This window comes from Drosophila takahashii, chromosome 3L (genome assembly GCF_030179915.1).
Source record: "Drosophila takahashii strain IR98-3 E-12201 chromosome 3L, DtakHiC1v2, whole genome shotgun sequence".
In the NCBI taxonomy this organism is placed as follows: domain Eukaryota; kingdom Metazoa; phylum Arthropoda; class Insecta; order Diptera; family Drosophilidae; genus Drosophila; species Drosophila takahashii.
The window spans coordinates 6986352-7055891 of NC_091680.1; the positions used below are offsets into that span (position 1 = coordinate 6986352).

At 38.8% G+C, this 69540-nt stretch overlaps 8 protein-coding genes and 3 non-coding genes across 13 annotated transcripts; 4 read left to right on the forward strand and 7 right to left on the reverse strand.

Annotated features, from left to right (window-relative positions):
• Window positions 1–5251: 5251 nt before the first annotated feature.
• Window positions 5252–5333, forward strand: TRNAS-AGA (transfer RNA serine (anticodon AGA)). The gene has a single exon. It is a non-coding gene; the product is annotated as a tRNA-Ser (tRNA).
• Window positions 5334–7028: 1695 nt separating this feature from the next.
• Window positions 7029–9795, reverse strand: lama (lamina ancestor). Its single transcript, XM_017139412.3, has 3 exons — window positions 9536–9795; window positions 9066–9182; window positions 7029–9004 (listed from the first exon to the last, which is right to left on the reverse strand). The coding sequence occupies exons 1-3, from the start codon at window positions 9793–9795 to the stop codon at window positions 7390–7392; spliced, it is 1992 nt and encodes a 663-aa protein (XP_016994901.2). The 3' UTR covers window positions 7029–7389.
• A 129-nt stretch (window positions 9796–9924) lies between these two features.
• LOC123003068 (uncharacterized) lies at window positions 9925–19727 on the reverse strand. 3 transcript variants are annotated; one of them, XM_044394494.2, is made up of 3 exons: window positions 19021–19727; window positions 11437–11492; window positions 9925–10233 (listed from the first exon to the last, which is right to left on the reverse strand). In XM_044394494.2, exon 3 carries the CDS (start codon window positions 10093–10095, stop codon window positions 9925–9927), a length of 171 nt encoding a protein of 56 aa, XP_044250429.1. In that variant the 5' UTR covers window positions 10096–10233; window positions 11437–11492; window positions 19021–19727. The 3 variants fall into 3 exon arrangements, 2 of the variants coding, with proteins under 2 accessions (XP_044250429.1, XP_070070550.1); XM_070214449.1 differs by lacking the exon at window positions 19021–19727 and adding an exon at window positions 14678–14694; XR_011418427.1 differs by lacking the exon at window positions 19021–19727 and adding an exon at window positions 15419–15882 and having other exon boundaries at window positions 10091–10233.
• A 1458-nt stretch (window positions 19728–21185) lies between these two features.
• Window positions 21186–21258, forward strand: TRNAV-UAC (transfer RNA valine (anticodon UAC)). The gene has a single exon. It is a non-coding gene; the product is annotated as a tRNA-Val (tRNA).
• Window positions 21259–21864: 606 nt separating this feature from the next.
• TRNAV-UAC (transfer RNA valine (anticodon UAC)) lies at window positions 21865–21937 on the reverse strand. The gene has a single exon. It is a non-coding gene; the product is annotated as a tRNA-Val (tRNA).
• A 228-nt stretch (window positions 21938–22165) lies between these two features.
• Klp64D (kinesin-like protein 64D) lies at window positions 22166–24812 on the reverse strand. Its single transcript, XM_017139425.3, has 2 exons — window positions 24572–24812; window positions 22166–24456 (listed from the first exon to the last, which is right to left on the reverse strand). The coding sequence occupies exons 1-2, from the start codon at window positions 24650–24652 to the stop codon at window positions 22495–22497; spliced, it is 2043 nt and encodes a 680-aa protein (XP_016994914.1). The 5' UTR covers window positions 24653–24812; the 3' UTR covers window positions 22166–22494.
• Window positions 24813–25484: 672 nt separating this feature from the next.
• On the forward strand, window positions 25485–28541 carry Cyt-c1 (Cytochrome c1). Its single transcript, XM_017139417.3, has 6 exons — window positions 25485–25678; window positions 25976–26023; window positions 26164–26312; window positions 26938–27070; window positions 27135–27428; window positions 27930–28541. Exons 1-6 carry the CDS (start codon window positions 25607–25609, stop codon window positions 28155–28157), a joined length of 924 nt encoding a protein of 307 aa, XP_016994906.1. The 5' UTR covers window positions 25485–25606; the 3' UTR covers window positions 28158–28541.
• Window positions 28542–29207: 666 nt separating this feature from the next.
• Uev1A (Ubiquitin-conjugating enzyme variant 1A) lies at window positions 29208–32741 on the reverse strand. Its single transcript, XM_017139418.3, has 4 exons — window positions 32637–32741; window positions 31131–31273; window positions 30115–30240; window positions 29208–30050 (listed from the first exon to the last, which is right to left on the reverse strand). Exons 1-4 carry the CDS (start codon window positions 32662–32664, stop codon window positions 29910–29912), a joined length of 438 nt encoding a protein of 145 aa, XP_016994907.1. The 5' UTR covers window positions 32665–32741; the 3' UTR covers window positions 29208–29909.
• A 303-nt stretch (window positions 32742–33044) lies between these two features.
• Window positions 33045–33944, forward strand: Membrin (golgi SNAP receptor complex member 2). The gene is made up of 2 exons (XM_017139382.3): window positions 33045–33307; window positions 33373–33944. The coding sequence occupies exons 1-2, from the start codon at window positions 33171–33173 to the stop codon at window positions 33884–33886; spliced, it is 651 nt and encodes a 216-aa protein (XP_016994871.2). The 5' UTR covers window positions 33045–33170; the 3' UTR covers window positions 33887–33944.
• Window positions 33903–35051, reverse strand: Pfdn4 (prefoldin subunit 4). The gene is made up of 2 exons (XM_017139384.3): window positions 34893–35051; window positions 33903–34334 (listed from the first exon to the last, which is right to left on the reverse strand). The coding sequence occupies exons 1-2, from the start codon at window positions 34935–34937 to the stop codon at window positions 33963–33965; spliced, it is 417 nt and encodes a 138-aa protein (XP_016994873.1). The 5' UTR covers window positions 34938–35051; the 3' UTR covers window positions 33903–33962.
• A 7588-nt stretch (window positions 35052–42639) lies between these two features.
• Ir64a (Ionotropic receptor 64a) lies at window positions 42640–51672 on the reverse strand. Its single transcript, XM_017139381.3, has 9 exons — window positions 51154–51672; window positions 50318–50592; window positions 49398–49554; window positions 47924–48913; window positions 47627–47864; window positions 47405–47567; window positions 47057–47159; window positions 46677–46991; window positions 42640–42995 (listed from the first exon to the last, which is right to left on the reverse strand). Exons 1-8 carry the CDS (start codon window positions 51670–51672, stop codon window positions 46863–46865), a joined length of 2574 nt encoding a protein of 857 aa, XP_016994870.2. The 3' UTR covers window positions 42640–42995; window positions 46677–46862.
• Window positions 51673–69540: the final 17868 nt, after the last annotated feature.

Genomic DNA, 69540 nt, shown 5'->3' on the forward strand with positions numbered 1-69540 from the left:
AACAGCATGACAATACATTGAAGTGGCCACTTTGTTTGTTTTTTATTCCTTGGTGCTTAACAAATTTTCTCTCTCCTTATTCGCATTCTTCATTCAAAAATGTAATTAAAAGCGAGCAGAATGAAACTTCTCCCTCTATCTCGTTAAATAAAAACTTTATTAGATAATTTATGACATTTTTCGCCGCGGGTAAAACTATGTAAGAGTCCAGCGAGGGAGGAGGATGAGGAGGATGGGGTGCTGTTGGGTGGACCTAGTCAAGATGCTGAGACATCCTTCGCATCCTTATCTGGGCTCTCAAAAAAAATTCAATTAAATGCTCAAGTGGCAGGCACGCACACAGGCGCACTGATGTCACCGCAAACACATTCATTGTGTGCCTGTGTGTGTGGGTGCGCTTCCTTTTTGGCACCAAGGACATGGCCCATCCGCCTGAAAAGCCAGCTACCCATAATGCTGCTTAAGGTTAAGGAATTTAATTACCTTGCGGTTTGCTCGCATAACTTTCGCAAAAAAAGGAGAGTGAGCTGAAAAGTAGCAGAAAATTCTGGCCTATTTTCATTGCACTATCCGGCACAGACACATTGACACCTGGCCCTCAGTTATTCTTCTTACCCCTCTTATTCCTCATCCGTTTTTGAGAAAATTTACATTTTGTGTGGGCCAGAAATATTTATTTCTATGCTAGACGGCTAAAACGTAGCAACTTTGGCCATCCAATAAATCTTGGCACATTTTTGTCTTGCCTACTTAGGGATAGACATTTTACTAGAAATTGACGACCAGGTGCGAGGGAATATGTACAGAAAATTTAATTATAATTAATTTAGATTAGCTACCTTAGTGGGATGTGAACTTGCCCTATTGCCTAACATATTGAAATATTCTACAATAAAATAATTTTAAATTAATTATAAAAATATTTAATATTAATAAAAAAAATACTTTTTAAATTAATTTAAAAATTTTTGTAAATGAAAAAATAAATAACTAAATATTGAAAACATTTAATTTTAATTATATGTTGCTTTAACAGGCTTAATATGTTTCTTTACTCTTCTTTCAAGTTTTTACACGTTAGTTTTACTAATAATTTAGCTTCTTCTCTTAAAAATAATTATAATAATTATCTCCTCAACTCTCGACGCCCATTTGACAGCCAAATATGCCTGGAGAAGAAGCCATTTGAACGCATTAGTCTGTCTCTATTGAGTTTGAAAGCTTTCTCTTTTCCCTTTTTGGCAATCGCTCAAAAGGATGTTTGCAAATGTAACCAAGGAAAGGCGAACCGCCAGCGCGTCTTCACAGGAAGTTTTCCTGTGGCCTTTTCCCAGAATTTACCGAATTTCCCTGCCCTGCCCCCCGTTGACTGGCAAATTGGTTGATAACAATTGGGAAGCAGAAGCTTCAGTAAGTCACAGGAAAACGGGAGAAACGAGAGAAACCACACCGAGAGTCAAGCCAGCCAAATAAACCGAATAAACCATTCAAAATCAAACTAACTAAGTTTTAAGTGGGGGAAGGGCGCGTGCACGTGCCAAAAGTGCCAAAGTCGTTTGCCTGAAGATGCTGCTCAAAAAGCACAGTTAGCGCTAAAAGAATTTTGCCACCACCAACTATTGCATGTCAAACATTTGCATCCCATCCAGGATGGGATGACGATCCCCAGAACGTATGAGAGAATGTTCGAAACTTTGTTTCGTTAGTTTCGATGTGGTATAAATCCTTGAGCTTTGAACTTTTTTCTGATGTGCACTGTGCAAAATTACACACACAAAAAAGTTGTTAATAACAATTCGGAATAAGGCAAAAGTTGAGAGCGAACAAAAAAAGGGGAAAAAATGGGGAAAAACAAAATTTGAGTTTGTTGTGAAAAATGGGCTACAAGCTAAGCTCATTTATCACAATGATGAAGTTGCCAAAAGTGAGGGAGTTTTGGACGACAGGATGAGGATGAGGTCATGTCACGCCGAACAGCATTCGATATTCATGCTCTTACTTTAATCATAAACCGGGCACACAGGCACTTCAAAAATGTTAAATAAGTCGCCCAGTCAATGTTTTGTTCGGTTCACCCCCCTTTTGAACTTTAGCCCCTCCCATCCCTTTATCCCGTTCAATTTGATTGCAGTTCTCAACTTCAGCTCCGTTGATGACTTTGTTTTTGTCAACGTCATGACTGTCATGCAGAACGTGTTCCAGTTCATGTTCCCTTTTGCTCCACTCATGTTGTGTAACAGATTTTCCCTCTTTGAGGCGATATTTATTGTTTTCCAACTCGTAATACTTCGAGTGGAGCGGAAGTGCTCGGTTAAGATTGCTGCCAGCTGCTTATTGGCATTAAAGGCGGTCTGTTTGAGTTATGGCTCTGATGTGTGACTAAAGGTGCTTGGCTGCACATTAACTTAAAATCTATGGCAGCTTGGCTGCACAGTGAAAACTTTGGTGTCAATATAGGCAAACCTTAGGTAGAAAATAGTATCAATGGTATCTCAAACCAATTATAAATAAATAAAAATAATTTTAGTTTACATTTTATACAAATAATAATCTGTAATAATAAAATTAAAATAATATATTATTATGATATGTTATTATTATACCTATTGATTTAGAAAAATTAAAAAATTATTTAATAAAATAATCAAGCTAGCTGTATAAATAGAGAATAAAAAGTTCAAGGTCAACTAAAAAACGTTTCTGCATATTAATAAATAATATAAATATTGATAAAACACAATAAAATAATGCGCCAGTACAAATTGGCATGCTGATATGGTAGCGATAAAGTCCACTTTGATATGACAGAATATAAAACTGATAAAAAATTTTGATGATATATATTTCCCTGTTCCGACGACTGTCACAAATGTTATGTTCTCAAAAGGAATACACTGTATATGTAAAATAATCTCTGACCTCATTTTAATATGACCAAGGATTCAAAACAACATTTATCAGGCATCGTCTATTTTTGCATTTGCGGATATAACGGATATGCAAATAAGCGAAAAACAATCCATTAATCGAAGGCAATTAGAGTCTGCGGCAAATGTCACTTTGATGACCTCTGACCCACTTGGTCATATTAATCCGCATCCGGATTGCGGCAGCGGCAGTCGACAAGAAACACACAGAGAGCACACACAACACACAAAAAACGGCTCCACATTTCAATTTGATCACCCCGATGACCTCGCTTCGGTTGTGGGCGTGGCCGGGGGCGTGGCTGTTTGTGGTCATTGTTTGCCACATCGAAGGGTTAAAGGCCTTAAAGTCAACAGTCAAGGTCTTATCACTGGAGTGGAAGCGAAGGCCCGGCATTTTAAAGGACACATAGCATCCTTTTGTGACTGCTAAGCCTTACAAATTTGTTATTAAGATGTTTAACCCCCAAAAAAAACGCCTCAGATACAAAAAATAGCAATAAAAAATGGTCACAAATAAATGAGCAAATAAATAAGAAGTCAAGTCCTTTGTGACTCTGGCCACAGGATATCAGGATATGGTGACTCCAAGTATGAAGGCGAATCCCGCCCCCAGGTATGTTTTGTTGTCTGGTGCGTGATAAGCACTCGAGAATGCCGCTGCCGGGCAAGCAATTTAAGCAATGGAAGGACTCCCTTCACTCAGATACACACTCACTCCCGCACACTCGAGCAGTTTGTCAGTGTCCTGCGGAGCACACACATATCGCCAAAAACTAATTTCATCAAATGCAAGTTAGGGGTCACAATAAATTGAATGTTGATGGAAAGCAAATCAGGGCGAAATGGAAGCCAAAATGATTTACCTGAAACATTGAATAATGGGGTTTTTGTTTATTTACGTTTTGGGTAAATCATGATGGGAAACCCATTTCTATTTAATTTGTATTGATTCAGGTAAGAAAATAAATTTATTTAAATACCTACTACATTTTTACCATACTATATTTTCAAGCAAAAAAAATCTGTAAATATTATTTTAAATTTTATCATAAAAATATTGATAGATATTTTCTCTTTTTTTCCTTGGCTTATTGATTTTATTAAAATTTCGTGTTCACCTTATTGTTTAGGTGTCTTTATCAATTTATGCGCTTACCATCTCTGGTCATTCCTTTTTTTTTCGTGGGATAACCATCTGTGACCAATCCACGCAATGCGAATGTAGGATACATCCACAAACGTTTCCACTTGCACGCATACATAATTAAATCAAATATACACAGACGCCCACGCAGGTAGAAATACTGGCGGCACATATGTTACGCATACGCAGCGTGGAGCACTTAAAAATGCTGGTCACTGTATATATGGTACACAATTGCGTGGCTAAACCATAAATCACAATGCCTGCACAACGCCAACACCTGCCAACTGAGAAGGGGAGAGGGGGGAGCCCGTTTAAAACGATTGAAATCGGGAGGAATGGTATATAGAATTTAGCCATCGGCGGAGGGAGGAGGAGCCCTTGAGCAAATGCACTAATTTCCACCTTTGGCATGCATATTGATATATCAACTGAAAACTATCTGCGGCGAGGACACTGTTTGTTGTTGTTCGCCCTTAGCAGCGTCATTAGCATCAAAGTAAATTTACGTTTATAAATTAGCCCAAGGGCGAAACGAGAACTGAATGGCGGCCATAATTCAGCTAAATTATATATGAGCCCAGGCAGAGATATAGAGACAATAAGTGAGATGGGGTGGGAATGGGGAAAGCAGGCAGAGAAGCCGGGGAAAGACCTGATGTATGCAAAATACTTTACCGTAATTCCTTGCCTCTCGCTGCACTAAAATAAAAATATATTCCAGCCTTCAAACTACTGTTTCAGTACTGCGATTTATAAAATGAATTTTTCTTCGTTATTATTTTGGGATATCATTTTATTTTAAGAACTTATTTATTTTTAAAATGTTTTAAATGTAGTCATCCCTTGTATATACAAAATAAAAAGTTTTTATTTCGAAACTTTTTGTAAACAAAATTGAAATAAATAAGCAGAACTTGAGGATATCATGACCAAACAAAAATTCCAATCGATTCTCTAATATAACTGAAGCAAATGTTCAATCTATTTTATAATTAGAACGCGAGTGGCTAAGATAAGCGATACATATAAATGGTCAAAATAAATAACGAATGATAGCAAAGAAACTGTATATGTATAAATTAAATTCATGAGATGGTATCCGCAGTATTATTATTATAAAGCATGGTAACAGCTCACAACTTTTGAGCAGCTATTCGAAACACCCTCCCATCAAGCAGTCGTGGCCGAGCGGTTAAGGCGTCTGACTAGAAATCAGATTCCCTCTGGGAGCGTAGGTTCGAATCCTACCGGCTGCGGTTCGAAAGAAATTTTTTTATTTTTATTTTCTTTTTTTTTAAGTTTTTAGAAAAATTTGTTTAAGTAAGATTTTTAATAATATGTACTTAATATAATAAAGCAGAAGTAAATTCACAACAACTTTTTTGGGTAAGTGGAATGTTTTGTAAAATTGATAAATGCTTTTCTGAGTGTACCTAGCTAGTTTGTTCGTTGGCACAACTTATGCAAATTGCGACTCTTTGGTCTTTGTCAAGCTAAGAAGTTGCATACCAGCGACTTGCTTTCTAGAGCTCATCGTTTCCCCCTTAGATGGACTATATAATATATATGTATATAGCCAACATAGGAAAATTGCATGTTTCACTGCAATGAAAACAAATCGCAAAATTACCATAATCAAAGCATAAAAGGGATTTCAGTTTTATTCTTAGTCACCCGCACAGCTTCCTCTTCGCAGCCTGTTGCCAGCTCTGAATTTCCTTTCCGACCAAGACAAAAGAAACGAACCTCTTTTCCTCTTTGGTACTTTCTTTTTTTTTTTGTTTTTTAAAAGTTGTCGACCAAGTTTGTTCAACGAAATATTTTAAAGTAATTGGCCTCGTTTGTTGGCTGCCCGGGATGCGAGCTGCGAGAGCAAATTGAATTTCGAAATAGATCTATTTGAGTTTGGTAATTGGTGCGGGGCTCTCCTACGAATTGTTTTTGACAAGTTTCAGCTTGTACTTTATTGTGGTCCTTCGTCCTCGCGCTCCAAAGAATAGGAGTGTAATTGAGACAAGGCGCCGCATTGAAGTGTCAGAAATAAAAGACAAGGAGTACAAAAAAAATTGTAGTTTTTTTGCCCTTCGTGTTAAAATAGTTTTCAAAGTTCAGGAAAAAAATAAATTAGCGCATCGAAAAAATGTATAAACTAAAGTATAGAAAATATTAAAAAATCCTAATTAGTTTACCTGGTGAAAACTAGAAATGCTTAAATGACTGTGTGGAATGAGCTTTAGCATATTGACCAATGAAAAGTTAATAAAGGGGTGTGGCCAAAGTTGATTGGCCAAACGGGTTGGGCCAATAAGGAGGGATCAAAACTTAAATACGTTAATAAACATTGGCCGTTGGTGCAGGGCCAAATAATTTTAATAACAACATTTTAGTATTGCTAAAGTGATTGTTTACAAAGATCGTAATATTATATTTTGTATCTTTTTCTTATGCTAATGGCATAAGTGACTAGAAGTATAAATTATGAATAATACGGAGCCATTCCTAATCATTGGGTAAAAGCCTTATCGAGCACTAAGGTTAATGCGATCAAGCCTACGAATCGGTGGCCTCCACGGACTTGTACACCCACCTCGCTGATAAAAAATTCCCCTGCGGTTCATTGGTCTCCTATAATAACGCTCGACTCGTGGGAGTGATCAGCTTGGCTTCCGTCAACTGAAGCAGTGATCCCGTTGGGATACCCCCGTATATCCCGTTGGGATACATATATTGCTAAACACACAGAATAACGATATCTAAAAATGATTCTATTCCAAAAGCTCTCATCAAAAGCTTTTGCGTTATATTTGTCTCGAATGGTTTTTGACTTAGCTAAGCGTCAACTTTTAAGATATTTAAATCCAACTAATATTCAATGTATTATTTATTTAAAAATAATAATATAAAATAATTTGTAAACCAAAATTACAATTATTAAACACAATTTTGTTTGATTTGTTTGTTTTCTTTATTTCTCTTTTATAAAGTTACTAAAGTACAAAAATTGGCTGCTAAAAAATAGATTTACAATTTGGTTGCTAATTTACAAGAGGCCTAGGGGAAATTAAAAGTTCACATCAACTGGAAGACACGCAAGTTGGGACACGCACATAAGTACAGTACACACTAAAAGACTATGGACGTAAGATAAGATGGTACCAGCTAGGAACACACAAATTATACGAGACAAGACGAGAGACACACTAAATACAGAATTCCAGTTTTTCAAATGGATGGAGGTGGGTTTTGTGGGTACACAAATTCGATTGGGTATTCTACGGGTTAAAATAAAAGAATTCTCCTCTTCCTCTTCAGCTACCACGCCCACTTGGGGGAGACCTTGTCAAAGTTCCACTCATCAGGATGTCCCTCGTGGCCGCCGCCCTCCTCCACGGGACTCATGCTGGACCACCTGAAGGGTCCGCTGCCGATCTTTCGCATGGCAATGGCCCTCATATCATTTCGCACCGGTCGCCGTTCCGTAATGAGTTCCATTTCGGCCAGGCGACTGCTATCCGCATCCTCGATGCTCACACTGAGTCTTTCGTCGACCAGGGAGGAGGGTTGAATACCATTCTGACCACTATTTTCGCCCCCATCCTCAGCTGCTCTGGGCTGAACATGTTGGAAACGTAAGAAGACGGGCCCGGCGAAGGCATGAAAATCGGTGATACCCAATCTCGCATTGTAGGAGAACAATTTGAGATCTATGTTGCCATAGGCAATCGACTCCTGGCTGCCCAGCAGATCGCCACGGAAGCCATGGGTGCGTAGATATTTATCAACGGCTGCCAGACTGGTCAGCTCCTCCTCATCCGAAGAGGAGAGCTGTTGTTGATCCTCGCTGGTGCTCACACCACTCGATTCCAGCACCTTCTTGAAGTAGGGCACCCCGTTGGCCAGCCACGATGAGTTGCCCGGCACCAGAAACTCCTGCGTCACATCCTTTATGGCCATCGTTCCCGGGAGTTGCTCCGCAATCCACACCATATCCTTCAGCTGATCGTGACGCTGTTGAATCGCCGTCCTATCCTTCTCATTCACCGTCACTGCAGCATCGTCATGCTTGTCATCGGTCTCGAGAACATTGTACAGATTATCCTGCACCTTCATCTTGTTCAGATCCACGGTGATCCACTGCTTGGCTCCGGTTAACGAATGCCTGGTCATTGCAGCGGCCCAGGTTTGTCGGTTCTGGGATATCCTATTGGCAGCCATCACACGACCCACCAGAGGAACCATCTGCTTGAGATCCACCGACTTCCACAGCTGCAGATTCTCGTTCTTGATGCCAACGCCGCCGACAATGGCGTGCAGATGACGACCCTTGATGGTGTAGAAATCATCGGTGGAGCCGAGAATTCCGGGATAACCCGTGAAGGTTATATCCACTCCAGGCACCGTGTTGCTCCTTAGCTTCGGCGAGAAGTGGTAGTGAAACTTGTAGCGCTTCTGGATCCTCAACATCGAGGAGTAGCTACCCGCGGTAGAATGACCAAAGAGAAGTTGCAGTGCCTGTGGCGACTCCTCCTGCTGCACGATCTTCGTTAGCATGGAGGCACTTGGGAGGAAGAAGTTCTTTGGCTGATCGGTGCCAGATTCCTCAGCATGTTCCGTATTATTCGGCAGCACATAGTTCTCGTAGTAAATCTTTAGATCCTGGATATCAGCCGCTGCGTTCATTAGCAGGAAATCGGAGAAGGGTATCTCCTCCTCCAAATCGGAACGAGCTCGAGATGCCCCACGTTTGTAGCCTGTCTCCAGGCCCTCCAACTGGGTGATGAACAGATGCAATTGATGCCAATAGTGATCGTTTTCAGCCTTCACAGTCTGCCGCTTCAAGCGATCGTAGTTGGAGGTGAGGAGTTCCCTCAGCCAGTGACAGAATTTCTTGGTGCCTTCGTCCCGCTCGCAGGAAGACGAAATTGTACTAAAAAAGGGGAAAATTCTATAAGTTTCATTAAGTTTTTAAATGAATTTTATAACCCTACTTGGACCACTGATTGTAGATGTTCCTCCAGGTCAGCGAACCCTCCAGCATTCCAGCTGCATAGGCCTGCACCCAATCTGGGTAGGTTCGTTGGGTCTCCACCTCGATTTGAGCCCATCTGGAAAATATTATAACAGAATAAATTATAATCGAATTCTTATAATAAAAGATTTTTTGTTTATTTTTCTTTAGTTTAATAATACTTTAATCAATTCTTTTAAAGCGAAAATCGATGTTATCAATTTTTATTTATAACTATTTTTTTTATAACTAAGCAATTTTTTATATTCTTACAATATTCTAAATCCTACAATCTAAAAATACTAATCGCAATTTTGTAAAACCAAATAAAAAGGATATCAATTTTGTAACACTTTTGAATTTCTCATTCTTTAAGATAAATATATTGATCAAGAAAAATAATGATGATAAAATCCTATGTAAAATACCTCAAGAATAAGTAACACTCACCCATTCTCATAAACCGAATCCTTGTAGCAAATCCTGCCCACGCCGGTGGGAATGTTGACCAGATCGTTCTGCTGCTTCCAGTTTTCGATTTGGAAGCCCACCTGCTTGGTCCACAGGGCGGTGGCACAGTAGGTGCCATCGTACTCCGGGCGTTCCATATAACCAATGAAGAAGGCTCCGATGACCAAGAGACCAGCACCGATTAGGATGTAGGTCCCTATCCGCGTTTTTTGCCACGATGCACCAACGACTTTCAACATTGTGCCGGCCGTCTTGAAGCTGCGACGATTCGAAGAAATAAGTTGGCTCCCAGAAAAGTCAATCCCAAGAACCACTAGTATTCCGAATATTCAATGGATTTCCCTGAAGATTTCAATGGGTTCGAAAGATTAACCCAGATAATTGTGATCGGCACGGGCTGCGTAGGAGTGTCCAAGGCGGTGGGCAATCAGGTGGCCAGTGTGCAGGTGGTTCTGTGGATGGATGGTGAAGGTGCTGGAGGAGCAGGAGGTGCTGATCTCGGTGGCCACGCTGTTGAGCGCCTTGGCCGAGTGGTTCATGGGTGGTGCGCTGCTTTCAAGCAGAGATTCCAACGGTTTCCAGGTGTTTATATTCTGTACGTGACTATTGACTTTAAATGGTTTCGGTGGTGGGTTTAGTGGATTTTGGCTATGTCTTTTGAGGTTCAAGTTGTATCCCTGGAAAATAAAAAATATAATAGAAAGATTACAGGAAATCTTTATTCTTAGAAATTTTTAATTTATGTAAGTATTTTGTAACCAATAAAAATAAAATCGCATTAAAGAAAACAGATTTCTAATAAAACCCGATCATATATCAAGTGATATGACGTCTGGATGGAATATTTATTTATGCCATAGAACAGCCATTCATCAGTGTAAATATTTACTCAATAACTAACAACAATAAACATTCAAAGATTTCTGTTTTTGATTGCCTATATTACTGCATGCTCATTAAATATTATAACCTATACCGGAATCTTCCCAATGATCCGCCCTTGAACCATTTCCAATATTTACACACTTTCCCTCGAGATTCAAATCCCAACAATCCAAATGTTTATCTCACACTTTCGCTACTTTTGGCAGAGGAGGAAATTCCTTTTTTGCAAATCCCGCTGGAGTGGTAAACAAATTTAAGCATTTGTAAAACTAATAAATTAATTTTATGGCTCGAATAGTACTTGAGAGCCCGGAATTACTTTATGGCCAAAACAGCAGCAGCAGCTGGGCGAAATGGTAAGAGTGTGCTAAAAAAGATAAGCAGGTGTGCTCACCTGTTCTACAGATCTATATAATTAAATAATCCCCAAGATCGTAATGGAATTTGTGGAAGGTAGAAACAGCGGAAAACTTTCAATCAGTTTATTTAGCTTGTCTTTCGGGGGTTTGTCCTTAGTTAATTAATAAACAACAATTATGATTACAAAAACCAAATTGCTTGTGCTTCTATAAATATTACAATTTCAAAGCCAATGCCAGCTTGTTGAAGATCTTGCACAATCTCTAATGTAAATTGAAAAATCTATTCGAAAATTCCAATTTAAAAACCTGTACTAGTCGGTGGGGTAAACAATATAATTGTGTACATTTGGCACGTGGGGGATTCTAAATTCCAAATCGTATCAAAAGTATCAGAAAATTGTGTTTTCTTTGCGAATTTTTTGAACAAATCTGGTTGGAATTAACATCAATCAGTCAGCTGGCTAATACAATTAAACATTTATATTGAATGTGTTTTCCTAGATTGTTTTCTGCGATTGTAATTTAATGTATCTTATAATTCTCTGGTTTTTCATAGATATTCAGAAAGGCAAATATTTATTAGACTTGCATTTACAACCATTTTATTAGTTTAAACAGGTGTATAAATCTTACCTTTTGTTTCCCGGGTCCAGGAAGCTGCAATATCACAAGTCAACCCATTTGAAGAACTGCAAGAAATGGAAATAGATTTTTTGTTTAGTTTGATTTTGGATTATGTTGATTATAATTAAAAGGCGCCTCTAGCTTAAGCATTTCCCCCGACATTCGGTCAACGTTTTATTAATTCGTATCTTTGTTTATTTATTCAATTGGTCGCACGTCTCGTGATTTGTCTGATTTCTGCCGCCTTAGAGAAAAGGAGTCTGGAGTGTCTTTGTTTACTTTGGACTCGATTGGACATCGCTGAGCAGGCGCACGCGCTTATTATTGTTGGCTTATTTGTCATAAAATGTTGATCATGGCAATTACTGGATATACGATATGATATATGATCGCTAATTGGACTGGTGGTCTTTGTTGAAGTAGGGGAAGGTCGTAATTGAGTTCTTAGAAATCCCACTGGGGGTTTACATTGACCTATCAATAACTTTTTCCACATTCTAATGATCCTATCCCTAATAACTCATAGTACGTTAAGTACTTCAATTGCGATTAATAATCTTAAGACCGGGCTTTTTTTGTTCTGACAAAGCACTCAATTGATATGAGTTATGAGGAGTTATGACTTTCAGTCGTTAAAATAAATGAGTGGTAGAAAATGTTATTATTCAGTAACAGTTCGTAAAATTTCCACAGTTAGGTCATTTAACTGAAATGACAGTTTGATAACCTGACAGCTAATATGTGTTTTTCAACCACTTTAATAACCTGGTAACTGCATATTTTTTGCATTGCTAATTTTAACTTATTTTAATAGCCCTTTTAACTTTTTCAAATCAATCTTAATCACCTGTTTAGAAAGCTCTAAATGGAGTAACGCTTTTGCAACTGTGACTAATCGGTGGGCGTGATTTCAACGAATTCAAGGCCCCAGCGTAAACAATTGATTTGCAAAAATTAAAGAAGAAATCTAAAGTAGCAACGGAAATTGTTTCATTTCACTCATTTCCATTTCAGATTGCTGTGAAAATAAACAGCAGTCAGTTGGCTAAAGTGAAAAGACATCAATCGTGGAAATCAATGAAATAAGTTTATATTTTTAAACATATTTAAGGTAATCCATAACAGAACTTAATTGACTTGCGCCCACGGAAGGCCGCAGCCCTCAATCGGGATGTCAATATGTAGGATATAGACAAATCTGACAAGTTCGAGGTAAACTTCAACTGACGTAGGGAAAATTAGCGCCAGGCTGGAAAGCTAAAAACAAACTTAGGATCTAAAATAGCACAGAGAGAATAAAATATTCCCACTGACGTCTTTGCAGCTCATTTAACTCACTTAACTCGATTAACGCTTTTATCATTATCGCCGTGCAAACACAGTTGTTTTGTTTTTAGATACTTATATATGTATCCATATAAAATCCGCTTTATATGCGCTACTGAGCTAGATAGTGACAATGTTTTCATAGCCCTGACAAAATTATAGCATGCATTTACAACCGTTTGTCAGTTGATCAATCAAAATTTAGCCGGTGGTAAATAATTTACACATGCCAGACCCGAATCGGTATTAACTTTTGCTGTCGTCGAGTGAAAAAATATTGATAAGATTGTCAGCATATTTATTAGTTCAACATTTAGATATGCATGTCTAGCTTTTGGCATATTAAGAACGTAAGTTCAATCAACGGAATTCTATTTAGTTCACTCAGATAAGTTAAGATTAAAGCATAGTCTAGCCACAGGGAATTTTTTCCAACTATAAAGGAAATTTACTGGGGAAAGTACTAAATGAACTGATCATGATATTAGCTCTTAAATATTGATGGTGCTAATTTCAATGGTCAACATTTGTTTCCGGTTAGAAAACATTATTAAAAACCCACACGATTTAAGAATTTATGAACTGGATAAACACATAAAATCAACCCACAACTATAATATTTGGGTAAAATCCCCAATTTTTCCACAACTCATAAAAAATCATTTTTCCATAACTCTTAAACGGTGTATATGGTATATTCCATTATTTGCTTGATTAATAATGATTTTCCATTGGAAACGGAAACTTTTGATGGCTGGCCATTATTTCTATTGTTCGATCATGCAAAATACTCAGACTAAGTAAACACTTGAGGATCCACATACTTGGAATACATTTTTTGCTGCCTACAATAAATAATTCCTCAACAAATTCATAATCTTTCTTAGAATTCCGAACGCCGCATGTGGCATTAAGTTTTTAGATCGCCAAACGTGCCACGTGAGTTATCCAGGAAATAAGTGAATTATAAAGCGGTTGGGTTACAAAGTTTATTCACTCTCCCCCATGGATTGTGGGAATCGCTCAATGAATGCCCACGAATCGACAACGCTGCATAATTATTTCGGACGGGTGTTCGCTTTCCATGGCTTTTCATTCGATTGAGGTAACGCGCAAAACTGCTAACTTGGCCGATGCCACGCGCCGCTTATCCAGTTGACAACGCCGCCGATTTTGATAAGCTCCATGTCCGAGTCGGAAAAAAGGGGTCTGGAGTGAGGAGTGCCATGTAAACTGATGCCCGGGCAACTAAGTTGGAAGTCAGCAAAGCAAATGCGCCTGCTTTTCTGTAATGCCAGACAGCGCCGCACTGCGGAAAGGCGTACACTGAGCGCAAAAGTAGTTAATAAAAATTAAGGAATAATTTTAAACTTGTAAACTTCACAACAAAATATTTTAGGTTTTTTTTCAAAGCATTATTTGATCATATTTCCCTAAAATAATTTTCTGACTATGAATTTCGGCTTATATGCTTTTCAACCAAACATTAAAAATATTTTTTGAAAACATATTTAATCATATTTCCTTAAAATAAGTTTCAAAATGGTAATTTAAACGTATAAACATCACAAAAAAATATTTGAAAATCTTTTCTTAAAGCAATATTTGATCATATTTCCCTGAAATCATTTCCTAAGTATTATAATCCATTTTAGCTTACATCCTTAGCTTTTTAATAGCAGTGCAGTTACTTTATCTTTTGTGGGGATTGCACATTTTCGGATCGGAGCCCTTGTCGAGTGTTTAGACTACTGACAGACAGACAAAACACTAAGCGCCGCGTCGCGACGTCTGAGACTTGGGGGATCTGGAGATCCGGACAGAAATTCTATTACCCACACGTGGACGGGACAGGTTATTCAATTTGAGAATGGGTTGGAATTTATTGGTAACGTCTGAAGTGCGATGAACGAGTTGTAAATACCCTTTTTAAGCTACCGAGTTCACTCATCCCATCTCAGCTGATCCAACACGCTCCAATCGAATGATAATCGAGATGCTAACAACTCATCCAACTGATTGCAACTGAGTTGTGAATGATGATACGTTCAGTCTGCTGATTTAATCAGATTAAATATGGCAACAAATGTGTATATAGATTTGATTAGCTAGGGGCTTGTGCGGGAAATTCTTAATTAGTATATGCTAATGGGAAGGGAATGGAATCGGCATAGAATAGAATGTTCATAATTTGCGATCGCTTTGAATATGAATCGCATATGAATAAGCTGCTATATTAAATACGATTTCATTGTCCCCGTGATTTTCTTTTCACTTTTAATTCCCAGGCGAAACGATTTATCGAACCCATGATATAAGCAAATGATATAACTTCCTGTGAATATTACGAACTTTTGAATGGTTTACTTTACGTGAGATAGTCATTATTTGGTTGTATAATTTTGTAAACTTTTTAGGGGAGTTTTTTAGAATTTGGTATTTATTCGTCGTTTTATTTTTAAAATATTTCCTCGATGCGTAGTTCTATGTTATTGTTCAAATGTCAATGGCACACAAGAAGCCAAGAATTATAATATAATTCCTGAGAGCTTTTAGGAACTAATCAGTTCAGTTTAGTAAGTCTGATGCAACCGAAACGGGTTATTTATTAGGAATCCCAGACGTCTGATAAGTTCGTTTACCCCTCTTTTGATAACTCACTTACCAAAATCTATTTTGCTTTCAAAATTAACTGCAATTATCTGGAAATTCGTGGGGACTGCGACTTAATTTGTATTTTAAATCGTTTGTATGCCTCGTAAACCGGAAAAATCTGCACCGAATAAGTATCTTGAAGATACAGCGGAATCTCCTTTACGTCAATCTCTTAGCCCGATCGCCCTGTTTCTGTTGTTTGGATCGTGCGAATGCCTTGACGTTGCCACCGAAACTGTCGGTGCTTTTCGGACACTCGGCTTTTTGTCTTTCGGGTCTCTCGGGTTTTTCTAGCCAACCGACGAAGGCGGGAAAATCGTGCGAAATTTTCATACCCGCTAGCCGAAAAGTTCACGGGTATGTGGTATTTTTTACGAAGGTGGGCATTTTGTATCCTATTTGATAAGTTTGTGAATTTACCTGGCTCATCTTAATTAAATAAATTAGTGAGGTGTCATTATAATCTTACGGTTTGAGATATGACAGTACTTTTTCACATACGAGACTTAATTCAGAATGGGATTTTACCAAGCTAAATATATATATAGATGTTTTTTTAGCGTCTTCAACTGTTTTCAATATATGGAACATATATAGGAAATTCCCCGATGTTTATGCAAAATAAATTCAAAATATTTGAATTATGAGAACCCATAAAAGAATTAGGACAAACCTTGAACTGGGTATTTAATAGTTGGGAAAAAACGTTTTAGCTGCGTTTTGCGACTCTTCGTCTTTTTGAGCAATCAAAAGTTCTATTGAACTTGGCCGCCATTTTAGAGGAAGGGGTTCTTCGGATTGACAGGTGTTATATGCGCTATATCGCTGCCGAAGAATTGCAATCGGAGGTCTTGGGTTAATTCATCAAGGTTTCAGGTTGGTCAGATTTATTTATGGCCTTTATTGCTGATTTATTTGCGCATTATGCACTTGTCCATGCAAACTGCTAACTGACAGGCAATCGTGTTTCCGCTTGGCTACAGTTTTACAATTGAAATTGACATTTAATTGAGCCGCATTTTCAGTGCGCAATTGAAAATGGTTTTCCCATGAAAATTGTGGGGCACTCTGTTTCCTCTCTTTCTCTGTCTATATTTCTCTCTCTTTTTAGCAGCTTTCTAGTGCATTTCACTTTCTTCGCTTAACAAATTGATAAGAGTCGGTTTTTTGGGGTCAATCAAAAATTCTTCGGGGGGCTTGCTCTCAATTGAAATGAATTGAAATGGCGACAAGTGAAGCACACAGACATTTACATAACTCACAGAGGCTAAATCGAATGGCTGGGGGATAACCTTGATTAATCTTTATCTCTTTGTATTATTCTACACAATTTTATTGACAATTGTCGGTCAATATCAAAGCTCTTAGTGATCGGTATATAACAAATATAAGCAGATTTAGAAGAGTCTAAAGGGCCTGCTTATTTCTTCCCTTTATTCATACTGATTCATCTGTTCTGCTTTCCTGTTCTTGTTCTTCTACTGTCTGCATTCCATGTTGAACTCTTCAAACAGTCCAACTTCTATAACTCAAACTTTCTTAAGTCGAAATTTATTTAAAAAATTAAATAAAATACTTCATTAAAGACTTTCCTAGAGGAAATTGAAATTTTTAACAAATATGTATAAAAATTAAAAGATTCTTTAAAAATTTTATAAATACTATTAAGATGTGGAAGACATTGTATAATTAAATATATTTTGGGGCTTTACTTTAAGGATTTCTTAACTTTTATTTTTTTACAACTTATTTAAAAACTATTTCTCCTGTTAAAGTGATTGAATCTCCACTGTATGCCATCCCAGTAAGGACAAGAACCTCAAGGATTTTGACCTCATTTGTCTGGGGCTGTGGGAATATGAGAATGTGAGCAGGAGATGAGATCGCCAGGCCGCCTGGCAACTTCTCGGAAAGACCTGCCCCTCTGTTGCCCTAATAGTTTTTATTGCCTTTATTTGTTTGCTCAAGATGAAGAGACTCCGCGAGGAACATTCATTGAAAAGAGCCGCGCATGCTCAGTGAAAAAGCAGAGACAAAAACTTGTTGCTAGGCAGTAAAAATTACCCCTGTCTTTCCGGCGATCGTTGTTTTTTTTAGAGGTAATTTGAGAAGTTTTGTCTTGGTTTTCGTTTTTGCTTTTTTGTGGAGTTTGTATTCTAGGCCATTGGCTTTTGAGGTTGAACTCTTACTCTTACGTTTAAGCGAACAAAAACGTACTTGCTCGCAAGGTTTTCATTTTGTTGAGGTTTACTTTTCAATGAACTCTTGTTTTAAACTTTGCTTGGTGGCCAAACCGAACTGCTCAGGGCTACAGCTTGAACTAAACTGCCACCGATTTTGATATGTTTGGAGTCCCCACATCTGATCTCGTGCAAAAATTGTTATCTACTGAAGAGATAATGTTGATGTTTCAGCGGAAAAGGCACTAAAACGGTCGGACAATCTACGTAAATACGTCAAGTCAACTGAGATGTATTTTTGGATGCCCTATGTCTTACTTTTTATATGACATGTTTATTTGGCAAACTTCTAGTGGAAGTTCAGTAAATATATCGTGTGGAGTGCTGTTTACTGGGTCCTCACCCCGACACTCATGTGATCTGCTACGATTCCGTTACGATTCAGATACCGAAAATACATATATATATGAATGTGCCTGCAAGTTGTTATTTAACGGATGAATCAACTTCAGGGTAAAGTCTAGCCGATAACCGATAGCGGAGTCATTCACGGAACTTAATCAGTGGGCCTGAAGAGACGACATGTGCTGCAAATAGGCGACTCCACGGGTATTTCCCCCATGAACTTAGATAAGAGTATAGGGGGCACATAAAAATCGTTTCATAATTTAATCAACAAATTCGCATATGATTAATTACTTTTACTTAGAAATCTTATAAAAATATTTTTTAAAAATCACTTTTAAAAAGCTGTGGAATGCCGATAAGAGCACTTTCAGGAAAAAATACCATTATCATCTTGTTAATTTTAAAATATGTAAAAAACTGGAGCAGAAAACAAGCCATAAAAAATGGAAGAAATACTTTGAAATCGACTGTTTAATATGCTTTGCAAATAACACATTTTATTTTAGAGAACATGAATGTGTAAAAATACTTAACATTTCCCACAGAGATTTAAAAAACATTTATGATGTCTGACACGATCTATTTTAAATATATGATCAATATAAAATATAAAAAAAGTTCCACGGTATTTTATTATTTTAATAATATAAATATATATTTGAAATATTAATAGACATTTTCTACTCTTTTTAAAATAGGACCGACATTTTTGGTGGTTGAACAGAAGTCACTCAAAGGACAGCCCACCCCTATTGCGTGTCATCTTTCGATCCCCGATCCCCAGATAATCCTCACTCGTCTCCCTGTCCATTGAAAGACACCCAGTCAATCGCAATATGTTGACCCTATTTTTGTCGGTAAACAGATATTGCGACGCGTTCCTGATTTTCGCATGGCATGGCATTTCGAGGTCAATAATGATACAATGGAACTGTTTTCACTAACGGTTAACACTTAACACCCGAGTTCAGCACTCTTCTACCGATTCGGTTTCGGAATGAGATCGAGAGCGAGGACAACTCACCGGAAAATTGAAATGGCTCGTGACTCAGGCAAATTCCGCGCTGACAAATGAGAGAAATTCGCGTGGGGTTCGAGATGATTGAGGGGCACTATTTGTTGGATCGCTGCTAAATTCAGCCACTGCGAATATTTTGTGTTAACACGATTTTGCTATATAGTCACACAACGCTTTCGTGTTAATTATCCATGAAGGGCTACATTGGAAACGCACTGGTTGAGGTGTATATAACTTTTCCCGATTTCACTCGATATTCGGCTGGTTTATTGGCGGTTCTTGAGAACTAAACACGCACGTTTATTTCGATTAGAAAAAGTTGTGTCACTTCAGATCATTGAAACGTTTGGTACTTTTGTTGCCATGCGGCTTGTTTGAAATATCAGCGGCAAGTAACTAATTATACAGCGTGGTCGATTCGAATATATGTAATGTGCTGCTTGAGTGTTTTTTAATGGGAGAGTTTTGTAGAACGCGAGAACGTGGCGTTTTTTTATTTTTTTTTATATTATTTAAACTGAGCGTTCGGGGCGATACTCTTTATTTCTTGTATGCGGTACGTATTTTTAGCGTCGGCAATTGCACATCCAAGTGAAATTGAAAAGATAACACACAACGAAGTAAAAACTCGAGTTCAACACGAAGCACACAGATCACAGGGAATTAAAACAATTTTCCTTCCGTTTCGACGATGCGCAGCGGAGAGACTGATATTGTGGGCCTGAGGCCGAAGAGTTTTACGATCGGTCGGAATTGCTGGGTTTTCACTCAACTCGAAGAAGGCGGCTATCGGTTCGGTCTGTCCGCAGAAAGTACGAGAGCAGGCGCTCATTTACACCGGGCTACAAAAACAGTGAAAATAAAAAATATTTTGAAATTGATAACCACTATCTTCGGTTAAAATGTAAATATTCGTAGAAAAAAAAATAAAAAAAAGAAAAAATTTCTGAATTAAGTTTAATGATACAGAGCTGCTTTTAATCAAAAATATATTATAGTATAGAAAAAATTATTTGAGATTGTTTAATAGTGGAATAACTTAAATATTATGATGTCTCTATTTCAACAAGAAAGAATTCCAAATTTCTATTCAATTTGTATATATTTATTTAAAAAATGCTTAATTATAATTGCATACAGAACTAATATGACTTTAAGCTTTTTGTAATTTATTTTAAAAATAAAAATTAATCATGTGGCAAGTAAAAATAACTTAAGTAAAGTCCAACCTCAAAATTATATTTATTAAAAGAAAATTAACGTTACTTCTGGAAATAAGTTATATTTATTTGCAGACTAGAAGCATTGGAATCCAAATAGGTTTTTCTGTAAATTAGTCAATAAATTTAATAATTTTATACATTTTATGGCTCTTATAAGAATCGTGCTCCCACTTTCCATGTAGCTCAGTGCTGAGTGTATTTTCTCCACTCAATTGGCAGCCGGTGAGTGGGTAATCTCACCTTGCTCTCCCTGATTTTTTCACTCCGATCTTTTCGACCTGGCAACGGAACTCTCTTTCGCACTTGGCGAATTGATTTCATGTGCATATGTAAATTGAACAGTTATTCGTGACGTCTTACGGCCATTCCGCTATCGCTTTTCGAGTGGAACTCCGCCCCTCAAATCGCAAATCGCTGTTCACAGCCAAATGGGCAAACAAAACGTGCGGCGATAAGACCCAAACCCAAGTGATATGGCGGAAATGCTCTCAGCCTGATTAATTTGGGTACCCTAAAATGCGACAGGCGCTAAAAATTCGCACAAAGTCGTGGATAAATAGTAGGAAAAAGTACAGTTTGGAGCTCTTATCGCAGGTTTACCTGAACAAACAATCGCATCCCCTGCAAGTGGAATGAGTAATCCGTATCGAAATAACACCTGAACGGAAGGCATTTGAACAAAACGAATGGCTGACAGTGGTAACGAAATAAAATAAAGAAGAAAGGATTTTAAATTTATGAAAATTAATATTTATCGGTCAATTCCAGGCATTTGCTCAAGCTTATATGCTAATTAGCAACGTTCCCTGTTTTCACATTCTTGGGTTTATTTCAATTTTTAATCAGCAACCCAGATTTTAAAATTCTTTTCAAATCAAATTTTCGTTGGGTTTTAGAACCGTTCTGAGGGTTGTTTTGTATGAGAACTTTGCCAGCCGTTTTTCAGCTGGTTCCATAGTGTAGCGGTTATCACGTCTGCTTTACACGCAGAAGGTCTCCGGTTCGATCCCGGATGGAACCAGAAGGAAATTAACTTTTTTGAAATTTATTTTTTTCAATATTGAAACTTTTTTTTGTTGCTTAAAATTATTTTAAGTGCTATTGAATGAGAATTAAATATTTTTAAATATTTTAACAATATAAAAAAGACAGAGTATAGACAGTTACAACATTTTTTAAATGATTAAAAAAAAATTTGTAAACTCCCATTTTGTATGAAAATAAAACATTTTTAATATTTAAAAAAAATAAAAAGGACAGAACAATTATAAATGCTTTGAATACAAATTGTATGCCCAAATATCTTAATGCTGTGTTTTTATAAACTGGTCTTAGCTTATAAGGTGTCTGTGTGACTTAAAAAATGGAAAAACTATTCAAATTGACTCACAATTTAACAAATATTAAAAATATTTAATATTTATAATTAACTGTGATACACTCTTGCGTATCAATTTATTCATTAGATATACATACCAAACTAGTTTCCGTTTGTATCGCATTTATTTAAATTTTTAATTCAATCTAATTAAGTTTAATTTTCTTAAATAGCGTTTTGTTTTTAGGTTCAGTAAAAAAAAAAAAGTTGCTAATAAAACAAAAAAAAATAAAAAATTTAATTTCCACCTGGTTCCATCCGGGATCGAACCGGAGACCTTCTGCGTGTAAAGCAGACGTGATAACCGCTACACTATGGAACCAGCTGTTCGAAGGCCGTCCAAATTTCAGTTTTCTCCAGCCAGGGGATGAAAATCCATAGCCTGCTTTTAAGCTGTTCTATAAATTCAGTGCGGAAGAGGAAGAATAAGTGGCGCCTTAATTCAAAAATAAAAATTCATTTTAGCTTTATAAAAAAGAAATAAAAAAGGGAAAAAGAGAATGGATTAGATCAGAGATGGATGTTTCATTTAAATAAAAACCCTTCAAAGTTATCTGTGAGTATCATATATATTTATTTAAAAGCCAATAGCACATCAATAATACCTTATGTTGTGCCTATTCGAGTAAAATCTTGTTTCTACTTAGTTATAAGCATTATAAAATAGATATAAGTTAGAAATTAAAATTACAAACACAGTTGTAAATGTATTGCACCGTTGTTCAACCTAAAAAGTATGTGTCCTAAACAATAAATCAACAAAAGCTAAGGTCTAACAAAAAGGAAATTCGCTGAGCAAATGAACTTGAGGCTGTAGAAAATCAGGATAAGCAGGAGAAGAAACCAAAACTGGACGCGCAGACCGCTGAGGATATCGCTTCAATATCGCCTGGCGGTTGTGGGTCTGGGAACGCCCGAAGTCCTTGGCCTAGCGGACTTGGAGCGCAGCGGATTCGAGACTCCATCGGTGTTGTAGCTGAGATAAACGTGCGAGAGATCGAGGAACTCGGGCTCTTTGCCACTCGTCTTGTGGGCCGAGATATGCTTCCTCATGTTGTTGCCCGTATAGGCCACACATTTCAGCTGCCACTCGCCGATGTCCTCGTTCCAGTGGGTATACTGATTGATCATCGACTGGTACTCCTTGGGCACATAGGAATTTAGCACCAGTTCGCAAAGGGCAAGTTCCCGGGAAAGGCTCCTGATGTTCTCGTAGATTCCCTCCTTTTCGCGCTGGTGCTCTTGCTGCTGATCTGCCAGCTCAGATTTTACACCCATCAGCATTTGCATTACTCGATGGATCTTCTTTGTTATCCCAGTACTAGCATCTTGCAGGGTGGAATATCGCTCCTCGATGTCAATTCTTTCGGTGGCCTTTTGTTGCAGCGTTTGCTTGAGTGCCTCCTCGGATTTCTCGTGCTGCTCCAGCTCCGCAATGGATTGCTCTAGCAGCATCTCCTGCGTTTGGGCTTTCTCGAGGAGGTTCTCACCGCCCACGAGGATTTTTCCCTCTAGGGAAACCAGCTTATTGCGTAGCGTTTCCTGCTCTGTCTTGGCATGCTCGATTTCCTTCTGATGTTCGTTCTTCCGCTGAGCCAGCTCCTCTTTCTCCGCATCCGTTTTCTCCCGCTTCTTCTTGGGCTTCTTCTCCACAGCTTGGATGGTTGAAGATTCCATTTCGATCTCGAGGGGGGCCTCTAACTCATCGTCTGCTGTATCCTCCTCTTCCTCGGAGCTTGGCGGCTCCTCCTCCAAGCTGCTGCCCTCCTCCAGTTGCTTTCGCAGCCGAGCAATCTCCTCCTGAAAGTGACGCAGCAGCGCATCCTTGGGCTCCTCGTTGATGTGCATGCGATTCTGTATGTTCTTCGCGCGACTAGCATATCGCAGAGTGGATATAGTCTCCATATAGTTGCTGTCCGCTGGGCTTATAGTGGCACACATGACGGTCTTGGAGTTGCCGCCCAGGGAATCCTGCAGCAAACGCGTTAGCTTGGAGTTCCTATAGGGAATATGAGTGCTCTTGCCATCCACCAAAGCACTGATGACATTTCCCAGCACCGAAAGTGAGAGATTAATCTTGGTGGCCTCCTTCAGCCGCTGTCCACTGGCCTGGGTTTTCGACTGCCTTTCGGATCCGGCGAGATCCACCAGCTGCAGCTTGCCCATCCGCACATGCTGGGCACCTCCTTCGCCCAGTTCGCTGCGCTCCACGGTTATGGAGAAAATGGCATGGGATCTCGAGCTCTCCTGGTTCATTTTGGTGGCGCCCACAGCCCTGTTTTTATTGCCCAATCGCATGATATTCTCCAGATCATCGGCATTGTGGACCACATAACCCGAGAGATCCTTGACAAAGACCCCGATATCGGGTCGCTCCTTGACCTCCAGACTCTTGCCCACGTCCTTGCCCAGCAAATCCCGAACCTCTTCGTTGTAGATCTCCATATAGCTGACTCGCACCAGGAATTTCTGATTTTCCTTGGCCTTGGCAATGTGTCCAAAGATATGGGCAAATGCATTCGGGATTATCCCCTTTGTTTGCGGGGAATCGGGATTTCCAGACATTGTATAGGTTTTGCCCGTGCCCGTTTGTCCATAGGCTAGGATAGTACCGTTATAGCCCTCCAGTACTTTATCGACTATCGGACGAGCGGTGTCCACATAGAGATCCATTTGATTCGAGCCCCCATCGAAGACGTTATCGAAATAGTACGTTTTCGGCGGTTCATTGGCCGTTGCATTCGGTTTCATTACCGTTATAGCTCGATTCAGTTTATCCACCGATATCGCACTTAGCGCTCCTGCGGACATCTCATTTTTGTCCATCGGTCGCGTTCGCACCTGAAAATCATGTAAGATCAATAATTAATAAAAGTTATTTTTATAGTTTAATATGTTGCAACTGTTTAAACCAGGGTAATATTGGGCAAAAACCTAAAATATTTTCTGTACGCACCACCACACGCACATTCTCGATTTCGTCATCGAGCTGCTGGGCCACCGCCGTTGTCCCGTTATTTCCCTCGTCCTGCGGCATTGTTAGGTTGATCCTCGGTCTCCTCTGGCTGATTCCCTATCCAGTGAGCTGTTCTGTCCACTTTTTGCGCTGGCCGCTCTGGGTGGAAATCGATTTATGGGGTTTTCCTTCGCATTTGTTTATGCGTTGCTAGGTTTTTTTTGGCGAATGATTAACGGGTAGTCAGCTGTTATCGATAAAGTGGGTGGAGGGTGATGCCAGATCAGCGGAAAAATGTATTAATCGGCTGGGAGTGCTAATAGGAAAAAATACCAAAACATTGGATATGGATTCAGAAAATATTCTTTAAACTAGTTTTAATTTAAAGAAAAATAATAAATTAGGTCAAGAAGCATTTATATTTACCATATTGTAATATTTTGAGGAACTTAAAATACCTCTAAATAAACGATATATTTATAAATGAGAATAAATATTGCCCCCAAAGTTCTGCTAAAGTTTCTTATACTTTGAACAGCTGTACTTGAAATATTCTAATTGATATCATCAAGTGGTTGTTGATATTAGAAAATCTTAATACCAACAGGTGGTTCCAGTTAGATTATTAGGAACTATTTTAAAACAGGTTAAAATATGAAAATATAATTTCTAAAAGGCCGTAGTTCTTTAGTTTCCAGTGCTATTTCCATTAGTTTTAGTATTTTTATAGATAAAATAAATATATTATAAAAAACAGTAAAAAAAAATTAAAAAATTAAAGTAATTAAGCAAATAATAATAAAAATAACAAAAAATATATAAAAAGTTATAATTTAAAAAATACCAACTATCGCTGAAACTCGCTGCTCAGAAAAAGAGCGGGCGAGTAAACATCTGCCCACCACCTCCGCGAGAGAGTCCCGAAGAAGAGGAAGACGTTGTGCCAGTGGAACTAAAAGATTCGATTGGCGATTGGCTGCCCGCAGAGTTTCCTTTACACGACCAGACGACGCAGAAATTAAAACTCCGGCCACCATGGCAGCGACATTGCGAAGATTCCATGGCTTGAGATTGCTGAAATCCGCGCCAGCACTCAACCTGCAGCAGGTAAAAATCCGGGAGCTACGGAGAGAAATTTTCCAATAGCGCCACCATCTCGAGCACCTTGAAGAAGTCGTGTCAAATGGAGAAAAACATCAAATAATCCGACTCCATGGGATAGAAAACAAAGCCAAGTAGCACGAATCAAACGGTATAGTGAATAGCAGCAGGGATTCCCAATCTTTTGGGTCCCGCACTGCATAGATACGAACCGAACACCCCAATTATGTAACTCCGTGCAAAAATTCGTACTCTCCTTGGCCGACCGAGAGATTAAAAGCCGTATCTTCTCTCCTTTCGCAGGCGAAGAACCTCTCCTCCGCCGGAAGTTGGGCAAGTGGCAACAAGAAGGTAAGTCTGCGAGTCAGGAATCCCAGATGATATTCCCCTACTTGGCATTTCATAATACCCGAACGGCCCTAACCTCAAAACGCGTTTGCTTCTCGGTGACTGTGTGCGGGTGTATGTCGGTGTGTGTGTGCGGCAAACAGCTGATCGGAGCCGTGGGAGCGATTACCGGCGGAGTAGGAGCCCTCCTCTTCGCTTTGGAGCAATCCGTGCAGGCCTCCGGCGGAGAGGTGCACGCCCACGCACAGGGCTGGAACCACAAGGGCCTCTTCGATGCCCTGGATCACCAGAGGTAAGTAAAAGTGGAGGGGTATACTCCTTATATAGCAAGGTACTGCAGAATTCAACCTATTCGGGATGGATAGATTGGACTTACGGATCATATTTGGTTGGAATAGATAATTTGGATCTATATCATAGTAAACAAAGGATAAATTTTATAAGGTGAAAACAAAAACACAGTTTTTTCCGAACTAAGCTAATCAAATTGTTCGAATATGGCTTGGTTTTCTAATCTTGATAATCTGATAGCACAAATATGTATACATACCATTACATAGTATACCTAGAAATTTTCTAGAAATCGGTTACTTATTGTACAATTTCATATTATCATAATAACAAAAGCTAAAACATTTAGGGCGGTTTTCTCGTCCGCCTGTTAAATTTAAAGTAGGGATACAACTCTGATTTTAAAGAAAAACGGCCCTTATGAATTTATAAAATCAGTTAGACCTTGAAGTCTTGAGAAAGATAAAATGTTGGTCCTGAAAAGTAGTCATATTTTTTACATATTTCTCAGCATTTGTTTTGACTATTCTAGAATCCAGAAGTCCAGTAAGGGAGGACCTATTATCAATTATTCCAGATTTTTTAATTATCTGAATAATATACATATTTTAAATCCTATTTTTCAGCGTTCGTCGTGGCTACGAGGTGTACAAGCAGGTGTGCTCCGCCTGTCACTCGATGCAATACATTGCCTACCGCAATCTGGTTGGTGTCAGCCACACCGAAGCCGAGGCCAAGGCTGAGGCCGAGCAGATCACGGTGAGTCTGGCGAAGCATCTCTTAATCTATATAGAAATTAATTAAATAATCAAACCCCGAACAGGTCAAGGACGGTCCCGATGACACCGGCAACTACTACGATCGCCCCGGCAAGCTGTCGGACTACTTCCCGTCGCCTTATCCCAACGAGGAGGCGGCCCGTGCTGCCAACAACGGTGCCTATCCTCCGGATCTGAGCTACATCGTTTCGGCCCGCAAGGGCGGAGAGGATTACATCTTCTCGCTGCTCACTGGCTACCACGAAGCTCCTGCCGGAGTGGTGCTGCGCGAGGGCCAGTACTTCAACCCGTACTTCCCGGGTGGTGCCATTTCCATGGCCCAGGTGTTGTACAACGAGGTGGGTAGAGTCTTTCAAATAACTCCAGCTTTCTTCTCATAGATTTATGAATTTTGATTTTATTTTGAAACCTAAAAATTATTCAGTAACTCAAGAAAAAGTTCTCACATTCAATCTGATATTATTTTATTATTATCATGATCATTTTGAAAATAACCTATTAAAAATGTAATGTTTTTAAGAGGATATCCTTCCAAACAAATATTTTTCTAGCTGAAAAACTTTTTAATATCTTTCAAGTTTAATTAAAATAATCATAGATCCATTAAATAAATCGAAAAAAAGTATTTTATCGTAGAAAAGATTATTTTTCTAGTTGAAAAAACTTTTTAATATCTTCCCAGTTTGGAAAAATTATTATAGATTCATTAAATAAATCGAATAAAATATTTTATCGTAGAAAATATAAAAATTACAATTTAAAATCGAAAATAAATATATGAGAAGGATAAACTATATGCTTAGATTGCCATATTTTAATGGATATCCCTTTCTCTACAGGTCATTGAGTACGAGGACGGCACACCGCCGACGCAGAGCCAGCTGGCCAAGGACGTGGCCACTTTCCTGAAGTGGACCTCCGAGCCGGAGCACGATGACCGCAAGCAGCTGCTGATCAAGGTGATCGGCATCCTCGGCTTCCTGACCGTCATCTCGTATTACATTAAGCGGCACAAGTGGTCATCGCTCAAGTCGCGAAAGATCGTGTTCGTGCCCAAGGAGAAGTAGAATGTTTGAATTTGATTTTGATGGTGTGAAGAATTGCAGTGTTATCGCGGCTTTACCGACTAATAAAGATAAATCAATTTTAAGCAAAACCCAAAACAAACACACAAAAGAACAGCATCCGCAACCACCAAGTCAATGTTCTCTCTCCACGAAGAAATAAACAAACAATAATACGATCCAAATAAAACTAGCTAAATCTTGGTTATGCCCAAAAACCAAACAAAGATCAGATCGGAAAATTCAATAAGCGGGGGATTGAAGCTAAAGAAACTACCAGAGCCTAGCAAAATAAATATGAATGATGGATAATATAACATTGATTGTGTATAGCATGGATAATTCAATTATGTATTTAAAAAATAAACAATTGACAAATAAACGGAAGTGATTGTTGCAAAAATCATTCCCGAGAGGTGGTGAAAGGGATTTTTATGTTGAAAGGAAAGCAGATTTCTGATATTTGTACAGTTCTTAAATTTTTCAGTTAAGAAATAAATAGGTGGGTAAAATTAATTGTATTTAATTTAAAATTCCCTTTCTCATCACTGCTAATCATTAATCAATTTAAATCCTATATATATCCCAATTTTATCTCTCTTCCCAGTTCAGTTTTCAATTTAGAGATTTTGTTGACTTTTTGATAACTTTGGTATAACAATAACTCTCTAAATTTGTTGATCCTTATTCCATTAAGAAACAAATGTGTAAGACCCTTCGTCATTTAAACGGAATCTAAATTATTTACACCCCATAAGTGACGAATGATTCTTTCCACTTTTAGCCATTTTATTGGATTAATTGTTTTATTTAGAAGCTTAAATTAAAGTATTATTTTAATCATCGTTCATCATTCTGTCCGCTCGATTTCCTCATCGGCTTAGTGTGTGTGTGTGTATTTTTATATATATCTATAATTTCCACTTTTCAATGATTATAAATCGCGTCTTTCTCTCGTCCCAAGCGATTCGGGAGGAAGATATCGAAAAAAATGAAAAACAACTTAGAAATCGCTTCAATAAAAAACTTTCGTTCTGGCGCCGTCTACAAAAATTCTGTTCGACATGTTGTTGTTTTATTTAAATTAATATATATTTTGCTTTATGTATATAATTAATAAATTTTTAGTTTAGGCAAAAAACAATAATTACGCTTATCTTTTCAAATAAGTCGGCTCTCATGCTGTGATCTCTTATTTAATCTTTATCATTTTCATGCTTTGCTTTTCTGTTCGATTAGTTTACGGATTTGTTGTTTGCTGAGTTGAAATTATAAACTTTTCTTTCGCGTCTTTCTCATAGGCATTTACTCGTTTCGCTCGCTGCTGTTTGCTGTTTTATTTCTTATTTAAGAAGTGTAGAAGTAGAAGTAAGGTAACCAAACACGATGACATAGTTCATGACGGAAGGGACGACGACGACGACGACCTTTTCATAGTGACGCTTCTATCGCATTTTTCGCTGCTGTTCCCTTTACTTATAGTATAGCTTGCATTTGGTTGTTGTTGTTGCCACAATAACCGCACTCGATCTTTATTACGTTCATTATAATCATTCGCTGCCGCCGAAAGCAATCCGCGGGAGCAGCCACCACACGAATCTGTGCCACGAATGTGGAGACCTTGGTCTTGGACTTGGTTGGACTGATGGGGTTTTCCTGCTATTATTGTTGGGTGTGGATGCTGATGCTGCTCCCGCCGGAGTTGCAGTCGTTGCTGCTGCAGCTGCTGCTGGTGTTGCTAACGGATGTTGTCGACTAAAAACAGCTTCCTTCTGGCGGCTGTGCCAGCTTCAGGTTCTCTTTCATGGTCATAATCCTCCGAATTTCCTGCAGCATCGTTTTTATAGTGTACTCGCGACTCCACCTGGCCAGCATCTGCACTGATCTATGATCAACCTGTGGTAATCGAATGCAATTAATCATTGCTCACTCATCGAATCATCCAAATGTTTCTACTCACCACGCCATTGTTCTGATTAATGCAGTTAATGTTTACTTTAGTTAAAAACCTGAGCGTGGGTGGCTCATCCGGATAGCGCTCGCCGCACTCGATCTTTAGTGAATACATTCGATTCTCGAATGGTGTCTGTAAGCACAAGAATTTCCAATTACCATTTAATAGGTCTCTCGCCTGATTATACGCTAAATACTGTGTGCATGAGTCAGGCACCCATTCCCTTGAGTTTTTTTTTTCTATTTTTCTACTGCCACTGCAACTAAATCCATGTTCTGTTCGCAGACCCTACCACCCAAACTCCTCAATGATTCATGCGGCGGCGCGCGCAACACTCCTAGACTATACGAAAAAGTAAATGCAAATTTAGTTTTCCTTGTAAGTAATTCAAGGGAAAAGCTGTTTTCTTATATTCACATAAAGTGGGTAATTTAGTTGTGAGCTAACAAAAATAATAAATTAGCACATTAAAAAAGTTATCATACCTATATTTTGTAGCTACAATTCTAGATAGTTTGTCTTAACTCAGAATAAAGTATACTTATAATAAATAATCTATCTGCATTAAAATAGAACAGAGTTTGTACTGTTTGATGGATTTTTTTTGGCCAATCGACCGCTTTTCCTTACCATGATGATAAAATATTGCTGATTAATCTCAGGGGAACTTCGCTTTAAACAAATAAACCCCTAACAGTTATTAAGCTCATATCTACTACCATAAAAGGCAACATTTTAGCAATGTCAGTAACTTCTGAAGTCCACTCACAATGAGTTGCATTAGCCTCATGCTAATCGAATGCAAATATTACCAACTTTCCATCTCTCTAGCCATATGAAAACGCTCTAAAGATACGAATTCAACCCTGTTCTCATTGCTTTACGCAATCCAAGCGATAAAATGTCAATAATCCTAACGAAATAACTGATAAATCGGGCTTATCTAGTGACGTAGCGACGGGGAAAGTGCTGCTATCGGCCATACAAAACTCCGATCCAATCCGATCCGAATGGAAACTTACTCTAGGCGGACCGATGATCATGCCGATCCAGTAGGTGAGCGTCATGTCGTCGTCGTTCTCCAATCCCCACGATATGGTGCCATCGCCCACGCCCTTCTGGCCCTGATCCAGCTCCTCCAGTAAGCGGAAATTTCGTGGCACCACTGCAATGTGAAAAGGCAAAGAGGTGAGAACTCGATGACATAATGGATTTTCACTGAAAAATGTAAATGTTTAAATACTGTCATTAAGTTGACGGGCGCGAGTTTTTGTTTTTCCTGCTGCACAGGGAAAAAGTAATACTGGCAACTATTTACTATCCTATGTATCAATTAATTGAATTGAAAAATGTCGTTTTTTCTTTCTCTTATTTTGAAAAAAAGTTTTCTAGTTTTTAAAAAATTTCTATAAACAATGCCGTTAAGACCTGACCATTTTTTGAAAATATAATTAATTAAATAATATATTTTATTGAAGCGAAGCAACCAAACAAAAAATTTTTTTTATCTAAAAAGTAAATAAATTGTTATTGTTATTATTTTTCCTGTTTGGGGTTATAATTAATAATTATCACATGTTTTTTTCAGGATTTTCTTATTGGGAATTCAAGTCTTGACTTTATTTCTGATCTTTTTTTTCAGAGTAAAGGCAAGAAAATCAATATTTTTCTGATACAAAGTAAAATTTTAGCACATATTAGAATATTTTCTCAATTATAAAATTGTCATGTATTATTTGTTATACCACCTATAGAATTTGTACCCTTTTCAAGTGATATTTTCTCTCTGTGTGGGGTCATATGGGTACGTGTTGTTGTTGTTTGCGCTCTGCGTCTTATGTTGTTTTTGTTTTCGCCCGTGTGACTTTGCACGCATTTTCGTGCAGAGAACAAAAAAAAAGTGCGAAAAGACCAGATATTAAAAGCGATGTAGGCGCGCGGGGGGAGGGTGTGTCGGGGGCGGGGGAGGAGGAAGGAAAGCATAATTTCTGCATTTGCAAAAACAATCCGAGAAAATGTAATTTGCAGCTAATTTAATTAGAAAAGGAAGGCAGCTTGCTGAACGCACGCAAAACGCAAGTGTGCAAAAAATAAAATTAAAAAAAACTTCGAAGGCAAGAAGAAGAGTGTGCGGGAGCGAGCGAGACAGAGAGCGAGTTAGGAGGGGTGGAGCGGGGGGTGATATTTCGGAAAATGTCAAGTCACGAAGCGAAATTGCAACGGAGTTTTCCCCCGCTGGGGTAAAGCGGCCAAAGAAAATTGCAGAAGCGGCGTGGCCCGCCTTCAAAAATTATATACATTCGCCCGTTTCGCTTTTATCGGCTTTCGTCTTTCGCCCTTGCTTTCGTCTTCTTTTTCCCCGTTTTTCACACACACACACATTGCGGTCAGCTTTTCGGGCTCCTGGCGGCCGGAAAATCGTCGCCGGGCGGCGGGAAACACGGCAAACGGGTGGCCAACCGATCCAGGCACACTTCGAAACCGTTTTTTCGCCTCCAAATCCCCAATTTATCAATTTTATTTCTTACCAACGCCGGTACTTGATGTATTCGCCATTGTGGTTGATGCTAAATGTAAAATACCGAAAAAAGTGTGCTAACGCGTGGGCAGTGGAGTGACCGTGCGCGGGTTTTTGACTCTGTTAAGTGTCAGCGTTTAACAACACTGCAACTGTAAGTCCTAAATATAAAATACCAAAAAAATTTAAGGTTGCTTCTGGTCGATATTTAATTATTGGTTCTATAACAGGATTCTGTAAATGATTTTTATTAATGTATATCCATGATACTATCATGTATTTAAAATATGTCTGAAAATAAATTATTTAATCAATTAAAAAATAATAATATTTAACAAAAGTAGCTAGATTTTGTAATAGCCAAAAAGTATGGTCCCACAAAAAATACCACGCAGCTGGTCTGTTATCAGCGCTGTTAGCTAACATGACACAGTGTCCAATGTTAACGCGTCAGCTTTTTAAACAAACCGAATTTCGACTGATTAAATATTAATTGGCGAAACCACCGGCTGAGAATTAATGAGGAATCAATAGGAGGTCCAAAATGGAAAGCCTCTACCACCAGACCAATAATGCGGTGAAGGACATCGAACGGGATTTCCAGCGGCTGAGTCAGCTGAGTGCCCAGGAATCTCTTGACGTGGAAAATGGAATTCAAGTGAAGATTACCCAGGCGAACTCGTGGGTTTTATAAGAAAATATATCATTAGAAGTAGTATTATTAATGGTTCTTCTATCCTTTTTAGTAACTGCGATCGATTGGATGTGCTGCTGTTTAAAGTGCCCCCCTCCCAGCGACAAAGTTCCAAACTTCGTGTGGATCAACTGAAATACGACCTGAGACACCTGCAGACTTCCCTGCAAACGGCGAGGGAACGAAGACAGCGGCGCATGCAGGAGATCTCGGAAAGGGAACAGCTTCTAAACCACAGATTCACTGCAAATAGTTCGCAACCCGAGGAAACCCGCCTGCAATTGGACTACGAACTGCAACATCATTCGCAGCTGGGAAACGCCCATCGGGGAGTGGATGATATGATAGCCTCCGGGAGCGGCATTCTCGAGAGCCTCATCTCGCAGCGAATGACTTTGGGGGGAGCCCACAAGAGGATCCAGGCTATAGGCAGCACTCTAGGCCTTTCAAATCACACCATGAAACTTATAGAACGACGGCTGGTCGAAGATCGGAAGATATTCATCGGGGGTGTAATTGTTACCCTGCTTATCATCGCTCTGATCATCTACTTTCTAGTGCTCTAAGTCGCAGACCGTTTAGTTGAGTTTAAATTAAATATACTCTATTTTGTAAAATGTTAAATGCACAATGCACGGCTGCTTAATCATCGCTTTCCAGTGAGATATTGCTACCGAATCGCTGGTACAGATGGGCCTTCAGCTCGTCCATCTCCGCCTTGATCACCTTGGCCTTGGCCTCCACGCCGGCGATCTCCTTGAGCACCTGATCCTTGGTCTCCTTCAGCAGATCCTGGGTCTTCTCCAGCTTGTGCGAGAGGAAGACCTCGCCCACGAGGAAGGGAATGTCCTCGTCCTCGTCGAACAGCTCGATCTCCTCGAGAGCCTCCTCCACGCACTTCAGCTCGTTGCGCTTCATCTCCAGCTCGGCCTTGAAGTCATCCATGCGGGCGTTGTGCTTGGCAAAGCGGTTGATCCGCTGCTGGTCCTCGAAGGATATGTGCACGTCATCGTGCTGGAATAAAGGGAATTCAATTAGAATCGATTGGGTAAAGGGTATAGTATTATAAACCGTTTTGAAGGCAATTAAACTATTTATAAGAAAGTCTTTTATAGTAATTCTTGTAGTATGAAAATTATCATATTTTAGGGTTATTAATAAATGGTTTTCGGAATTTTTTTACTACTACATGCCATTATATACAATGCAAATATTTAGCCCATGTGCCTGAATAATAAGTGGGATATCTTAACTATTTAATATTATTTATAACATCATATAAGGCTAATATTAAATAGAGTTAAACAACAAATTTAAATAAATTAACAAATAACAGATGGCCGGAATTTTCTAGATCCTTTATTATCTGAAGGAAATAATAAACAATATATGTTTAAAGGATGTAGGGTAGCAAAGACCTACGCCTTTTGGTTTTACATATTGGATTAATATGAAAATTCCTTATAACGAGGGTATATTATTTTTTAAAGGGCCACCGGGACCATCACAAAGTGAGGTTACTTTTCAAGCCCCTTTCAATCAGCTGTCCATGGATGATTCACTTGTACTCACATTCTGGAACACCTTGTTCGTGCCGCTCGCTACTTTTGCTGCCATTTTCCAGAGATTTTCAATAAATTTAATAAATAATTTAAGCTGTTTTACAAACAGTTGCTGGTTTCGGTGCTTGGCAAAAATGTATGATTTATAAACATTTCAGTGCTGACAAACGTCAGCGGGGGCGTTAGGGTATTTTTAGCCAGTGATGCCGCTATAGCTATTTAATAGGGGTCTTTAGCTATTTTTACTGTAAACATTTTTAAATATTTAAAAATTTGTTTAGTGTACTTTTAAAAATTAAAAAATTTGAATTTTTTATAATTCAAATTAAGTATTCACTATAAATAGTGAACAGATTGTTGTGAGTTTATATTTCATGCTTACGACTGGATGTAAAATTTACATTGTAGATAATTGTAGCATCACTATTCGTAGCAGTATGTTAGCCGTATTCTTTAGGTTAACAGTGTAAAACTCGTGTAAAAATATGTAATTTGTGAAAGATACTCCTTTTCCTTTAATTAAATCAAATTACAAAAAATATAAAAAGTTTTATTTTAAAATAATTAAGTTCATTATCAAAATATTTTATAAAGATAGACATTATAATAAAACATATTTAATAGCATATAGAAGTATATTTTTTACAGATTTTAAAAAACAAATTGGTTTTAGCCGAACTAAAATAATTGGCAATCTAAACTAAACTAAACGAACTAAAATTCTGGTAAATCTCAAAATTTTTGGATAGCATGAACGTATGTTTGAAACATTATGAATAAATGAAAAAAAATATCACAAAAAATAAATTGCTTCTGTGATTTCCCCTACATTATGTCCCCCATTTATTCGCTATTCGCCAGGAATTAAGCCCGCCACACAGCTAATTAGTCAAAGTTATTATTGCTTCCTTTTGGCCATTCGATTTAATCACTAATTGTTTGCACATGTCACAAATTAAGCAAAAACTAATAAATTATTTCAGTTAATCGCCGTAATTAAACGGGATTTCTTCACCCGATGCAATTAAATTTCCGTTGTCAGCTTAGGAATTTTCATTTCCCCTTCTCACTCTCCCCCGCTTTCCATTGAATTTCCCGATTTCATCCGCATTAAGCGGAGTATTTCGGATGGCGAATGCATTTGCCACTTTCATTTCCCCCTTGGAATATTATCAAAATATGCAAATGCAATTAGACGGAACTTAACATTATCCATTAAGGGAGTGAGAAAGAGCAGGATGTTTGCTTCAAGGAAGAGAGATAGTGTTAATATCCTGGCGATGACTTTGCTTTTCCTTTCGCTTTTCCGCTGAAAATCCCCTCGGGCATTGTCATCTTACAAATTGCAATCATTTCGGTTTTAGGCAAATATTTGCCATGGATTCGAAATATATATATGCAGCAGTTTCTGCAAATTGATGCCTAATTTATTGAATTTGCATTGCATCAATGGAAAAATGTTATTTGCTGCAACAAGTTGTTCGTTGACTTTTATCCGGGTATCAAACTTGTGTACTGGAAATTGCATCAGTTTATTAGTTTAGACTTGCAATCGGATTAGGCTGGCCTTTAAATCAACATTTTTATGGATTTTGCGCAAAATCAGTTAAATTTATTTAGATTTACACACACAAAAAAAGCATGTCGCCGTAAAATCAATATGTGCATGTAAATTTCTGGGTATGCAAACCAGAAACAATCCAAGAAATAAAGAAATAAACTAATCGTGAACATCAATAACAATATTGAAAATTATTTATGGCTTTAAAGTTAATAAATTTTTCACAATTAAAAAAAGCTGCAAAATTGCACAATTTAAATAAAAGCAAAAGGATACACTAGGTTGGTATATCTTTTGCTGCCACCCCTTAAATTACTTCCCATTGACCCACTTTCGGGTCATCAAGTATTGCCCACATCGAGTGTCGCACATATGGGCTGTGAGTCCTTGCTAAAAGGATTCTCCCCTCCCCTCCCCTCTTCGCCCCGCCATTCTTCTCCAGTGCGTGAATCCTGATGAAACACGAGGGAAATCAAAAGACATGGCGTCAATCAGTTTTCCACTAAACCAGGCAGATGTCGGTCGCCTCCTGCGGGCTCTTTCTCTGCCTCCTCCTTTCCCTTTTTGAAGTCCCCTGGATTTTGCCCCTTTTTCCCGATCTTCATCGAGTGGAAAACTTGGCAGCAATTGGCGACCCGCAGTTGAAGTGAAGTGCAGTTCCCCCTCCGAAAAGAGGTAGTTAAACTTTGCTTAGCTCGGCTATCGATATATTTTTGGGGTGCTTGTGCTTCAGTTGGTATTTACATTTGCCCAACTATTTCATTGTTTGTCCATTTTGCAGGATGGATGTGCTTTGATTTCGATTTCATTGCACACAGGTGCGCACGAGGACAGTTCGGTTCGGTAAATGCTGTTTGATCAAGGCAACTATTTGTAGTTCCCCGGCAGTCTTTACATTCAGCCAAAAATGTTTAGTATTTCGGTTGAAAAAAAAGGTACAATATAGGGCAATATTTTGTAAAATATAAATCGGTATTGTATAAAATTGTATTGTATAAAAAAAAGATTTACAAAATTATTAAAAACTTCTGTAACTAAAAATAATTTAAAAAAATTTTTATACACCTTTTTTTATGTAGTGTAATATTTTGTGAAATATAAATCGTAAATAGACTTAAATTTAAAAAAAAAATATACTTTAAAATATTACGGAAAGCTACCCTATTTTGTGAAACGTAAATCGTAAATGCCCATTTTACAAACAAAAGAAATTATTTTAAAAAAAATTACTGAAAATATCAAAGTTTTCAAGCTATTATGATAAGAAAATTTTATTTTCTTCTTTTAACTATTTATTAAAATGGTAAGTATTATATCTTAACTTCCAAAGTTTAAGTATATTTCTTAAAACAATTCAGAAGGCTTTTTCCCTATTTTTTTTATTAGTATCTAAAGTTTTCTGCCTCTGCTGTATTTTATTTTATATATGAGAAATGCCAAGTCTTGTTTATTTGCAGCTGCAATTTGTGGTTTTTGTCAAACTTTGGTTCTCCTTTATCTCTCCGGAGTGTCGTAGTCGAAGTCTCGAAATTGTTTATGTTTAATGGGAGTTTCGTCTTAAATATGCCTGCTTTAAGTTCTTCCGATCGAATAGAGCCACCCTCCCCATGGAAATTGAGTTAACAATTCTGGGTTCTGGGTTCTCATTTCGCATTCCGTTTTCGTTTCTCTTTATTTTTGCGGGATTCGATTGCAATTTGTGTTATTAAAAGCCGCCTCTGTGTGGGTGGATATCAGCTATAGAGCTTTAATGCGTTAATTTATCAAGTCTGGAGCAGCAGACTCCAGACCCATTCTATGTGGATTGTGTTGTATCTCCGCATGAGAGTCACGTTCCCTGATGAGAGGCTTCAAAAGGATTTATGGCCTCACTTAAGTTTCCCTCCTGATGGGCCGCATTTCGAGTTTTGTTCTCGGCTCCACGACAGGTGCCATAAGTAGGACGAAAATGAATAATAATGGCACCTACTCTAATATATGATTAACCCGATGACTGATAGGCCAAGTGGAATCAGCGACATTTGTTGCTCACTCGGCTAATGTGCTTTTAATGAGCGTGGAAGTTTATCGAATTTGGTCACGGGGAAGTCATTAGGATAGGCCAAAAATGGACAAACTTAAAAACTTTCAAGTGCACTTATAGTAGAAAACAATAAAATACTTTGAAAATCACAGGAAATAATAATCAGGAAACTAATTAATATACCAATAATAAAATGCCATTAATTAAAATAGTAAAATATATTTAGATAATTTCGATATAGTCTTTCAAAATACATTTAAATTTAAACAAAATATATTTCTATTTCAGTGTTAAAAATGTATATCCTTTTTATTTTTCTATAATTCAAGTCAATTAAGTACTTTAGATATCAGATTAAATAATATTCAGGAAACTAATTAAAATAACCAATTTATTACAAATAAAAATCATACCATATTTTGTAATCATTTTTATAAATATACTTGAATTTAAGTCTTCATAATTGATTTTCTTTTTATTATCCTCTTAAAAATGTCTTAAATTCTGTTATTTTCTCCTTAAAGTTACTTCTTTGTTACTTTTGTAACTGCAGCTGATTGAATTTTTGCTTTATTACCCACGTTTTTGTTTTTAATGCCCCGACATTATGAGCAGAACCCACCGAAAACCGAATGTTCTTGGCAGTCCGCACAAAAGGAGCTTTCTAAAAATGTGAAAAGGGGAAAACCTGCTGAGGTCTCATAAATAAAACATGGAGCTTCTCACTCACACTCTTGAATTTTAGGTTGTTCAATTCATAAATAATGAGTGAGTTTCACTAGGTAAACTCTTCGCCATGCCTTTGAAATGCAAATAAAAGGTATTTTGCTGGCTGAATTTTCAGCCACCACATGGCGTATGCGCAATCCTTGTTTTCCATCTACCTTCTATATTTTTTGGGTTTTATTTTTCATCGAACATACATTTTACAATCCAATTGAATTCTTACAAACTGTCCAGAAATATGTTGGGCCAAATGTATATGCATTTTTCTTGCCCCAGGGCAAATTTGAATTGTCAAAATTGTAACGAGCTCTTCGGTGTTTACCCGTTTTTCAACCCGTTTCGCTGACATCAACTGCATTGAATTGTCATAAAAATTGAAACACGTTTCTCGTTGTGTTCGCTGTTCCTGAACCCGGAATTCCCATTCCCATCCTTTTGCCCTGTTTTTGGGCTGACTTTGAATGACATTTCTGTGATGGCGACACTGGCCTGCAGTGTTTCTGCCTTTGGCCTTCTGCTTTGCATACAAATAACGCTAATCTTTGGCTGGCCAAGCCCATTTCCCATTTCCCTGCCCATTTTCCCGAACCCATAGGTATATGAACCCCATCGCAGTTTGTGTGTCTGCCACTGACGATGTCCTCCCGACTTGGTCCATTTCGCTGATGGTGCAATTTTGCACTTTACACGTGGCCTGCATCCCATTCCTTATGTGGGCGGTGGGCGGTTGGCGGTGTAAGGGGCGTGGCACACGTCTGGCTGCGCTGGATATTATGAAAATTTATTGTTTTACGTGCGAGTAATTTTGGGCAATTTTGAAAGACTGCGCCAAAGGTCGGACCCGCGTCTAAATCAATGCAGAAAAAATTCAGTCATTGAGGGGGATAAAAGGGTAGAAACTTGGGTAATCCCCCTAACAGGCTTAGAAAAATTCTACACAGAATTTAAATCAAATAGTTAGGTGCTTACTAATATTACAAAAATTTTTAAGGGCCTTTTATTATATACATTTATGTTAAAAATCAAAAATTAAATATATTTTTTCCTGTTGCCTATTTTTATTTTTTTAAAAAACAATTCCCATTTCTGTGCATTTATTTTTTAAATCTATCTCAACATGCATTTAATCTGCCATCGAAATTACATTCAGTTTTTGGTTTATTGTTGACTTAACATGGACCATTTGCCGGGTATGTGACAATGGATGTATTCCCTCCGCATTTTCCATCGGTCTCTTGCTGTATTTATTAGTTAAGCCCACAGGCAGAAGTACTGAACGAGCGCTTTTGTTCCGCAAATGACAATGCAAATAACAAAGGGAAGACGAGTGGCAGCAGAGATTCAGATTCTTGTTTATTATGCAGCAATTACCATGGGGGCGTATACGTGTTAAGCGTAGGCAAAAGATAAATATTGTCCAAAGGACAATATTTGCTCAACGGCCCTATGTTTTTTGCACCCACTTTCACCCAACTATGTATCTCCAACAAGAAAACACAGAAACACAAAAACTTTGCCATAAGCACAACATAATCGTGGAATTATCATTACGGATTTGCAGCTTTTGTTTTACCATTTCGAATTTCGTATTCCCATTGGTGGTCAAGTCGTCAGCTTAAGTTCTATCTTGAATCTTGTAGCTTGTATCTGTAGCTTGCTTCTTTGGACTGTTTGTATCTGTGTCTGCTGAATGCCCACGAGTCGCATTTCGAGTTGGCAAAAGTTTTGTGGCCAGACTTTCGTTTCATTTGAATATTCTATATCTTAATGTAAGCATAAACCTTTTTATTGCACATTTATGAAATGGCATTTGCGTGACTTACTTTTTCGGACACTTGAAGTTAAGTTTGCCAAGGGAGAAAGAGATTTGTTTGTACACTAGTCAATATTGTTTAAAAGTTTATAGTTATTTTTTCTTTTCTTACAGAAAACATTTAAAGAAATTTGCATTTGTAAATTTTTATTTTTCCATCGTGTTTTCAGTGTTTTTATTATTTTATTTTATTAGATTAAGCAAAGACTTACTACAAAATGTCAAGAAAAATAGGTAATTTGGTGACTTATCCCATGTCAGCTAAAATCTTCATTGGTTTCCTGTTCGATTTGTGGCAATTCCTGTCTCCTCTGTGATTTACAAGATTCTAAGCCATTCAACAAACCAGGAAATCCCCGATAATTGCACTCAGTTCACAAATTTCTTTCTTTTTTTTTAGTTCCCAATGAAATTGAAGTGGATTACAATAATTCGCTTGTCGTCGGAGGGGCAGGAAATGGAGATCCCGATCGGAAGTTGAGTGGGGAGTTGGAGTTCCTCTACAATGGGCCACTGAATTAGTGCGCTTTGTGTCATTAGGTCTCGTTTCAAGTTGGGTGGGGATTTGGATTTTAAGGGAAGAGGGAATGGAATCCAGGGAAGAGGAAAACGGGAAACGGTAGTTGGTAAGCGGCAATCAAGTGAACGCACTCATCAAGCGGAGGACGCAAACTAACCACTTCAGTTGGCCTGCTTTAAACGCTTTTCAATTTCGAACATTTCGGGATTCGGGATTCTCTATTTCTATTTCGCATTTTTTTATCTCCCAGCCGACCACTGCTCCCTTTTGACCCCTCCTCTTAACCCCTTTCTGCCTTTGTGCGGCTTATCAAAAGTGCTCAGTCGTCACAGTGACAGCTCCCTTTTGCCTGTTATTTTATTCGCAAAGGCCGGAAAACGGAGTTTTAGGTTTTTTTTGTAAGCCTTAAAATGTTTTGCCACAGGCTGTTTACAAAATTTAAACGTCAGAAGGAAAATAAGGGGAAAATATAGGTAAATTAGTAAGCTAGAAAAACTCCTTTAAGGAGAGAATATGCGTGAAATTTTAGGCAGAATAAATTGCCCTATAAAAATGCTTCAATACGTAAATAAACATAATCCCACTTTGTTCTACTATATAGAAATGAAATATTTTTAAAAAAAGAAAATCCAAATCGATATATTTTCCAAATAATTTATAGCCATTGAAAATTTTTCCCCTGCAACTGAAGGCTACATTTTAGTTAACAACTCAACGACTGAGTCTTCTATTTCCTGACAATATAATTTATTTAAATTCTACCGCCTCCCCTTCTTGCAAAATAAAAGGGGAAGTCAACTTCCCTTTCGGAAGATTGATGACTCCCGGCGACGACAGCCACAGGTGTAAGAGTAGGAGGGTCCTGTATTTGTGCTCAGCATATTTATGATGAATTACCTGAGTCAGCTGGTCTCTATGCTCTCCATTAGATTACTTTCCATCATGTCACGCTCACTTTCCCCAGCTGTCAATAAGCAAATGGCAGCGATAAATCCTCCCCAGCCAATATACGATATATATATTGTGAAGCAGAGAGATCTTGTCGCTGCTCCGCAAATTGTTGACATTTTAATTGAAATTTATTGGGCCTAAGACAGCGGCCATTGTTCGACGATTTAAATGAATGAATGGGCATTGCTATATTCAACAGTTGAACAGTTGAACAGCTGAACAGCTGAACACCTGACAAACGCACAAATAGCGGAGCGGATATTGTAAATAAATTAAATAATATAATACACCAAGTCGGCAGAAAGTTTTCCATTCCATTTCCATTCTTGAGCCATGACAAATCCGCTTCCAATTCAATGGACAGCCGGCCAGGGAAACTCGGAAAATGCAACAGCACTGAATTGAAGGCAGCTCTGAAAAACTTGTCCGATTATAAATCAAAACTTTCGATTTTCCCTGGCTTCTTCTTTTCTTTCCGGTTTGCTACTGCTGCTCCTTGGCAACTTCCGGTGCCATCGGCTAGACGGAAAAAAAATATATATAAATGGGAAAAGAAAATTCTGCACAGACATAGAAACTTTCACAGATGAAAGGACGCAACTTGAAAGCGAATAAACGACAATTGATCGATTTTAAACTTTTGAGAAATGTAAATAATGCGTATTAATGATGTTCTGCCGCTGTCTATTTTCCCTTTATCTGCGTCTGACTTCTGTCTAAAAGTTGGCAATCGACAAAAACTGTTTTACTAGCATTTAAATAATATTTAAAAGCTTTTACGCTTCAATATTTATCATCCCTTGAACTACTATATATATTTTTGCATCTAATGCATTTGTACATTATTTAACAATGCCATGACTAACTTTTCACCTCTTGTATTCACCGGCATTCAGTTGATAAAAAATAAAATATGGAAAAAATAGTTTTGGCAACTGGCCAAACCAAACCGCCAGCACAGCAAAAAAGAATCATAAATTACAGTTGTCAACTATTATGAGGGTAAAACAACTGAACTAATCGAAAAGGACCAACAAAAAAAGAGAGGCAACAAAATGCCATTAAAGTTTACAACTTGTTTGGGGAATTAGTTGCAACAGAAGTGAATCAGGCAAAAAACAATTGCAGAAACATTAAATTACACATGCAGTCATGAATGGCCCTCAATTATAATCATTCATGTCCTCGAATAATTTATCATCTATGAACCTTAATATTAATTAAGCTCACTAAATTGTTCGTGGTTTAAAAGGGAGGGGGAATCAATGTTTTCAAAGGTTTAGTTAAAGTGATACTTATAATAAATTGTTTTTGATGCATAATCAAGTGTAAATATAACAAAAGAATATTAAGAGAATTTTATAATATTTAACATTTTTAATGCTTAAAATATTTTATAAAATTAGTTTACCGTTTTTAATATTTTACAATATTAATTTACCATTTTTAATTTAATAATAAAGCCTTTTCAAGTAGGCTTAGAACTTTCTTCGTAACCCAATCTCATTTCATTCCCAGCCTCACGAAACAGACAAAAAAATCCGTTCTGTGACACTCGAAATTGGCCACGTGTCTGGCTTTTCTCCACCCAACTCCTCCTCAGATTTCCCCTCAAATGTGTGTCACACACATTCTGTCGGATGTCGTATATGCTCGGAATGATAATGAGAATCCAGAAATACCTCGAATTCTGTACAAATTTGTTTAGTTCATTTGGCACACGGAGAAAGTTAATTAGCAAAGGTAAATATTGAATATGAAACACATGTAGAGATAATTGAATTTCTTGCATGAAAGAAAATTGTGCCAACATAATTGTTAACATAATTGTTAAATGAAATGGCTATTATTAGAATTAAAACTGAAAACCTCTAGAGATTTTTTATAGCATCCTAAAATATTAGTACGATTTTGTAAAGAAAGTAAAAGAATAATTCCAAGTGACCCAAATTCGTTTAGAACACTTTTCCACCTCATTCGCAATTCTCTTATCGCCGACTTGCCGTAAAAATTATCCCACAGAGCGGGGAGATAAAAAAGGTAAAGTGAGCTCTCACTTGATAATCAGGCACTCAATTATCCCCTAAGTTTTCACTAATTGGTTGGCTTAAAGTCAAGTACCGGGCAGACCTTCGACTTTCTTTCGGTCCTCAGTTCCCAAACCCCTCCGTTGCAGCTGTCACTTTTGAAAAGTTGCCCTCGCGGAGGAGTTGAGGGATTGGGATTTCTGCGGTAGCTGTTGCAATATTTTGGCGCATAATTCCTTCCCAGCGCTGTATATAAAATTTAATTAAGACGCATAAAGTTTTTCACACTTTGACACAGGCCCCAAAGCATATGCTCCTCCTCTGCTCGCTCCGCCTGTCCAATCGCGACCCGATCTCGCCCGGCGCCGTCTTAAGGGAAACTACTTTAGTTTGGCTTTGCGCGGAAACTTTTGGGTTCTGGCCAAACCTCGAGTTAAAAGAGAGAGAGGGAGCATAATTTCCCTGGCACACAGTGAAAAATAATTAAAAAGAATAGCATTTAAGTCTTTTAAAAACCATAAGAAACTATGAAAATTACTTAAGTTATGAATTCGCATTTAAAAGGTGTATAAAAGTATGCAGCAAGATGTTTCGAATACAGCAGAACGACAACTTTAAATAGTATTTACTGCACGCTTTTAAACACATTTTGTGAAATATTTAAAAATTCTAAGGATTTCTGCATAGATTTAATTTAATATTTGTTCATGGCCACCATTAATTATTTCATAAATATTTTGATACTTATATCAACTTAGTTTAGAATGAAATTAAATTAACAATCTTTTCCATTTTAAAATATTTTGTTTTTAATTCCTACAAACTTATCTAAATGATACACAAATATTTAAATTTTTTTAATGATAAACAAATATTTAAATGTATTCCAGTGATTCATAAACATTTAAATGTATCCACATTTTTCCTAGATTTCTCTCAGTGCAGCAGCACGCTGGCAAAGCGGGCAAAATTACGCGCCCTGCTGAGCGCTTTTGTTAATTATGCCACGGCTTCTGCAGGTCTCTCCCCACTCGACCCCACTTCGCTGCCACTTTCTTTCCTTTCGCTGTTTATTTTTCTTGGCAACCGCCAAAGTTTTGTTGCACAATTTGCTGCTCAAACAAAGCCAAAACAATTTAATTGTCACAGTCGACGAAGTGAGGCAACCAAATTGCATCTTATGGCGCGCGCGTAGATAAATAGCCAAGGAGCATGGATTTAACGGAAACCGAAGGCAAACCCATATGTCTGGCTAAAGTTTTTCAATCAACCGTGTTCTCTGTTCTGTTCGATAAAAACCGAGTAACCCAAAAACTCACTCAGTTTTTCGCCAACATCTTAACACTAACACGCCCATTGAACATTTACCATTAAACTTTCGGGGTTTTCTGGTTTTTTGTTTCGGTTTCGGGTCAACTACTAATGAGCAAGGACATTAAATGAAAAATGTTGACAACTTTTGGGCAGCTTGTTTTCTCGGTAACGCTTTACAGATTTTCACGACTTGTAATTGATTTGCCTCGACTTGATGTCGCTGTTGTTGTGGCTTTTTAGCCTAGAACTGAAAACTTAAGACTGCAAGAGGAACAATTCCTTTTACATTTAACAAACAAACACAAGGCGGTTAGGGGAGAAAAGGGGAAAAGCGGAAAAGAAATGCCTAAAAGCGGTACTTTGGCAAAGAGCCAAAATAACACTGGGCCAGGACGAGAACTTTTGTGTTTTTGTGTGAGCTCGCTGACAAGAAGCCTCCCGGTAAAAGGCAAAGATACAAAAAAATAAAAAATAAAAAAGGAAAAATATGAGAGGAATAGAAGGAAGGAAAACTGTGTTACAACTACTGAAAAACTTGTTATCTTAATGGATATTTTGTACTTCGTTTGTGGCCGAAATTGACTCACTCTTTTTCCTTCACCAGCTGCAAGGCATTTTCCACTCTTGGGGAAAAAAGCTAAGAAACAATTTCAGCATCTTGTGGATAAAACTCCTCGCAGGATATAGCAAATAAATTCTAATTCATTTCATTATCGCACTAAATCAATACCATCTGTCTCTCAAGCTGAGTGAATTATCGCAAGACATTAAAAAAAAAGTTCAAGCAACTACACAATTTAATTATGCAACCCCATCTCCGATTTGCTGCTCATCCAAGTTAATTTAATTAAACTTTTACCTTTTGACACATTCATGGTCTCCTGCGTGAAAATCGAATTTTCCCTTTGTGGCAAGCTAATGAATCGGAAAGCGCGCATTCAAAATGAACTGAAAACTTCCTTCACGACAATTAATTCCAGTTGAGCTCAAGTGTCAGGGCTTAAACTCTCTGCCTTCTGCCCCCTCGCATTTTATTGAATCACATTCAATTGAGTCTGATTATGAGGCGATACTGCCATTTCGAGTACAGAATCTCGCTGGCCAGAATCATTAGGGTGATGCCGTAGCTGAAAAGGAGTATCAACAGGGCGGAGCTCACGGTATCCATGTCAACCTGGAATTAAGCAGGCTTTAAATGTTGAAAACGGTGGGAAAAAGGGAAAAGTTCCCGGAACTCACATGCAGGTCTGAGGTCTCGATTTTCTTCACACAAGGCGGCTTCCTCGAGTGCCAGACATTAAAGTGATACGTTAGGATTCCAGTTTCGGTGACACGTCTTAATCTAAATTAAATTTAATTAGTTGTTAAAACACATACATTAATCACATTTATATTATTCGTTGTACAGGAAAATATAGGAATGTCCAATGGATTTTTTAAGTAAATGAGTTGAATCTATTAATATTTGAATTCAATGAAAATTTGTTTAAGTAGTATTAAAATAAATACTTAAAATATTATATTTCCAACTTTTCTAAAATTATTTTTTTTGTTTTTTTTTAAATATTTGCTTAAATAAATACTCACCCATATGAAATGACCTTTCTCATTGGAGAATTTTTCTGCATAATGCACACAGTTTTTTGCGGCGGAAACATGCTAACTTCGGTGAGATCGCAAATGTCCTGTTCGCTAAAGGTTTCAGCAATGATCTTGTAAGCCGCAGCCACATCCACATGAAAGGCAAAACCTTAAACAAAATAAGTTCTTAAAAAAAAGAATTATTAGAAATTATTTGAACCAACTTACGTTCATGCTTAACCCGAAGTAAACCCGTTTCTGGATCCAACCAATTGCTGGCTGCATTATCCTTTGCATGAGCCCCCGTTTCATGACTATGAACAATATCGCGATAGGATTTAGCAGGATCTGTAGAGGCTGGATTGGGATCCACTGGCTCATCTTCATCGGCCTCATTTTCCTTAGTGGTGGGCACACTAGTAATCTTTTTGGCATACAGTTCCATGGACACGGGATCTTTAGTGTGCTAAAAATATAAGACGTTTTTAAATAGAAAATAGATAGATTAATTTTCTATATATTTACCAGAAAATAATCCCTGTTGTAGAGAATATCCTCCATGCCCACACTTAGCGAACTGTGGACCAGGTCACTTAAGGTCTTTATAGTTTTGGGTTTCTCCATCAAAAGAGTGCCCACAATACTAGCGGAATAAAACTGATAGATACAAAATGAGAAGAGCAGACTGGTGATTACGATACAGCGACCCGAAACGAAACTGGTAGAAAATCCCAGACCCTGTTGGCAAATAATTCCCACAAAAAAGAGTACGGATTCGAGAAAGAGACCCACTCTTTCGGGAGATTTCTTCTGCTTGGCCTTGCGATCTTTGATGTACTTATTTAGCTTCTGGTAAGCGCGTTGCCAAAGGGTTCCAGCATCAATGGGTGATGAATCTTCACTATCCTCCATTTTTTCCTCAACTTTTTCTTCATTAACAACCACTGAAATTGCAGTAATGGGACGCACTTCCTCCTGCTGTTGTTGTTGCTGCTGTTGGTAATGATGTCTTGGAGGAGGTGCCCCTCCCTTCGGTTTAATCAAAGCCGAGCCATCGTGTGGCACCAGTTTCCATTCGATGGTGGTGAGAAACCAAAGAATAAATACTGTCAAAACACCACAACCTACAATTAAAACCCAAACATCGTTGGTGAAGGGTTGCAGGAATACGATACGATCCTTTTGTGTGCTCCTCGGATGTCGGAAAATGAAGCAAGGACGACTCGACCAACTGCGACCGGCCACATCGATCCACTTGTGCCTCTCCAGCCAGTAGAATATCGGTGCCCCACCAATATCCGTCTCGTTGCGAATAAGCGCCCCAATCATTCCGTCGAAGCGACCATTCTTCACATATCCCCACGAAGTCGTCCTCGAAAGGACGAACGTCCAGTTAAACATGTCGCGCACTGCCATCAGCAGATTGAAGTTGAAGCGGTTCATCGTGTCGATGTGACCCGAAACCGTGTGCGTGAGGTAGTACATCAGGGTGCCCGTCATGTTCTTGTTGGTCACCTGGCAAGAGGTCAGATATCAAAACATTATTGCACTGCGAAAAAGTTTGCTGGAAAAATTAAATACTACAATACAACAAAAATATAGCGCAACAAACTGATGTTCATTGGCAATTACTCATAGTCATTCTTAATAGTTGATTTTAGTTTATCTGAATATTTTTAGAAAATATAGGAGAGTTAAAAGATCTATTGTCAATTTAACTAAACTGAAAATAACACGTAAGGGCCAACACTTTATCAAATTCTTATTTTTAAATCAGAAATATTTTAAATTATTTCATAAATATATTTATTTATATTTGAATATTCATATGATGAAAGGAATTTGAATAAAAATCCTCACTCATCCTTATTAATTTAGAGACCGTTTTTCATTTTTTTTTTCGAGTGCACTACTGTCCCTCAGGATGATGATGAATCTTTCTGCTCCTTTCCCTACCCAAATCCCCATGCCCATTCCCACTCCCCCCAGAAACTCTCACCACAACCATGCATCGCAACCTGGCGTGCTGCATGTCCATCCTGCGACGAACTGTGGACGTGGTCCGAAACCATGTGTGCAACTGGATTCCCTCTGACGGCGTGAAGCTGCCAATTTCGGTCAGATTGACGTGTCCGCCGTAGTTGAGTCCGGGGTTCCTAAGCGAGAGGGTCCAAAACGGGAGCAGGTCGTTGTGGGAATTAGCAGTCGGGAAGTCGACAGTTGGGAAATTATGGCTGATGTGTTGATGGCAACTAAGGCAGAACGCTTTGCCCTGGCATTTCAGGGGAATGAATGGTTTTTGGGTCAAATGTTGGCGAAATGATAGCTGGTTCTTTGACTGAAAATGCTTAGAATCAATGCGGTTAAAAAGGAAATTAATAGGTATAACCGCCTTAACGAAATAGGAAGAGAAGATTATTCTAAAAATCGAATAATCACATAACTCAAATGAGCCATAAGCTTAGAATTACCAGTTAGTTAAATTCCTTTTCTTGGTATTTGAGTTGTTGTTTAATGACTTTAATTAAATACCCATTAAACCACATTTTGCCGGTAAAATTGAACAAGAGATTCCATGTTCAATAAATCATCAAATGGCATAAATAAATAAACATTTAAAAGCTAAATTTAAGGACCAATATGTCCTTAAATATCTAAGCCAAAAAGCTGTCTAAATCAAGTGAAAGTTTAAAATTATCAATTGAGGAAATAAACAACCGAAGGTCGGCTAATCGATTAACTTAATTAAATACTTGTTTATGCAATATATTTCAACTGAAAACCAATGAGTTAACAAAATGTCCTTGAGCTATTAAAGGACAAATTTCGAGATAATATTTTAGTTAAAGGACCATTCAATTCAAGTGGAATTTAAAGCTTGAGGTGATGCTGAGATGACCAGGCCAGTTAATCACTCACCAGACATCGAAGAGGGCGTAGTGGGCAGCCTCGGACATTCGCTTGGCCAGAGTGAGTTCGGTGTTCATGTACAGGTTCATTCCACCCAAGAAGCTCTCGATGGAGGGCAGGTCTTCATCATCAGTCGTCTGAATTTGCTGTCCCGGTGGCTTCTCCTCGGCCTTCTCATCGTCCCGTTTCGGAGTTCCTTCGGCTGTCTGCGGCCTTCCTTGCCAGGCGAAATCCTCTATCAATAGCCAGTGAAACTTCTCGCTGTAGAGCATCTTGGCGGAAGCCTTTGAAATGATTGTACTTGAGCACTTAATAAGGAGTCTACAACTTGACAAGGCTATGAGCGACAACACTCTGACAAATTTATTATCTAAGATTACAAAAGGTGAAGTTTTATGATGGTGTCATATTTAGTTTATAGTTAAATGTTTGTTGGCTCTAAGAAATCCATCTGCATTTTTAGAAATTAGTTATCCTAAATTCAATATTATTATGCTGCAATTTTAAATTCATAACTACAATTTATAAAAAAAATTTCTTTAAAAATAAATCTGCCAATTACAGACCTATAAAAACTCATCACATCAAAATCTTTTCATTTTTATCATCTTATCCATTTTAAAATTTAATCAATTAAATAATGAGATATTTACGATATAGTAATGATTGGAGAAAAAAACAAAGGTAACTTTTTTTTATTTTTGTACTTACCATAAATCAAAACAAAAAAAAAGTTTAAGCTCTTGAAAATTAAAATAAATTAAAGTATTAAGTGCTTAATTTTTCCCGAGTGTCGTGCACTCTCCTCCTCCTCTATTTCCCCGCTTTTCCCCTACTCATCTTACCAGCTCGAGAAATCGTCGACTGAGGGCGCCGCATGCCAGATCCACGACCGCAATTTGCCTGAGGGCTTCCATCCGCAGGACGTTCTCCAGCCACTCGGAATTGCTGTGCGCCTGGCTGGGCGACTGGCTGAAGGCGCCCGGTCGGTTGGGTCGACCACTCGGCGAAGTAGGAGCCGCCTGGGTCAGGACATCGAGAAGGACAATCCGCACAAAGAGCTCGCTCTCGTAGAGACTCTTAATCAGCTCAAAATTCTTCGCCGCGAAGGCGTCGCGTATTTCTGCAGCACTGGGGATTTGGTTTGGATGGGTTGGGGTCTGCGAATGGGGCTTCTGGCACGTGAAGTAGGTTATCCTGGGGATGTGCTTGTAGTCCTGGGCGAATTGCAATATCAGGCTGCTCTGCAGTAGCGAAGTGCGCCGCGGTTCCGCCACCCCATAATCCAAGTCGAGTTCCAGTAACTCACGCTCCTGCAATCCCTCGCAGGATAATGAGAAAATTAAGAGTAGCCACCAATGCATTGGATTTTCTAACAATAAGTTAACATTCAAATAATGCCCTTTATATATACCTAAAATCCCCTTTGTTCGTGCATTATTCATTCGCTTGGCTTTGACATTTTGCGGCTGTCAAAATTGAATTGAAATTGGCCCATAAATCGCTCATTGGAATTTCACTTTTCTTGTCAACTGACACCGGTCACCGTCATTATTCAATTTCGTTCAATTACATTTCATAATTCATGACCCACGCCCCCCACCTTTTTGCCCATGAATATGCATCAAGGATATGAGGGTCCCAAGTCCCAAGTGTGTGTCTCAATCCCACACACAAAAGTCCATTGGTCCTCTGGGGCTCAACGCTTCCCATGTCATAAATTCGGACAGTTTGTCACCTTAATTGAATTTCCATGCCAATGTTAGGAAACAAAGCCAGAAATCATTCGTAAAAATATAAAAAAGCTGCAAAATGGTATTGAAATTTAAATTTCTGCGGGATTGTAAGGTTTAATGAATTTAATATTATACCTTTTGTTTTAAAGAAATGACAACGGAACAATTTTTTATAAATCTTTATTTAAACATTTGATTTAAACATTTTTATTATATAGTAGCTATAAGTAATATTTATGAAAATATTTCTATATTCTTACACATATATCCTTAAACGCAAAATGAAAATATTTAACTATTTCGTTAATATTAAAAAGTATTAAAAAAGTTTATAGTAATTTTCTCCTTAAATTTAAAGAATAAATTTAAAAATGTTTATTAAATTGTCTTTGACCATATAATTTAGCTGTTTCTCTATCTTTTACCTTCTGACTAAAGCCAACTTCTGTTGTTTCCACTAGTGTTTTGTTTTTGCCTTCGTTTTTTTTTCTTCCGGCTTTTCATTTCACATTTTATTTTTGTGGTTAAACGAGGAGCCAGCCGCAGCACAAAGTCATATTTCCTTATTATCTTTGCCACTGCCATAATACCCGAAAAAAATGGAATTATTAATGGCACTGTCCATTCGCTCGCTGCTAAGTGGCGCAAATTACATTTTTGTTTATTTTTCCCACAACTTGGCCTTGGGCCCCCCAAATTTGCCCTATTTACAGCTGTTAAGGTTGTGCTTTCTTCCTTTGACTGCATCGTTTTTTTCTCTTGTTTATTGTTTCCTGGCCACAAAATATATATTTTGGCGTATGGCTTTTGGCGTTCGTTGAAATCCCTAATTGTACTTGGAAAACGCGTTGGAGCGCATTGCTTTAATGGGCTTTCAAAGCTTGTGGATGCTTCAACTACCTTTGGAATTATTTATTTCGCTCTTTAAGTGGCAGTGGAAGCAGAGGAAAATGTGGGGAAACAGCATAAAAATTGTTGGGCAACTACGGCATATGCGTAATATTCTCTAGTTTTGTTTTTAAATTCAACGTAATATGCTTAGGCCAATTTAAATGGCTTTTTGAGTGGAGGGAAAATTTAAGTAATGTGAGCATTCACTTCCCTCCTTTGGGAGCCCCACTAAAAGTGCAACTAAACTGTCCATAATGAGTGGCTAAAGACCACGTTTGCTGGGCAATAAAAACCGACAACGACAACGACAGGGCTGACAATTGCCAAACAAGAAGTTTTGCAAACGGCAAAAAGAAACTTTTCATAAAGGACACTCACTCTATCCCTAGAATATTTTTTTTTGCGTGCCCTGAATATTGGCTAAAGTGTCAACGGCAGTCGCAAGTGCGGCTCTGCTTTATGAGCTGCTTCTGTCCCCCTGCAGAAAAGCCAAGTTTCGTCCTGCAGGACGGGAGAAACCACAACAAAGGCGAGCCAAAGTGCAAAATGAACAACCCAAGCCAAGCATCCAGGGGTCGGAGGTCAAAGGGGATCAAGGGGAGCTGAAATGGCAGTGGGAAGTGGCCTACCAACGACATTTGCATGCAAATGATGCACTTGCAGGCGATTCGCTTCTCTGGGAGCTGCAAGCAGCAGATGAACTTGTTTTGTGCTAATGAGATCAGCATGCAAATCGCCAGCTAAGGACAGGAAATTGCAATGCAAGAAGTGTAAGGATAATGGCTCTTGCCAATGCATCTTATTCCGAATGCACAGCACACACAATCGGTGAATATTATGACAAGTCGCATTAATCAACAGGCAAAAGCTCTTACCTTAATGACGACTAAGCTCTTAACTCTTAATGAAATGAAATCAGAGTGGGTGAAAGGTAAACATCACTTGGATAAAAATTGTTTATTAAGTTAGTATTTAAAATAACTCAATAACTTAAAGACTGGATTTTTCCTTAGATAAAATATGCAATTTTATAGATCTTTATTACAACATTCTGTTTTTCTAAAATTAAAAATTCAAAAATAAAAATTTAAGCACTTGACTATGATTAACATTTCCTTTGGAGACTTTAGTTTTTTCTACTGCCCAGAAACTTTTTAATGTCTGAATAATTTCTGAAGGCCTTTTAATGAGCACATTTTCACTTTCATCGCTGGGACTTTTACTTTTCGCTGTCTGGAGACATTTTACCCAGCATTGCGATGAAGTTGACAAATTCCGCTGACATTTAAGCGGCAAAAATATTAATAAGTGCGAGGCGGTAAAAACTTGTCATGGCTTTTATCCTTGAAATACGCAGCATAGACGAAAAATTGCAGCTGTGTCCTGAGCCCCGAAGGATATTCCATTTGGTGCAACTGACTTGACAGACAGCTGTGACATTTGTTGTTTCGCATTGCCAAAAGATAAATGTCAAGCGGTTGAAAAAACCATTTAAAGTGATAGATCTTGAGCAAAATGGAAAATAACATTGAAGAGGGAAATTGTAAAAAATAATTAAATTTATATATATATTTTTAAAATATATCTAAAAAGGTGCACATTTAATTAAATGTATTTGTTTTTATAAACTTTAATTAGACAAATTTATAATATTTTTTATCGCTTAAAACCTAATCAAATTTATTTTATTAAGTTCTACAAAAATGTTATGTACACACAAAAAAAAAACTTGGTAAAATCAACTGTAATAATTGTCAAACAGGCCCCAACCAGCAAAATTGTCAATTCTACTAAGTAAATAGTCATTTCACAACAACAAAATACACACAATTAGCAAAGACACAAACCCAAAGCAAAAACAAAATACACGTAACTATTTTAATAGTTACGTAACCAGCTTTGTTGGTCAATTTTACCAAGCAAATTTTTTTGTGTGTAACTATAGAATATATATTCGGTTTTAAAAATATTTATATCTTTTTCCATAAAAATGTCATAAATCCCTTTATAAGCCAATATTTTTCTGGCTTCTGGGCCTCTCTTATCCCCCATCCCCCCTCTCCTGCCATTCAGACCCGTCATAGTAATAAAGCCATAACTATAATAGCATTAAATAAATCAGGGTCCAATCTGGCCTCCACTTTTCGCTTATTCCTTTATTCCTGCACCCTTTTGCTTGCGCTTTTCTCTGGGCTTTCACTGCCTTTCACTTGGGGAAAAAGTTCTTGGCGTCAACCGAGAACTGTGAAAGTCGCGCTGAGTGCATTTTGTTGATTTATAATAAAAATAATGTTAAAACCATATTACATCATAATGAAAGAGCGCGACGAGGAGAAAACGAGAACCGTAAACAAGTTTCGAGTGAAATAATAAAATGCGCTTTTTATGCATTTTCTCCCTGGCCAAACCTCACCAACCTGCCCCGGCACCTTTTTGTATAATGCGTGTTATGTAATAGTTTGCCTTATCCCCCTCCGCCGCCCTTCGTTCCTTTGGCAAGCTGTCGGCGCCGTGCAAACTTGGAAGCGTTAAAAAATTTCCACCATATTTTCCTTTGCGTTTTTGTTATGCTCTTGTTGCAACACAGAACTTTTCCATCCAAAGCGACAGCGTCGGCGCCTGCAACACTTAGCCAAGGTGAGTGCACTAAGAAAAATTAATACATTTTAATGACATTCAATTTACCCAAGAAATGTTTTTATCTAATATTTTTTTACAAAAATATTGTGAATACCTTAAAAATATTTTTTTATAAAAATTTGCAAAGAAATCTCTGTTTTGAATACGCACAAAAATGTGCCTAAAAGTATGCTATAAAAATTGCTCATATCACAACTACTTGTTTATGGTTTTTGTATGCCATTTTTTTTTCTGTGTATAAGGGAGTATCAGGGGAGTGGTTTTTCTGGCCACATCTCAAGCCTGTGCTTGAAATGCTTAACAAAAATAAGCGTGGCCGTAAAAGCAGCCACAAACTTTCGCCAAAACAATTTTGACACCTGAACCCGAACCATTTGCCGTGTTGACAACGGACCCCGGACCCGGCCATGTTAATTCCACGCAGACTATGCGAGCTATGGCTTGTGACAAAAGGCGAGAAAAACTTTGGATCCCCGCCGGAACTCCCGAAAAAAGAGGAAAACAAAGTCTTCCAAGAACCACAGGCGAAAAAGTATTTTGGGTTAAATGTACCGCATGAGTGGAGGGGCGACATGAATGTGATTTAAAATGAGTTATGTAGTTATGAGGTGGGTAAATTAAATCAAAAAAACACTTGAAGCTATTAGTTGATTAATTCAAGTTGTTTGAAAGTTTTTCATTTATGATTCTATTATTTTTTAAAAATTTTGTAGGCACTGTTGGCTTATTTATTGATTAAATAATGTAAGAATAATATTTAATCTTAAAATATGCGATAAAGCTAAGCCCTAAGATTATTCTTAAGTGGCTAAGAATAGCATGTGAATCAAATCGACTTAAAGAGCAAACAAGTTTACTAAACCTAAGGTGAGAAAAAGAGGGACAGGTAAACAAACTCAGGGACCAAAAGCCAAACACGTAACACCTTAGCCCTTAGCGGACTTTGTAACTTCCTGAGCTTTGCTTTAAGGAAGTAAGGCACCCGAAACCAAGTAAACGCGGTGGTCTGACCCAGTTTACACACATATTTACTGCTCGGCAAACATCCTCCGTCCTTTGTGGAGTGTGGAGTGCCGGGAAAGTGCTTCAATCAACGGCTCAGACACATATGTTACGCTGGATTGTTATGGAAATCCATAAATAAAGGCGCACAGACACATGTTTACGCGCTCATCAATTTTTCCAGGCATATAAAACACCACACGGCGAGGAAAATGGTAGCAGGACTAGGAACTCTAGGAGACTAGGAAAATGCGACGGGAAAATGGGACAGGCAGGCAGGCAGTCAAACGTCAGGCGTTTGTACGTTTGTTAATCTCCAACCTGGCAAAGTGTTGACAATAATTCAAGACACGTACCTGCAATAAACTGCCGAGTTGTCGTCCGCATATATATAGCCCCGCACCCATATATCACCGATATATATATCTTCTCACCGAGTTTTACGACCCCGAGAGATCCAAAGATCAGCTTTAAAACATAGCGGGTTGAATTTAGAAACAAATTAAATGAGCTATGTGTCCAAAAGCATTTCCTATTAATACTCAGCTCCTCCTTTCTAGCTTTTCCAGCTGCCACCTAATTTTCTCGTCCTGTGCGTGACCAGAACTCATTGAAATTTCCCAGACGCGCTTCGTGTTGACATTCGGGTAGATTAAGTTATAAACAAATACAAATGCGGCTGCTAATGAAGTGTTGTTTGACTTTTTTGGACCAGAGCAATGTCAACAAGTTTATTGTGTGAAGCTGTTTATGGGTAGAATGCCTTAGGCAAACACGCAAACCAAATTAAGTCATAAAAACGTGGGCGTGTTTTAATGAAATGGTGGGAAGTGAGAAGGGAGAAATCCAATTCTCGAAAAATGTCCAGGAAATCGCATTTTTGGGCTTCTGTTAAAAAGAGAAATGCTAAAAAAAGACATCCCATGGCCGAAATGCTTTTTGCCACTTGTATATTTTTCCCAGCGATTTGCATAATTTGTCCAAACAAACAAAACACAATGTAATACAATGGCAGCACACATTGCGTATGCGTAATCTGGCACTCGTTGAGAGGGCAAAACAAGCTTTAGCCTTCGGCATTTTTTCCTTCCTTTCTTCGCACTTCGACATGCAAATCGAGGTGGTGTTGTAAGGTCTGGCAAGGAAAACGATAAACGCCTCGAGAACCCAAACCCCAAACAAACCGAACAACTGCCATCTCTTCTGGGTTCACAGGCAAAGGCCAAATCCCACTAATACCCCCACACCCCAGTAAAAACCCAAACCGAAACCGAACCAAATGCATAACGTTTGTTGCCAAATCCGTCCTTTATGCTGAAATCAAACAACAATAAAAAAAGAGGAAACAGCAAGGAGAAAAGAAACGGGAGCCCAAGCCAAAGCCCCAAGGAAAACGGCAAAAGGGAAGCCCATTTTATGGTTATCGCCAAACGTTGGGTTATGTTTTATGGCCCGAAGCCCCCGAAACAGCTAACAAACCAGCTGCAACACTCAGCAAAGACATACAAAATTAAAGTTCCATCAAACGGAACTATGCAATCAATGGAGACAGCTTAAGGATAATATTTAACACATTTTGGGAAATCGTAAAGATTACAAGGGTTTATTTTAAATATTTTTGAACTTCCTAAAATATTCGTATTTCTTTATAAGATTTTATGGGGCAACAAGCACTAGTCCCTAATATTTTTCATTTACGTTTTACATTTTTTTAGCATTTTTATGAATACTTTACATTTTTTAAGTTTTAAAAGGTAATTTTTAAATTTGTTTTTATATAATAAATATTATAAATATTTTTATTAAAAGAGTCGCATTTGGTCTGATCTTTATGATATTTATGAATAACCATGTTGGAATAAACATATCAATTTTAGAGTTCCTATCTTAAGAACAATTTAATATTGAAGGATTAAATTCTTTTTAAAAAATATAGATTTATTTTTATAACATTAAATAATTTTAATCCCTTTTCCATTAACTTCATTCATTCTTAACCTAAGGATTTCGGAACCCATTAGCTTAAAAATCACTCCTTATTAACTGAGACGACATTCCTCATTACCAGCTCCCTCATTGTCCAAGTGTCCAAAGGCATTTTTCATTCCCCAGGAGCAGCCGGGATTCCATCACTTAACTTGAGCTGATTGACCAGGACAATCGCCCGTCGCTACCTTTAAGTTCTTTGACAGGAATAAATCATGTTGTGTTTGTGCTTGGCACTCACACCTGTCCACGGTTCCTTTGGCATTTCCTTTTCCACTCGACCAACCCACCACCCACTTTCCACCCACCCTACTCATTCCATTTCTCAACATTCCACACCCCGGTGGCGCAATAAACTTTTACGCATTCATTATGACCAACATGGAAAATGGCGTTTTTCTTTGTGCTCACCGCGTTTTTCCGTTTCTCTTTTAGCTGCTGAAAAGTGTGTAAGTGGTGGGGACAGGAAAATGGGGGAGGGCGGCATTAAATGGCCGCCGCGGTAAATCGCTCGCCTTGGTTTTTCACTGAGAGGTTTTCCCGCTTTTCCCAGCGGTCGCGCTTTCTGATTTTTTTCTTCCGTTTCGGGGGGCTTAGTGGGTGGTAGGTGGTGGAGGTGGGTGGATAACAAAATGTCAATAAAAATAAATACTGTTGACGCAGCTCGCTTATATTTTTAAACCAAAGCGAGGGTCGTTGACTTGGCTCCCGCCGATGAGAGGATATGCTGATGATGTTCATCATGAGGATAATGATAATGTCGCAGGGAATCAGCTTGTCGTCGAGTGACACTTGTTGTGTGTGGGCTTGAAGTATTCTCAACTCGACTATAATTGTCATTCATGCTTAAAAGAGCGTTGATAATAATTTTCATGAAATGCTTCACAAAGAAATGCGGTTGAGGAATAAACTTTAAACTTTATATTGTTGATAGAAAGTGAAAATCATCATTAAATAATTTAAATGTATTTGTATTTAGTAATTTAATATTAGGCATTTTTAACTAACTAATTTTTAAAGCTCTTTTTGTCTAAAATATCTATTTTTTCTATTTTGAATCTCCCCTCCAGAACAAATTTCCACGTGCAATCATTAAAATGTCATTATCTATCACTTTACAAAAAGATTATTTAAAAATTCTCTAAAGCGAAATTGAAATATCTTTAAAAAATGCCTCATGGAATGTAATTATCTGTTGGTCTTTATCCCAGGGATATTACAGGCTCTTTGCCAGGCTCCCTCTAATTTCAGCATTCAACATTCAATTATTCAAATGAAGCCGCGCATACAGGCCACAGTTTATGCGACATTCACACCGCCTTCGTCCCCAAAGCAATTTGCATTACTTAGACGAAAAATGATGGGGAAGGTCAGAAAGTTGCTTAACCAATAAACGAAGAGACAATTGAGTTCCCAGGACAGTCAGAGAACAAGACAATTAAAAGAAAAAGTCAAACGGATACGAAGGTCAACACAAATAATTGAACCGCACCAGAGAAATAGTGTGGCGGCAGCAAAAAACCAACAAAAAGAACAAAATATTCCGAAAAGATAGTTGCAGAGCCACCTTCAATACATATATATTTACCGGATCGAAGATACAAAGCAGCTGGCAAATGGCAACTGATAAAAATACCTCGCTAAATGTAAATACAAACAGAAATTGTGACCTGTTTTCTGGAGGTAAAAGTGCGGGGGCATGGCAATAGTCAGTCGCCTTGGCCTGTGGCTGCGGGCCGTTTTGCTGGCCAATTGAACATTTCGGAAATTGGAAATTTCTCACTTGATGATGGTCCACAAATTGGCCCACAATGAAGACAGTCGTGCGTGAGGAAATCGAGGGGGTCATGGGATGGGGAAGGGGACTTGGTCCTGTGGTTTTGCCTCTAACTCTAGTTCTTCCACAATCTATCTCTCTGTGGGTCACTTTATACGCTTACATAAGGTGTACTTACTACTTTAAAACTAGAAATTTTTGTATTTTAGAAAATATTTTTTTTTTTTAGATTTTTAGAAAATTAAATCACTAAAAAAGTTCTTAATATATTGCGTACTTTTAGACATCTTTACAAGTGATTTCAAAATACTAGTGATTTTTCATCAGAAATGCAAATTTTTTGAAATCAATAAAAAAATGTGTCTAAAAGTATGCAGTAAAATAAACGGTTTTAAATATATTGCATACTTTTAGACATATTTTTAATTGATTTTAAAACACTAGTTAGCTTTGTGGGGGCCAGTCGAAAAATGAAATTATAAATTTGTTTTCAGAGGTAGAGAAAAGTCATTATTCATGTAAATTAGTAGATGCCCAAAAGCTAAGCGCAGGGTATAGCTGAAGAGCATCGAGCATCGTCTAGCTGAACCGCTCGCACAACTAGCCTACCGGCATAGCGCTCTCTCTATCGCGCGCAAAGAAGAAAAACGTGTGAAGGCAGAAACGCAAACTGAATCTGGAACGATCCCGTTACGTGAAGTTTGGCAACGCCGCCGCGTACAACCAGCTTCACGCGACGAAAGTCTCGTTCACTTCTTTTCAAACTCTGAATGAGTACAGACATACAACTGTCGTAAGATCAAGAGTAAGAACGGAAAAGTACAAACCACGTGTATGAGATTTGTGAACTTGTGAGAGAGGATCATTATTGTTTTAATGCCCAACTACTGGTAAATATTAGCACCCAGCGTAACCGTGTAGGCAGTGTAAATAGAACAGTGTATTTTTTTTAATAGGAAAAGAGAGAAAATTCCGTCGAAGCCGGCCAGCAACATCAGCGCCAGCTCGGCGTGATCACGCCGTTTGTAATTTCATCGGCCAAGACGAGATTTTCTGAGAGATTTTGGAGCCAACTTGCAACGGCGGAGTTGCCACCTGCGGACACGTGCCTCGCGGAGCGCAGCTTTGGTCCGCAAAAGGCGCCCGTATTCTGGAAGGTGACCGAGGCTGCAGTTTGCCCACCAACTACGCAAATCTGTAGCTCGGCTCCTCACCAACCGCATGCCACGTGCGGCCTAGAATCATCTCAAGGATCAACCACCTGAATGACGACTTGAAGAATTGCATAACCTCACCAGCACGCGCCACGCGCGGCATCCACCTACCCAGCTCTGGCGAAGCCATAGAGCGACAACGTGGAAGGTTATTGTACCAGGACTTAACATCACTCCGACCATTGATGATCACCTCATCAACCCGCGCCACGCGCGGCATGTAAGCACGCAGCTCTGGTTTGACCATCGAGCGATCTTCTGGAGGGTGATCGGATGAGGAAGTGAGCGACTACCGGATGTGACACCTGCTACGCGCCAACATCGCCCCACCAACACGCGCTACGCGCGGCAACGAAGCACCCAGCTCTGGCTAGCCCATAGAGCCGATATTTTGGAAGGCGAGTCGTAGCGCAGCAACTCGGCACTTCACCCGTACTGGCCACGTGCGGCTTGCCGATGGAATAAGCCTCGCAAAAGGCTGATGATTTAAAGGAAGGACAACCCAGAGGAACAGACCTGTTGTCTGACATGCGAAGACGCAGATCCCTTCGTGTGTAGTGAGCTGATCAGGAACCGCACAGGAGAAGCAGTAGTAGATCGAGGATGGGAATCACTCGCTGCGACGTTTGCTAGATTAGTGTTTGCCTATTTTAAAGTCAAGCTTCACGTTTTTGTAGAGTAAATTTACGGCACTTGCTTACGTAGCGTACCTTTGTAGTGATTCAGTAGCAATTCTTACTAGTTTTCTGACAATGACCACCCGTGTAAGCCACGCAATTAATCTCGTCAGAAATTAATATGTAAATTTGTCTAAAAGCACCCTAGCACAGCGTCTTCGATGGGCCCAACGAACCTGCATCGCCGGAGTTTTGCGTAAGTGAGATCTTTAAACCACTATATTGATTTCCTGACATTTACCGATATATTTGAATGGTATTATTATTGTGTGTGCATATTAGACGGAAGGTTATGAAGTCAGTGTAGCAATTATCTGTAATTCGGAATTGAGTTTGGTATTGAAAAGAGAGAATTGAAGTTGTATTGAAATTATGATTGAATTTAATGATCTTTTGTTAATTATGGTAAATATTTCAACTATGTTTGAATAGTTTTGTAAATCTAGGTTCGTGATTGAACACACAATGCTGGAGCTATATGAATTGAAAATGTAATGAAATAATAAACTTTGAATAAGGGATAACCGTCAACAATATCTCACGCGTTATCATGGTAGGGAGGGTACAGAAAGGGGGCGAATAACAGCAAGCCACCCTAACTTCCAGTATTTCTTGATCTGCGTTTGCCTACAATGTCCGTCCGTGTACCCATAGTCCGTATACACCCATTCATTTTTTTGTTGAGCCTTGTAGATACCGTTTAGTGCACTTAAAACTTTTTCACGTAGTACAGCACGCGTTATAGAAAAGACGAGGAAGACCCACGACAATCCGACGAGCTTAGCACAGAGCAATGCTAGAGGTGCACGAAACCGAATCTTTCTATACACTAGTTTTCCCATAACTTAGTGAGCGTAGGTCTAGAACCAAGAGGCAACCCGAGGCTCCAGACCGTTGCTGCCGGCTACATCTTATATTAATTTTAGTAACAGCATCCGAGTGTGTATGCCAATCCTTCACTTTCGTGGTGCTGTCTACTACATATAAGAAAGAAAAATGGCGCCCAACGTGGGGCAGAATCTCCACCAACGTGGGGCAGAATCTCCACCAACGTGGGGCAGAATCTCCACCAACGTGGGGCAGAATCTCCACCAACGTGGGGCAGAATCTCCACCAACGTGGGGCAGAATCTCCACCAACGTGGGGCAGAATCTCCACTAACGTGGGGCAGAATCTCCACTAACGTGGGGCCAAACCTTAGTTTACGTCCAGAGGAACTGAAACCGCCTAGAAATCGGTTGATTTCTAAGTGCAGGCTACTAGGAGGAGGTATAGCTTCACGTATTGCTTTATTAGTTTTCAAATAGATTTGTGTTAGAGTCTGCTGACGTTTATTTTCTTTCCCTCAGTTTAATTAATGATCACTTGTAATTCGAAGCCGGAACAGCGACCGCGATTCGAGAATCTACGGATTGGGTCGACCATTCAGTTCAAGGGACCATGTAAGCTTGTAGAGTTAGGAAGTAAACACAATTAGAAAATATTTGTAGATTTGGATGACGGTAAATCAGGTGTCTAGGAATCGCGATTGTATTTCGAGCTTTGTACGGAATAATCGACCGGAACCAACAGTTTACTGGATGTCTCAATTCTACGGAATTTCGGTAAACTTGTTTTTAGATTACGACCATCTGTCCAACGGAACTGCAAAGTGTTGGAGGAAATTCGATCTTTGACCGGTTCAGAAAGCGTAATTGAAAAGAACAAGCCTTCAAAACATTTTTTTTGTTATTTTTAGTTTACTTTGGCAAGCAATCAAGAAACATTAGGAAGTTGAATTCATATAGCGAGCAAGCATTGTAGTAATATCAATCACGGACCAATTAAATTCGTAAATAACAAACACAAAGCATTTAGTATTTTGTCGATATGTCATTGCGTCACAGCAATCTTGATCTACCAGCCGCAGTAGGCGGCGAGATTACATCATGTACGATTTGTACACAACCATTGATCGCAAACGATTTAACATCATCCACCCCATGCGGTCATACATTCCATCATCAGTGCATCAGGGATTACATACTTGATTCAAATAGATGCCCAGTGTGCAATCGGGAGTGCACCGTACAACAATTATCTTTGTCAAACAACAACTTGTTAGCGGAATTGTCAGCTGCTGATCGAAGGACAGGAGAAGCTAATCCTGCCAACAACGACTTACCGGCCAGCAGTAACGCAAATAATAACGCCAACAGAGGCCGAGGAAGCGGGAGAAGAGGTAGAAATGCAGGTCAACGCAGAGGCGCTGGACAACGTACAGGAATGACACTGAGGTCGAATCGCAATAATCCAGAGGATCATCACGAACGTAGTCTGGACACAGATTCGATTGTAGACACTTCTAGGGCAGAGAATCTAGAAGATATTGAGAGAGTAGTGCGAACAACCATGCAAGCACAACAAAGTAGCCTTAGGCAAGAACTTTCTGATTTTATTCGTGCGCAGGTAGCAAGCCTACAGATTGGTAGTTCTGCTCAAACTCCAAATAGGAGAATGAACGAAAGGCAAGATCAGTCAGGGGAAGCTCAGTCTGCAGGAACAGTTTATCACGATATTCGCCTAAATGCTCAGCGCGTCAACAGATCAGATTCCACAGTGCAGCCAGAAAAAGTGCCGAACATTATTCAAAGCTGGCACATCAAGTTTGATGGATCCAAAGACGGTTTACAGTCTGAGGAGTTCCTTTATCGAGTACAGGCATTAGCTCAACAGAATTTAAATGGAGATCGTCAGCTTCTATGCGACCATTTGCATTTATTTTTCGTTGGCAAAGCGAGCGAATGGTACTGGAAGTTCCATCGTTCGTGCCATCAGTTTAGTTGGATAGAGTTTTGTAGAGAGTTTCGTAATAAGTTCAAGGAAAGTGAGTCTGACATGGACATTTGGGAGTCCATAAACAACAGGCGGCAAGCCGAAAAAGAACCTTTTGAGGATTACCAATTCCAAGTGGAAAAGCTCGCATCTCGCTTGAACACTCCGATCTCAGAAGAATCGTTAGTTAGGCTTCTCATACGGCATTCAAAGCCATCTCTACGGTACGAACTTATGCATTTGCATATAGACACCTTAGTTCAGCTCAGGGAAGAAGTCCGAACTCACGAACAGTTTTGCAGGCAAATGAAAGCGCAACCGATGAAGGGTAGTTTTCATCAACGCTCTTTCGTTTCTCAGTTAGAAGAGGATTTTGACGACAGCGAATCAGCTGAAGTAGCGGCACTACAACGTAAGCAACTTAAGTGTTGGAACTGCGACAAGCTTGGTCATCGTTTTGACGAGTGTTTCGAAGCTCGAACCATCTTTTGCTACGGATGTGGAGCGAAAAATATGTACAAGCCCAAATGCCAAAAGTGCAACCCTTCGGAAAACTACGCGTTGGATGCGTCGGTCAAGAACCACACGTCGCATCCGAGGCAGTAAAATCCGACAGTGGTACCCAAACAGAACAATTAGTAGTATTAACTCCGGACAAGTCAGTCAACCACCCAGACGAATCTTTAACCAGTAATGTCAAATATCCCCAGCCATATCACATTAGAGCAGCAAGATATGCAGCCGCAAAACAACGAATCTTCGGAGACGTCAGTTCTTGCAGTCGCATTTCTAAACCCAGACGTTCAACCAAACGAATGCGAAATTTTTGGAAGAAAGTTCGAGGAAGTCGCCAAAAGCTGATCTCCGCGATCTTTATGAATTCTGATAACAGATTATACACAGATATCAACATAGCTGATCATCACTATGTGGCTCTATTGGACTCAGGCGCGTCCATAAGTTGCATCGGTGGTTCAGCAGCCCAAGAATTAGGACAGCACCCGAAAATGCGCAAGTGTTCCGGCAGAATTCGCACAGCAAACAACGCCGAATGTTCAGTCGTCGGAAGACTTGAATTTGAAGTTACCTATCGTGAAATTACCAAGCTGGTAAAGTTTTTTGTAATTCCAGATCTTAAGCAAGATGTTTATCTTGGAATAGATTTCTGGCGTGATTTTGGTTTACTCAGTAAGATTATGGATAACAAAGTCTCAGTGGCGGAGTTAGACGTAGGTCGAGAGGACGAAGCCGTTGAGATGCCCAAAGTTCACGAGCTGTCACCGCAGCAAAAAGAAAGACTAGACTCAGTTATAGCTAAATTACCATCTTACGAAAAGAACGGTCTAGGTCGAACACATTTGATGGAACATTGTATTGATGTAGCAGACGCGAAACCAGTTAAGCAGCGTCATTGGCCAATATCGCCGGCAAAAGAAAACTTTATGTTTTCCGAGTTGGAGAATATGTTAGCGTTAGGCGTTATTGAAGAATCCAAAAGCCCGTGGAGCAGCAACTGTGTTCTCGTGAGGAAAGGACCGAAAGTTCGTTTGTGTCTTGATTCCAGGGAAGTAAATAAGTTAACTGTAAAGGACGCTTATCCACTACCGCACATAGACGGGATACTCAGCCGTTTACCTCCCGCACGCTACATCACAGGTCTTGATATGAAGCACGCTTTCTGGCAGATACCGCTCGAGGAGAAGTCCAGACAGTATACAGCATTTACAATACCGAACAGACCCCTATACCAATATAAGGTGATGCCCTTTGGTTTATGTAATGCTGCCCAAACTTTGTGTAGATTAATGGATTTGGTTATTCCGGCAAAATTGCGTACGAGAGTCTTTGTTTATTTAGACGACCTCCTGGTTCTGTCTGACGATTTCGAGTCGCATATGAAGCTCTTAGAAGAGATCGCAGGTTATCTTCGTGATGCAAACCTGACGATCAACATAGCCAAATCAAAGTTCTGCATGACTGAAATTAGATACTTAGGTTTTGTCATTGGTCATGGTGAGTTAAAAGTCGATCCAGAGAAAGTAAGCGCGATCGAAAAGTTTCCTGCACCCACCACCGTCAAACAGTTGCGTAGATTTCTTGGTCTAGCGGGATGGTACAGACGTTTTGTGGATAACTATGCCGCAATCGCCGTTCCACTAACCGACCTGCTCAAGAAAAACAAAGTTCTTACTTGGACAGAAGAAGCAGAGGAAGCATTTACCCAGCTTAAGTCCAAACTCATCTCATCTCCAGTCTTGAGGACGCCGAATTTCAAGAAACAGTTTATACTGCTTTGCGATGCAAGCCTGTATGGGCTTGGTTGTGTTCTAGCGCAAGAGAATGAAGATGGAGTCGAATTACCTATAGCGTACATGTCTGAGAAGCTGTCGAAGGCACAGCGAAATTATTCAGTCACCGAACTAGAGTGCTTAGCCGTCATCAAAGGCATCAATAAGTTCAGAGCCTACGTTGAGGGGCAAGATTTTTGTGTTATAACAGATCATGCTTCACTACAATGGCTAATGCGACAAAAGGACTTATCCGGCCGTCTAGCCAGATGGTCCATTCGTCTGCAAGGTTTTTCATTCACGATCAAACATCGCCGTGGATCAGAAAATGTTGTTGCCGATGCACTTTCGCGTCGCGAAGAAGTAGTATCTGACATAGCTGATGGAGGACCCATTATTGATTTAACATCAAAAGAGTTTAATTCAGAGCAATATCTCGAACTGAGAAAACAGATTCTTGACGACCAGTCAAAGCTTCCGGATCTCAGGGTCGTGGATAATTTTGTGTATAAGAGAACAGAACCAGCGAAGGGAGATGTGTTGCTAGACGAGGAGTCATGGAAACTTTGGGTTCCAATCAACCTTGTCGACCAAGTTTTAACACGCGCGCACAATTCACCCGATGCCGCACATATTGGCATGAACAAAATGATCGAGAAGCTCAGACGTCATTTATTCTGGCCAGGAATGGTTACTCAAATTCGCAGCTTTGTCTCAGATTGTTCTATTTGCAAGTCAACAAAGAGCCCTAACAAAGTTCTTAGACCACCCATGGGGAGACCCACAACTTCTGATCGTCCATTTCAGAGGCTTTATATGGATCTTCTTGGCCCATATCCACGGTCCAAGAAAGGAAATATAGGACTTTTGATAATTGTAGACCATTGTTCGAAGTTTCACTTCTTACAGCCGTTGCGGAAATTTACTTCCGAAAGGATTTGTGATTTTCTCGAAAAGCACGTTTTTTATACCTTCGGCACACCAGAGTCCATACTGACGGACAACGGGTCGCAATTCAAATCAGGGTATTTTAGAGCTTTTCTAACGAAATTTGGAGTCAAGCATATTTGCACAGCGATTTATTCACCACAAGCTAACGCAAGTGAGCGAGTGAATAGATCGATACTAGCTGCAATTAGAGCTTATATCGGTACTGACCATACGAATTGGGATACAAACATAGACGCGATAAGCGCATCCTTGAGATCTAGCATACATCGAAGTACAGGATTTTCTCCGTATTTTCTTTGTTTTGGTCAGAACATGATAGCCAACGGACAGGATTATGAGTTGCTCAGAAATTTGAATTTGTTAACCGACGATGTACCGCTAAAAACAGCTGACATGTTGCAAATAGTGCGTCAGGAGGCTAAAAAGAAGATTGCAGAATCACACGCCGCAAATGCTAGGGTATATAACTTGCGCAGCCGAACCGTTCACCTGAAGGTCGGAGACACCGTGTTCGCACGCAGTTTCGCTCAAAGTAATGCGGGGAAAAAGTTTAATAGCAAACTCGCGCCTGTTTTTATTAAAGCAACGGTAACAAAGAAGATCAGCCCAACATATTACGAGTTAGCAAATGAAGCAAATAAGTCCTTAGGCGTATACCATTTGAAAGACATTAGAACCTGAATTGTAGATAATATGGTGTTTACTGACCCTTGTTTTTCTTTCAGTTAACCCCTCGGCGAGTTTAATCTCTTGCTGAGTTAACTGTGGTGTGGGGGCCAGTCGAAAAATGAAATTATAAATTTGTTTTCAGAGGTAGAGAAAAGTCATTATTCATGTAAATTAGTAGATGCCCAAAAGCTAAGCGCAGGGTATAGCTGAAGAGCATCGAGCATCGTCTAGCTGAACCGCTCGCACAACTAGCTTACCGGCATAGCGCTCTCTCTATCGCGCGCAAAGAAGAAAAACGTGTGAAGGCAGAAACGCAAACTGAATCTGGAACGATCCCGTTACGTGAAGTTTGGCAACGCCGCCGCGTACAGCCAGCTTCACGCGACGAAAGTCTCGTTCACTTCTTTTCAAACTCTGAATGAGTACAGACATACAACTGTCGTAAGATCAAGAGTAAGAACGGAAAAGTACAAACCACGTGTATGAGATTTGTGAACTTGTGAGAGAGGATCATTATTGTTTTAATGCCCAACTACTGGTAAATATTAGCACCCAGCGTAACCGTGTAGGCAGTGTAAATAGAACAG

Bases quoted from the DNA above. Each gene is read 5' to 3' on its own strand.
- lama (XM_017139412.3), bottom strand. From the start codon at position 9,795: ATGTTGAAAGTCGTTGGTGCATCGTGGCAAAAAACGCGGATAGGGACC. The intron at 9,183-9,535 runs GTGAGTGTTACT...AATATTTTCCAG, and splicing joins GATTCGGTTTATGAGAATGG to ATGGGCTCAAATCGAGGTGG. The intron at 9,005-9,065 runs GTAGGGTTATAA...CCCCTTTTTTAG, and splicing joins ATCTACAATCAGTGGTCCAA to TACAATTTCGTCTTCCTGCG.
- LOC123003068 (XM_044394494.2), bottom strand. From the start codon at position 10,095: ATGAACCACTCGGCCAAGGCGCTCAACAGCGTGGCCACCGAGATCAGC.
- Klp64D (XM_017139425.3), bottom strand. From the start codon at position 24,652: ATGCCGCAGGACGAGGGAAATAACGGGACAACGGCGGTGGCCCAGCAG. The intron at 24,457-24,571 runs GTGCGTACAGAA...CATGATTTTCAG, and splicing joins TCGAGAATGTGCGTGTGGTG to GTGCGAACGCGACCGATGGA.
- Cyt-c1 (XM_017139417.3), top strand. From the start codon at position 25,607: ATGGCAGCGACATTGCGAAGATTCCATGGCTTGAGATTGCTGAAATCC. The intron at 26,024-26,163 runs GTAAGTCTGCGA...TGCGGCAAACAG, and splicing joins GGGCAAGTGGCAACAAGAAG to CTGATCGGAGCCGTGGGAGC. The intron at 27,071-27,134 runs GTGAGTCTGGCG...AACCCCGAACAG, and splicing joins CTGAGGCCGAGCAGATCACG to GTCAAGGACGGTCCCGATGA.
- Uev1A (XM_017139418.3), bottom strand. From the start codon at position 32,664: ATGGCGAATACATCAAGTACCGGCGTTG. The intron at 30,241-31,130 runs GTAAGTTTCCAT...TTGTGCTTACAG, and splicing joins TGATCATCGGTCCGCCTAGA to ACACCATTCGAGAATCGAAT. The intron at 30,051-30,114 runs GTGAGTAGAAAC...CGATTACCACAG, and splicing joins TTAATCAGAACAATGGCGTG to GTTGATCATAGATCAGTGCA.
- Membrin (XM_017139382.3), top strand. From the start codon at position 33,171: ATGGAAAGCCTCTACCACCAGACCAATAATGCGGTGAAGGACATCGAA. The intron at 33,308-33,372 runs GTGGGTTTTATA...TATCCTTTTTAG, and splicing joins AAGATTACCCAGGCGAACTC to TAACTGCGATCGATTGGATG.
- Pfdn4 (XM_017139384.3), bottom strand. From the start codon at position 34,937: ATGGCAGCAAAAGTAGCGAGCGGCACGAACAAGGTGTTCCAGAAT. The intron at 34,335-34,892 runs GTGAGTACAAGT...CCTTTATTCCAG, and splicing joins CGAACAAGGTGTTCCAGAAT to CACGATGACGTGCACATATC.
- Ir64a (XM_017139381.3), bottom strand. From the start codon at position 51,672: ATGCATTGGTGGCTACTCTTAATTTTCTCATTATCCTGCGAGGGATTG. The intron at 50,593-51,153 runs GTAAGATGAGTA...ATCATTTCAAAG, and splicing joins GTCGACGATTTCTCGAGCTG to GCTTCCGCCAAGATGCTCTA. The intron at 47,865-47,923 runs GTAAATATATAG...TTATATTTTTAG, and splicing joins ACAACAGGGATTATTTTCTG to CACACTAAAGATCCCGTGTC.